At 40.5% G+C, this 72089-nt stretch overlaps 3 protein-coding genes across 4 annotated transcripts in view; all 3 read left to right on the top strand.

Moving 5' to 3' along the window:
• The first annotated feature begins 19911 nt into the window (after positions 1-19911).
• LOC121858414 lies at positions 19912-40438 on the top strand. The gene is made up of 9 exons (XM_042354861.1): positions 19912-20354; positions 24717-24828; positions 26313-26468; positions 26961-27098; positions 27807-28609; positions 36749-36851; positions 37211-37366; positions 38009-38155; positions 39118-40438. Exons 1-9 carry the CDS (start codon positions 20292-20294, stop codon positions 39921-39923), a joined length of 2484 nt encoding a protein of 827 aa, XP_042210795.1. The 5' UTR covers positions 19912-20291; the 3' UTR covers positions 39924-40438.
• LOC121858344 (trypsin-1-like) lies at positions 39118-53199 on the top strand. 2 transcript variants are annotated; one of them, XM_042354752.1, is made up of 11 exons: positions 39118-39196; positions 44849-44925; positions 45458-45548; positions 46210-46328; positions 46660-46778; positions 47145-47296; positions 47432-47591; positions 48754-49023; positions 49279-49435; positions 50051-50174; positions 52659-53199. In XM_042354752.1, the coding sequence occupies exons 2-11, from the start codon at positions 44881-44883 to the stop codon at positions 52718-52720; spliced, it is 1299 nt and encodes a 432-aa protein (XP_042210686.1). In that variant the 5' UTR covers positions 39118-39196; positions 44849-44880; the 3' UTR covers positions 52721-53199. The 2 variants fall into 2 exon arrangements, with proteins under 2 accessions (XP_042210686.1, XP_042210685.1); XM_042354751.1 differs by lacking the exon at positions 39118-39196 and adding an exon at positions 40562-40878.
• Positions 53200-64652: 11453 nt separating this feature from the next.
• The window catches only part of LOC121858343, a 17860-nt gene continuing 10423 nt past the window's right edge, over positions 64653-72089 (top strand). Inside the window, exons 1-3 of the mRNA XM_042354749.1 lie at positions 64653-65429; positions 67370-67491; positions 68475-68605. Of these exons, the coding sequence (XP_042210683.1) occupies positions 65247-65429; positions 67370-67491; positions 68475-68605 (436 nt within the window). The 5' untranslated portion in view covers positions 64653-65246. The remainder of the gene's footprint in view (positions 65430-67369; positions 67492-68474; positions 68606-72089) is intronic.

The raw sequence follows: 72089 nt of genomic DNA, 5'->3' as shown, positions 1-72089 counted from the left end.
CTTATTCAGAAAGATTCACCATATCGTTGATGCTCCCCCCCCCCTCCCTCCACCCCCTCACCAAATGGTTGTACAGAGCTTGATGCAAATTATCCACCAATCATCTATTAGAATCGAAAGTGACGCCACCACAAGCCCCCCGCGCAGCCCAGGAGCGTCAGTCACCCCACTGCCACTCAATCAAAACTTACTATGAGATTTCCTTGTTGGTTGACGGATCATCTCTCTAAGTATTGCGTGTCTCTGCTGGTCCATCTAAGAGTCATTGGTGTATCCAACCTAGTTATCGGCTCAACTGTCACGTTAAGTCTTAGTACTTTTATATTTCGTCTTGGGGTGTATTGTCCAGCCTTAGTTAAACCAGTATGATATAAGTGGGTTTTTTTAGAGGTCCCTACCTACTGTGAAGCGTCGATCAAAAGTGCAGTGATTACCAGTGACGAGACAAATTTACCTTATTTATATTCATTACGTGTTTCCTTACATGATTCTCTCGCACAAAAGTGAAAGCTATGCTACTATTCTTAAGTGAATCCCGCATTATATTTTCATTGTCTTTTTAGCATAAGAAAATTGTCACTGTTCGCTTTACATACCCTCTACCATAATTAATTGATAACTATCTAATTAACTGCCATTAACGTGATTATACTATAACTTGTCTACGGTTCTGAAACTTTGGGTTGACATTCTTACCTAATATATCAAATGATTGTTGGAAGTGTTCTAGACAATCCCCATAATCTGTAGCATAAATATTCATAGAAAAATTTGACATGTATGGTCCTAAGAGAATCCCTCGTTAGGCCCAACATTGTAAACACTCGCATAAATCTTGGATGTTGGGAGATAACACCGGTTGTACGTGATATTGTAAACACTCAGATAGTTCCTCGACAGCTACAGTCTTGAGAGAACCCCAGTAGCCAAAAATAACACTCCTTCAAACAATTACTTAACATTTTTTCCACAGCGAGATGAACCTGCAGGTGTTGTGATTATGTTGATGATGGTGTCGGGAGTAAGAGAAGATGCGACAGAAGGTGTCAAGACTGGTGAGGAAGATTAGCACTATTTTCCATACTAATTACGCCCCTCCCCGCCAAAAAAAGAAAGTATAATTACTTCTTAGTCAACAAATGAAGATGGAGTGAAAGGGAAGAGAGTTGGCCATTTGCATAATTACATTTTCCTCCAGGTCTTAATTACAATATGTGTTACCTTCATTATCAAGTTTTATAGCATAGATAAACACATCAGTTTACCTTGTTATTATAAACCTTCATTGTACGACGGAATGAATAAGAGAAATTCGCTCTCCTACAACCAACGAGTGTGTTATGATAGATGTGTGTGTGTGTGTGTGAGTGTGTGTGTGAGTGTGTGTGTGTGTGCGTGCAACTTTGGTTTTTATGTGAATGTTCGTACCTGTATACAATTATATACTGTACACACACATATATGCTGTATATATATAAAGTGATATTGGTTCGCCCCGGAGTTGTAAACAAATAACCATACAATTACCCTGACAACCCTGCAGCCTAGACAGAGCCGTGACGAGCCTTCCATGACTGTGTGGATCTGTGCGTGGAACCTGTGTCACCATTCATTTTTTATTGAGCTTCTCTTACAGTTTCGATGGCTGGTATTATCAAGTGAAAACAAATGAACTTTATAACCCTGGTGATTGGAAGCTCCTTTTTTATATCGAAGTTAACGTGAAGTAAGTGTTTGACTCGGAAGTAAAAAGACTTGGTTGGTTGTCTAAGATTTTATGACAAAACTATCAAGACTGACGAACATTGGTATAACATTTAACTTTGCTCCCTAGCCTAGCCTAGTCTAGCTTCAGGAGAATTTATCCAATTTTATTCAGTGTGTGTCGCCCCAGGTTACTATAACTGGATAAAAACTACGGACGTGTGTTGAAAGTTAAAGTGATATTGATGAAAGTTGGCTTCCCTGTATAGAGCCTCGACGCTAGATGACCAAACTTTCTATTGCAAACTGTTTTTGTTTGGCAATACTGTCGTAGAGGCAGTTATTGATACCAGGGAAATCAGCACCGCTCACTGTGCTGGACAAACACGTCCAGTAGTCGCAGGATGACTGACCAACTGTACTATCACTCACTAAGGTCAGCGACGCCAGGCTTATTATATTTACATTGTGTTGTTCTTTATGTAAATATTAACACGACTAATATTTATACAGTAATCATCATGTTCCAAGACACTGGAATTAGCCAATGACTTTTCACGTGAACTAGGTATAAACACTCAGATCTGTACAGTGTTATACTCAGCTGGAGGACACGGCCCCCTCCTCCTCTCCCTCTAAGCTGCCTATCACAGTGTTATAGGAGAGGCAATACCTAACTTTAGTACGGCGAGATGTACTCAGTATTCTTACAATGTGTTCTGTATTTTTATTGTAAACATGAGAAATAATGAAACAAAAACAGAGTTACTTAAGTGATGTGGGAATATGGTTTTCAACTGAAGTATTATAGTAAAGCTTTGAGGAGGAAGTTATGACGTCATGGTAATATACTTATCAGTACAAACACAATAATGAATGTATCTGAACCTGCTCCAGTGCTTGTCGAACTTCGTTGATTGATTCACCTTCTCACAGTGGTCTGAGAACTCCAGTTCGTTGTCAACAAGCACACCCAGATCCTTTTCACATTTGGTCTCCGTTAATGCTATTTTTTCGTCTTGTTGGGCCATGTGATACGCCTCCTTACTGTTGGTACGACTTAGTATTTAGTGAGGTTGAATCTTAACCATTTCTGATGCTGAAAAGATTTTTCTGTATCTCTTCACAGTCTGTTTGGTTCTAAATTCCCTTAATAACTTGGCGTCGTCATCGAATATTTGTATGGAAGAGTGTAGAGCTTCTGACATGTCATTTATGAAATAAACAACAACGGGCCCAGTCCACTGCCTTGTGGTACCCCGCTTGGCACGGGTACACTCAGTGATTTCTGTGCCATTAATCACAACACACTGCTTGCGCTCTTGAAGAAAGTCTTTCTTCATATTTCATATACTTTAATAAGTCACGTGACACTTTGTTAATTATTATTGTTTGTTTATTTCGAGAGAAGATACTGAACAGGAAAGTCATCAACATTTTGAAAACATGGGTCATGGCAGGTCAGGTCAAGTCATAACAGTAAGGCTATGTAACTGTCCGACACAGGCATCAATTGTCCAGCTAAAGAAGGGAAAATGAAACACAGGCAGACAGAGAAACAAACAAGCAGATAGGCTGGAACACAAACAGACAAAAAATATAGGTAAGTGAAGACCAACTAGCCACTGTATCTTGTGTCACCTCAGCGGTGTCGACAACACGGCGGGCGGACATTTCGTCACTGGATAATTCATCACCAGTCTATTACATACCGTGTTATATTTACTAAATTTATATAATGTCTATTTTGGTGGAGATGAAACTATGGTTAGGTTAGGTTAGACTAGGCTAGGCTAGGCTAGGTTAAGTTAGGTTAAGTTAGGTGAGGTTAGGATGTTTAATCATCAGGTGTAATAAGCTGAGGTGCTAATCTTCGTGTGATCAAAATTGACTATAGTGAACTGTGGTGCCACAGGTGTAAGTGAAGTAAAAATATTACATTTCACAGTATTTTTTTTTTTTAATGGCTAATTTATTGTAGACATTTTTCAGGATAAATTCCAATTTTTACATCTATATTTTTCGGAATTCGAAGAGTCAATTGCTTATTATTATTATTATTATTATTATTATTATTATTATTATTATTAATTCATTAGTTATTATTGTTCGTACGAGTTGTAGTAATATTAGTATTACTATCATCATCATTATCATTTTACTTTGGTGCCGGAAGTGTGATGATTAATTTAAGTTACTAGACAAGGCACACGACCACAGCTCGTGTGGGACACCACATACTGTACATGCGCTCTCTCTCTCTCTCTCTCTCTCTCTCTCTCTCTCTCTCTCTCTCTCTCTCTCTCTCTCAGCACAAAGAATGATTGAATAAATTGGTGATTCTAGCCCAGACAGATGGACGACGAGGACAAATATATAAATACTTTGAAGACAAAAATTAAAGTATTTCTTTACCTGTGTATTTTGTTATATCATGTCGCCCTCGTGGGTGAAGAGAAACCAAAAATACTAAGCTCTTTACTGTGGGAATCTAGCCAGCGACTTCTGACTTCTCGCAGTGTGCATAATTAAGCCGGGCAGGTCCAACATTACTGAAGTTACTCTTTAGAACAAGCTTAACTTAAGTCTTCGTGGAATGGTGGTATTTTTACTTTAACAAAATATATATTCCAATTTGTTGATTTGCAGTATATGTGTGTGTGTGAGTGTGTGTGTGTGTGTGTTCGTTCGTTCATTCCTTATGTATTTCCACAATTAATATGATAGAGAAATGAAATCTGATACTTGGGGGGTGCAGAAGGACGAGGGATGGTCGTGCACTCTGTATTGTGTCTCCACTAGGTACAAGTCGGCTTCGTCTTTCTATACTTACGTTCCCTGTGACTCACTTTTAACTGTATTATAACAACAATACTTGCTAGCCTGTACAATATTATTTGTTCCTTATATTTACGATCTGTCAACAAGTTAGGTCTTAAGGTCGTACTCTAGTTTACACCTTACACTACTCAACAACTAATAATAATAAAAGAGATGTTTCTCACCGTTTAAGTCTCACTTGGTTAGTTTTGAAGAAATTAATAAGAAAAAAATCGTTGAACATTCACATACAAATAATGGAAGTAAACAAACTTATCTGTTTATAAATCAATCATAAGAATTGCATTAACTTTAGCTCAGTTTTAGAAGACGGATGTTGCTAGAAAAATATTACACCTCTAGTTTTTAATCAAGAAATAGTATTCAACTTTGTATTTCATTACCTGTAAAGTACTACCAATACAAACAGAGTGATTTCATATTCTTTAACAAAAACTATATGCGTTCAAATTACACAAAAGCACGTGAACATTTATGTAGTCTGAAATAAACACAACAACGCTCCCTCTTAGATATAACTTTACTTAAAACCTCAGTTGTAGGCAAAGGGAGGATCCTGTTATAATTATGAGAGATAAGCCTTGACAAAATTTCCACCCCAATATCCAGTATTTTTCCATGTTGGTAAAGCCCCTCCCTCATCCCTCTCTCATCAGCCCCTCTCTCATCCCTCTCTCAGCCCCCTCTCTCTCATCCCTCTCTCAGCCCCCTCTCTCTCGGTCCCCTCACCTGACCGCATATTCTTGCTGAGGGGAAATTTGGGTACTTTGAAAAAAAAAAGTTAGCAGATTTGGCCAGTGAGGGAGCCGTATGTGTGTGTTGGGCCTCTGTTGGTGCTACTAGTGAGAATTATACCTTTCTGTGAGAACCTACGTCACATTATTTTCTTATGGCGGGAACTTTAAATCTTGATACTTAGGAAATTACCCTAATCACCCAAAATTAATGCCTACTATAAAATTATTATTTTTCCGAATGTTTCTGTGTTAGAGGAAAATGCTTATGTTACATGAATATTATTAATGTGATTACCAAACCAAAATTTAATATCATATTACATAAAACTCTCAATAATTAGAATGTGACTGTAGTATTTGTAGCCTTCCCGCTGTGAGTTATTTTGTTCTCAAATGACTTTTTTATCACTTATTTATACATATTTATTACTGTTTCTGTTTCTTATTCGTAGGGGGAGTGGGAAGGAGGAGAGAATGAGGAACTGAGAACGGAGGAGGTGGGTGTGGGCTGAGAAGGGGAACTGAAGGAAGGAGGGTGTAAGGGTTTGTGGTTGGGTACCCATGGCTCCAGCCTTGAGCCGAGAGAGGAGAAGGATCTGGTTATGTATTCTAGCAAGGACCTTAGAGCCACTCAGTAGAGGGTGCACAGGAAGGAGGAGAATATTGCTAATAAACTATTAAGACTAATACGAAAATCCTACACATAGTTTACTTGTACAGTTTCACAGTTAATAATACATATAGGCAATTTAATAAGCTAAATATATTTAATAGAAATGCATGAAAATCTCAGAGGACATTTATCGGTCATATGTACACAACTGAAGCTAGCAGGTGACCGCTTCACTAGAGGTCACAAGTTGTGTGGTTGTGACTCACAACCACACGTTAAAGAAGAAATCAGTAGTGAGACCTGTTAGAGCTAATTTCTGCTGCGTAAGAGTTGTGAAATCTAATCTTTAGATAACCTGCCAGAGAATTTTGTGACAGCATCAATTGTGAGACTCTTTATTTACAGACTTGACCCAATAGAAGCCCATTCATGTCCAGTACTTGCTAACAGTACGTAACAGAGAATTATTAACCGACCACCTGATTGGCTAGTATGCTGACCAGTGGCGAAGAAAATAAAGAAAATTTGACCATCGCTTGTATCCTTTTCACGTACATTCAAAAACCTGTGAATATCTATTACCTGACAAAAATATGTAATTGAAACTGAGTGACCATTGAAGAAGATTTAAATATGTAAAAAAAAAAATTTGAATAAAATATAGTTTACCCAGAAATATTTTCTCTGGTAATGCAAATAAAGAAAACGGACAATATTTTAAGGGTAACCCATATTTTATAGATAGAAAACAAAAATTACTCATTTATATGTTCACGTTTTTTTTTTCTATTTTTTTTACGTCCTCATTCATTCTTGTTATTTCTGCTTCTTTCATCTTCTATTTTCTTTTTTCTATCTTAGTTCTTCCCCCTTTCTTTTCTTTTTCTGATTCCTTCTCATCTTCATTTTTCTCTTTTTTCTTTATATGTTTTTCTTCTTTCTCTTTCCCCAAATGTATTAGTCGTTCCCCCTCTCTTATTCTACCTTTTTAATATTACTACTCATCTTCATCTATTTGTTCTTAGTTAAGATGGACCAATTGAATAAATCTATCTATTCATCCCATAGCCATTCATCTCTTGGTATATCTCTGTCGGCAAGTTTGTGTTGTTTAAACGCATTCACGTGCGTCATTACCTCAGGTCTTTACGCACATTATACGCTATGTCAGTATTTACGCTAGACAACGACTATTTTCCTTGTTGTCGACAGGTGCAGGACCAACGTATGAGCCTGAGTGTACCTGAACATACGCCAGTGCTGCTTTAGTCTAGTCATTAAGGTTTACATGCTGTGCTCTCACAATACTGACTTGCCCGCAAATTTGTAAATAATCTAAATTCAGCGCTTGAAAATACATTGCACGCTACCATAATTAAAGTCCAGGTTATTGTGTTTATACTGTGAAAGACTTAGGAGTGTGTCGTCTAGATACGTCGGTACTTATTCCTGAGTCCAGATTTTCAGCATTCAAGTTTATTTTATACGGGTGGCAGCAGTGGGGGTTTCGTGGTATGAATTCACACAACTGTGTTGTGAGTGAAGTAACTGTGTGAGATACATTTAGGTGTGAATCGTTATCAAGTCACAATGATGATGCGATACTTAAGCTAATCATCACTCCTTTAAAGGCAAAATAATCAAAATTCCGTTATTTCTGTTTTAAAGCGGGTCAAGAACATTTGTTCATTAACTCTGTAGTAGTCTGTCTTCAAACTTGACTATTTCAGAAACATTAGAACTTGGGACCCAGCGGCGCAACATCTTAATGGGATTTGGTTGCGTTAGCCAACCAGCCCTACGGGATGTCATAATACAAATATTTGAAGAAGTAAGCATCAACCTTCTGAGGGCTACATAAATAACTTTATGTTCCGAAGGGTCGGGTGGTCACATACCTAACTATGTACAACTCATCACCAGCTCCTCTCACCAGAAAGCCGCAATATGACGGAAAAACTACAATCATCGTAAACTTATTATTAATGATAAAAAAATTTGAAATCTGGTATTTTAAAAAAGAATCTCGCCCCACTGCCCTGTTCCCTGTTGTCTCGTATATTCGTGTTTTCACACACGCACGTTTTCCTCTCCAGCGTTCAACATTCTATCATGGGCAATATAAAATCCTGGAAACGTGTTGGAAATACCCACAAATATCACCTGCGAATAATTCTTTTCAAGCATCGCGGTAAATGGTTTGATATAATGCGAGTGAAGACACAATGGAGTTTGTTGTTAAAAGTTACGTATATACAATGTGTTCCCGTGTCGAATAAGGTGTAACATGTCCAGCAGAAGCATCTGATTTGTGAATCATGACGGAGGAGGTACTGTGTCTACAGGATAAGATGTTAGGCTGAATTCATTTTAAGACCCTGTTAAGTAGAGATAACAAGAGCCTCCTTCCCTGCGTTCCTTCTGAGACACGTCACACCGCAAAACTTACAAACAATTGGCATATCACACATTTCCACTGAACCTGAGAAACTTCCTCACATCTGCCATTCCTGTCAGGTCGTTGACTTGTCTTCCCGGTGTGCCGGAAACCCTGAAACAATTCACCACCAACTCCTGCTAGGTGAAACCCGTGCTCCAATTTACAGTATGTCTTGGTGGTGGATATGACAAGAAAAACTCTATTAATTAAGGCTTCTAAGCTTTCTATTTTGTCAGGTTTTGTTTAGATTAATAAATATTTATTCATTAAAGTTGTCACACGTGTTTACATTGGTTCAGCATGTAATTAAACAGTGAAGGTAGTTATTCAATGTTTTTGGACAGAATAAGCATATACTGTAGAAGTTGTATGCATACTGTAAAACGTATACTGTATATGTAGAACAGGTATGTAATGTACAGTCCCCTTCACTAGTGCGTTTACAGGGCTCGTCATACAAACACTCCACTAATATTTGTTTTAATATTGTTTTACTTTGATTCCATAGTGTGTTGACTATTGTGGGTTTCCTTCTGTCGAATATAAACAAACGCAGCACTGCCACCTGCAAAAAACCTGACGACCCCCTGTAAAAGCACTAATGAAGGGGACTATACATATAATGCAGGTATATAATGTACACATTGCAATTATTCGATGTATACAGACAGTGCATGTTGTACATAATGCTACAACTATACAATATATATATATAGGCCTATCATTGTGCGGGTGTTTGTATATTTATTTCCACTTTACTTTATATGTGTCTTTCGTATGTATACAGTATGTATGTATGTTTGTATACCTGGATTCATTTGTGTGTGTGTGTGTGTGTGTGTGTGTGTGTGTGTGAAATACATCTCGAGTGAATTTAGCGATATCAGCCAAACTTCGCAAATAAAGAGTTCATGTTGGCCAATGGAAACTTGCAGTATGGTAAGCCCTGTCACAGTTTAATACTTGGAGGATGAAATGGTTAAATCAACCTCACGCTAGCTTTAACCATCGTATTTAGTAGCTTTAATCATGTTCCTCATAGGGTTAAACCATCACCGTCATAAGTGTTAATATCAGAATAATTGCTAGAATCATAAAAAAAATAAGCAGAAATAATAATCTTGAATCGATCGCCAATCAAATTTGAAAAGTGTGCAGGATATCTGCTGAGAGTTAATAAAATTACCTTCAAAATAGAAAGTGTGTCAAGGCACGAAGGCCAGTATCGTGTAACCTTGCCTGTAACGTTCAAACTTATGGGGAAGCCGACGAGTGGTGGGGGTAATGGGGGAAATACGCCGCCTCAGTCTGCTCAGGTTTTATAGCTCGTGTTTCTGCTTCGGTAAACATCACTACTTGTTTTAATCTTTTCAACCTGAGTTAATGGTCAAGTAATTGTCTTGCATTGTAACTAACACACCTGAATATTTTCCTTAACACACGGCTTTGTTCGACGTTACTTTACGATCTTGTGAGTCAGGGTTTCGCATGACTGGTTGGTGTATATCTGTAGCAAGTTAGCAACACCCATGATGATCCTGCTAGGGAAATTATAAGCAAAAAAATGTTGATAAATTTTTCAGTGTGTTGTAGTTTGTATTCGTTTTATGACTTGCTCTGGCTAATGGAAGCATCACACACAGACTAGCCTCTTTCTCACTTCTCAAATTTTCATTATCAAATTCTTGTTAATATTATAGAGCTAAATTTGTTAAGACCTACTTGGCATAATCGCAGTGGTTATGGTATCATGGTAAGTTGATATTTCAGAACGAGGCTACATTAGTTTTTCTTGAGGCTACTAATAAAGGTGTGACAACAACAACAAGCCAGTTTTAAAGTTGTTGTTTGTTTTTGTTTTTCATCGTTAATTTTACAGTTATCTATTAAACTGTTGTAGGTGTCTTAGCACTATGACTTGTCTTATATTTTACAAGAGACCGAAGGTTTATAAACTTTTAAAATCGTCTGTTGCATAAATTAAGACTTAGTGAACAGTGCTTGATAACCCTGGCAGCTGAAGTCACAAATTGCCATCGAATAATCATGTTATAAAATTTACATCCGTGAGAGGCGTCTTTCAGTCAGACCCCATCCAAGTTGGTCGTGTTACCTCCTGACCGCACTGTTATTAAATATATTGTGGCAACTAGACGACTGCAGCGATCATGACACTCGCTTCTTTTACCGGTTTCTGTAAAATTATTTGGTTTCTTTGCCCTGAAGTATTCACTCATGTGACTGACCTCATATAAATGTGAGTTTAAGGCAAAGAACAGTTACCTGGCTTGCTGACCCGCCTTAAATGACTCGTGGCCTAAATGCTCTGATAAAGTATTGGCTTTGGTATTTTACAGTGGCAAAACAAATGGTCTTGTCAAAGATAAACTTAATCATAGATTGACTCTGCTGCCATTATGGAAGGTAATGATAGATAATCACAGTATATTAAAATATCAACTTCATCATTCTACATTCTTACTCAGCATGATTACGAGGCTTTAATTAATGGCTCTGTCATTCTTATTTTCAATTATAATATGTTAATGTTATCGTGAAGTTGATGCTGGTGTAATAAAGTGTAGCATCAACTAATTGTTGTGGCTAACGTCAAAAACTTTTTCCACAACTCTTACAACGTATATTTCAATAAAAGAATATAAATCTAATAGTTCATATGTATTTGATTCTGTCGATCTGGAAACAGTTTAACGGGAATGACTGATTTCCCAAAACATGACAGACAATATCTTATGAAATTTTTGTAGAGAGAAATTACTGTACGTACAATATAACTCAGGTTTTAAAATCTTAACTACTAGGAAAGTCTGTCTCACTTTAATGGATTGGCTGTTAAGTTCTCAGGTTTTTATTCTCTTTTTTTTCAGCCCTGTCATTAATATTTACACACGTCAAATATTTCCTCACATTAATATGGATAAGATGTAATATAATACCTGATAATATAGCTTTTACTTATTCACCAATGTCCTTTTAGTATGGTGAATCAAGTGGGGTGGAATAAAATATAGACTACAGCAGTTAGTATGCAGACGATGTGAGAGAAGCACGGAAGATGTGTACAGTTAGATAGCAGGGAAGGTGGGGGCGGTGAAGACAGTGTACCCAGACTGGTTTGATGGTCACCTGAAGCAACAGACGCCCACTGACACACTTTCTGACTGCACATACTACTGCACCTCCCGCCTGCTCTACATACTACTACTAATTTGCAGTCACTCGGAATCAAGTATGACGATCATTCAGCTATTATACAATGATATGAGCTATTAAGGATGTTGCCTTCATTGGTGAGTTCTGAGGTGCCTAAAGAGGCCGATACGGGACCAGCAGTGTCGTTCACAGATGTTGCACATGTGGGGGGCTACGTCTAGTGCGGGAGGGGCGGTGACAGCGTCTTTCCGGCGTTGTAGCTTGTCTGCCTCGTTAAGCAGTCGGGCTAACTCGAAAGTATTGACACCTTCTCGTGTGGTGATCCTCCAAGCGTTATGATGTGGAGTAATCGTCTCTCAAGTGAGGGGTTCGATTTGGCACTTTTTCGGGTTTGTCTTGAGACTATCCTTATACCGTTTCAGTTGCCCGCCAGCGTTACGTTTACTATTACTACTGCACCTCCCGCCCGCTCTAACACACACACACACACACACACACACACAAAACGCTTCTCATGGTGTGTGATTACCAGCGAAACAAACTTGCTTCGACAAGGTAGTTGAAAGCAGAGAAATCCTCCTACTTTGCAATTTATCGCCACTTCCCCTCAAATTAAAAAAAAATAGCCAACGTGTTCACCTGTAGGAAGCCTCGGTTTCTCTCGCCAATCATACAGACAGTAACAACCACGACAGTTGTTCAAAAGGTCGTAGTTAAATGATAAATGGGAAGATATACAGAGGAGTGGGGGTTTGGGGGGAGAGTTTAGGTGAAATTATGGAGCAAAAGGAGGCGAGGGAGAGGGTGGATGAGGGTGTCAGTGGAGAGGAGGAGGGGGAAGAAAGAAAGACTAAAAGCGCAGGGTGGAGGAACGAGGTGAAAGGGGGGGGGAGGGGCGAAGGGAGGGACGGAGGGAGGAATGTTAGAGGGAGGGGTGGAGGTTGAGGAAAGGGGAGGAATGTGGGAGGGGAGGGAAAGGCAGGGGAGGTACACGTACTAGTCTCGTGGATGATGATGCCATGACGATGCAGTACTTCTCCCAGCCATTACCTATACACACGCAACTGTTTATGTGTGTGTGTGTGTGTGTATGTGTGTATGATGGGTTGGCTCTGGATTGGCTTGACAGCTCTTAACCGCACCTCAACCACACTGTTCTCTGTTACTTGTACCACCAAAGATATAATTTCACTTATTTCTAGTTGTTAATGGTAGTAATACATTAACACATCAGTATATATCTGTATAAGAGGCAGATAATGTTTTCATGTTGAGGCACAAACAAATAAACGACAAAAATATATAGTAAACCAAGATGGTGTAAGAGCTGTTGGCCGCTGTTCAAGCTGTTAGCCGTTGTTTAAGCTGTTGGCCGCTGTTCAAGCTGTTGGCCGTTGTTCAAGCTGTTGGCTGTTGTTCAAGCTGTTGGCCGCTGTTCAAGCTGTTGGCCGTTGTTCAAGCTGTTAGCCGTTGTTTAAGCTGTTGGCCGTTGTTCAAGCTGTTGGCTGTTGTTCAAGCTGTTGGCTGTTGTTCAAGCTGTTAGCCGTTGTTCAAGCTGTTGGCCGTTGTTCAAGCTGTTGGCTGTTGTTCAAGCTGTTGGCCGTTGTTCAAGCTGTTGGCTGTTGTTCAAGCTGTTGGCCGTTGTTCAAGCTGTTGGCTGTTGGCCGTTGTTCGTCCTGTAAATATGAGAAAAAACCCTGAACTTGGTTAGGTTAGGTTAGGTTAGGTTAGGTTACGTTGGTGTGTTTTGTAGAGACCACCTTTTTATTCTGCACGTAAAGACCAAAATTACTAAAGTAAGTTAACTCTTTATGACAGCAAGTATAATCTTCTGTATGACTCTGCTAACTTTTCCTGATACGCCAGCACCTGGACCAGCACCAGCACCACCTGGACCTGCACCGCCTGGACCTGCACCTTCTGGACCTGCACCACCTGGACCTGCACCGCCTGGACCTGCACCTCCTGGACCTGCACCACCTGGACCTGCACCGCCTGGACCTGCACCGCCTGGACCTGCACCACCTGGGCCTGCACCGCCTGGACCTGCACCACCTGGGCCTGCACCGCCTGGACCTGCACCACCTGGAGACAAAGATATACAACAGCCTTACAGAACCAGGTGCCATTTCATGCAACAGATTTTTCTAAACCATCAGTGTTAGTTATCGATCACCAAACATTGTCCACTTTTTTGTAACACAATGAGGAGTTGGTATGGTAGGAGAGAAAGCTAAATAAGTTGAAGGAGAAGTCTTAACATCTAAGCACGCGATTGAACAAAACGTAGAGTGAGGGGCGATATGATAGAGGTGTATAAATGGAAGTCAGGGCTAAACAAAGGTGATATAACAAAGGTACTCAAACTATCCAACCAAGAGCAAACGCGTAACAGTGGTTTTAAATTAAACAAATTTAGATTTAGGCGCGAAATAGGTAAACATTAGTTTGGAAATAGAGTGGTGGATGAATGGAACAGGTTACCAAATATCATCATTAACTCAAACACGCTGGATAGCTTCAAACATAGGTTGGATGGATATATGAGCTATAGGGGTTGGGTGTAAATGCCTAGGACTGCCCAGTATGGGTCAATAGGCCCGCTACAGTTTCCTCCATTCTTATGTTCTTCTGTTCTTATCTCTCGCAGGTACATAAATCAGTGCCAACAACTTACATGACTGTTGGATTATAATCCAACAGTCATGTAAGTTGTTGTCGGTTAGTTAAACAGGTTAGAGAGAGAGAGAGAGAGAGAGAGAGAGAGAGAGAGAGAGAGAGTCTAGTGGACGAAAGTCAAGAATTTTTCCCGCCAACCATCATATGACAACCTGGCAAAGCAAGAGCAAGCAAATGTTTATAATTCGTTAGTGTTGCTAAAATCCGGCAACCTTTCTGTATACATAGAATATCACAAAGGACAGTTGATTCACGTAATAAGGAATGAACCACTCGGAAGCCCCAGCAACACTATATTTATTTATATATATATATATATATATATATATATATATATATATATATATATATATATATATATATATATATATATATATATATATATATATATATATATATATATATATATATATATATTTCATTAGCCCAATAATGCAAGCGGACTTCTCCATATAATCAACACCTCACCCCGCCAGGATTTGAAGCCGGATTTGGTAAAACGTTCCCATTAGAGGTTCATGGCGCCATAAGTTCGTTGAACAGGCTTTGTGTGAAATATAAGAGTCTAGGACCGCTTTTGTGTCCTGGTGGTCTAGAGGTAGTGTTCCCCGGTCACAGTCGTGGGCCGTGGGTTCGAATCCTGGCGGGGTGAGGTGTTGATTATATATATATATATATATATATATATATATATATATATATATATATATATATATATATATATATATATATATATATATATATATATATATATATGATCTAAGCGCTTTGAATCCCTGAGGATGTGATTAATCAAAGCCATTTAGACCTCTCCGCATATCCTTTCATCATGCTTTCTTACATATTCCTCCTCACGCTGATAATAACCTCTGACATATATATATATATATGTCTTTTCTTTAAGGCTGTCACCTCTAAGGAACAAGTGAAACAGAAGTAAATGCAAAGGTTAAAATATAATGTAACGAATTGAAAAGAAATAAATTAAACACGGATATTTCCTGGAGGAACACAGGCAGGTGCATAACGCGCCAGATTTTACTGAGGCAACGACGTAAAAAATTAATTAATGACGAATGGACTTATACATTTTTCTCTGGATGATGTAATGATGCTCAGGCTAAAACTCCAGATTATATTTATATAGAATAAATTTGAGGAATTATATTAAATCCTAAACCAATTATATTTTGAGTCTTCATATTATAACGGGTTACATAATGACTGTCTAGAATGAAACAGTTTATCCAGTGGAGTGGCGTATCTCTAATAATTTATAGTAGATAATGCCAAGTGACTTACCTGTTCAAGTGTAATAACACATTTTAATATATCATTACTTGTTGTTTTAAAATGACGAGTTGTGTTCAGGGTCTCAATGCACATAGACGAATCCCATCTGGAAGGATCGTTTGTTTAATTGAATTTTTGGTATCCTACTTACACGGTTAGGAATTAGGTTATGTTAGGATAGGGTAGGTGAGGTTAGGTGAGGTTAGGTTAGGTTAAATCACCAATCGTCCTTTGGGAATCGTGTACGTGACATATAATCCTGGTCAGTGGTCACCTCACAACCCAGAGTCATGGTTCATTGTAAGAAGTAAGGGTCAAGGTCAAAACAACAAAGTGACGCTGCTCCTCCTGAACACGTTGTATTAGCCTCGAGGTAGCCACAAGCTCACTGCTGTTGCTGTGACAAGGGTGAGAACATGTGAACATTAACCCTTTAGTTAGAGGCCAATGTAGTATTTAGCTATTTTATTCTAGCTAATACCAGACGATTTTATTCAGCTGAGAGGAACTCCCTGCCTTACAAAGGGTCAAGTACCCCAGCTTAACACACCTGTTGTTTAGAAACCTTAACGCTAACCTAATCTAGCAAGACTTAGTATAACCCAAGCTGATCAAACCTTCTAAATCATAAACTAGTATTACCTAACCTAACTTAACCCCTCATCAGGTGAAATAAGCTAGGGAGTGTTTATAATCTTTACGTGATCCCTTTGGTGAATTACATCAATGTAGTTACAATGTCTTCTTACTGTTCTCTTCTCGCTTTCTTTTGTTTCCTTTTCTTTCCCTACCTTTTCATGCGTCATTGAACTTGTTTTCTGTCACTCACTTCACTGTTCTTCAATCTATCATCTTTGTGTTGCTTCGTATGATCATCACATCTCAGCTGTTCCATCCAGTCTCAGCAACATGGATCTCATCAATATTAATTTTATTTCTCATTAACAGCTAAGGTCTAAATACTCTAGGCATCAACAATTGCGAAAAGAGATACAATATAATGTATATATATATGTATCTGGTTGAAGTACTTTTATCGAGTCAGACACTAAAGCAATCCTGAAAGTTGCTAATGGGACCCGAAAATCCGCTAGATTTGAAGAATTTTTCGCTAAGTTGGTAACGCTGTTTGTGAAACTCTGAAATTTGACAACTTTCTTCCGTTAACTTTTCAGTCTGTTACGGTGTGCTTCGTGCATATACCTGTGGCGGTTGCGTTAAAGAGAACAATCAGCATTATCCAGTCATGTGGACAAAAAGTGCAGTATGTACCTTTAATTACGTACTGTACTGGTTTCTCAGGCGAGTTAAATACACTTCCTTCCTGTATACTTACTGATGCTCTCCTTAACGGTCAGTCTGAGCGAAGGCGTCCAAATCTTAATCCGTTCATTCAGTTTTTATCGTAGGTGCTTTTAAAAAGATAGCCTTAATAATTTAGCTGCCTGGTGAGTTGCCGCTATCGTGTTTGAGAAGCACGAAACATGAGATGAGAAAATCCGGCCTTTGGCTGTGAGGTTGTTGACGGATACGGAATCTGGGGTCAGGATTCCGGCTAAAGTTCTTACGATAAGGCTTTCCTGAGATGCATGGAAGGATTTCTGAGTGTATCTTTACTGCCTCATTTGCGCTACCACATAAAGATAGCGACCAAGCTACAGTAAAGTTGTACATGGCAACCCAACACACTACTGCGCCTCGATTCCGTTCACTTAAAAACCTGTTCTGGGAAAAATACCGGGTCCACAGTCTCATACCATGGCCAAAGAATCTTAAATGAAAAAATATATATATTTGGAAATACAATGGACAACCTAACCAAACCTAACCTAACTTACTCAAGTCAAATCTTAGCAAATCTAACCTACCATACCCTAGGCTAACTCAACAAAATATAACTTAATCTAAACTAACTTACCTTAACCTAAGCTAACCTATCCTAACCTAATCTAACAAATCTACACTAATAAACTTAACCTAATTTACACTAATATAAACTAACCTAACCTAAACCTACACTACGCTGACCACCCCAAACCCTATGCATATCTCAGCTAACTTTCTAATGTGGCAAGTCTTACCTCGACCCCTAACAGAACTTACCTTTTTACCCCCAAGCTTTTGCCTTCCTGCCAGCCTCACCACTACTATGTATCCCCGAGGAGTGGCGGAGGTGAGAGGAATGAAGAATGAAGACAAGAATAATAATGTGGCACCAAATAGAGAAGACAACACAGAAGGAGAAAGTGGTATTAGAGAGAAAGTGAAGCCACGGAAGTATAGCACGTGTCCCCAAATAACACAATAACGAGTTTGGGTGTTGGGAATGTCTGAAACTTCTGTGGAAAAAAAAGCATGTGTGTTTATCCCCAGGAGGCAGCCCAGGGAACAGTCAAAACACACACCTCCGTCACCCCCCCCCCCCCCCACAAGTCTCCTCTGGTGATTTAACCCGTAACTAGATATCTTCACCATCTATGAAATACATCAGCGGGTACAGTTAATACCATTGAACACCACAGGCTAAGGTTACTGTCCTGTCTATAACACCAGAGAACTTCATGGGAGAGGAAAGCTATCATTTGTCTCTTATGTCAGGAAATACCAGTAACAATAAAGGATGTCCTGATGTCAAACAGGCTATTGTCGTTGCGCTTCGTGTCTAGGAAGTTCAACGACTAAGATCTATAAGCTTTGTTCACTCAGCTTCTGCACTAGGCAACAACTTTCAAAAATGATAAAGACAGATAATCTTGTTTTAAAAGTGACAGTCGGACGAGTGTAGCTTTTTTGTTGCACCTCCTTCCGTAAGTCGTCGGCATATCTAATATGTTTGTTTATACGCCACGGGCCGTGCAAGTTGCGGGACTGACGCAATAACAATCAGTGTGTGCGGTGATCTACTGCTGTACCGGAGTGTGGTGGTCCACTGCTGTACCGGAGTGTGCGGTGATCCGCTACTGTACCAGCCTGCTGGCAAATTATGTAACACACATGACAGCCTCGTCTCTGAGCTGAATATCAGCGTTATATGACGTGTAACAAATGGCGCTGTGCACCTGTGACACTAATGTGTAGATATGACTCACAGCAGAAGTTACTTGACTACATTGTTCAATAACTCATGATTCGCTAGTTTTACTTTTAAGCGTAAACAGAGTGGCCCTAATCAACCAAACAGAGTGGCCCTAATTAACCAAGCAGAGTGGCCCTAATCAACCAAACAGTGGCCCTAATCAACCAAACAGAGTGGTCCTAATCAACCAAACAGAGTGGCCCTAATCAACCAAACAGAGTGGCCCTAATCAACCAAACAAAGTGACCCAAATCAACCAAACAGAGTGCTCCTAATCAACCAATTTATTGTCATAAGAAAGGTTGTCTGTAGACGATGTCTTAGAATACACTACTACAATACAAACTGCAGACACATTTCAAACCATGCAGAGCGAGCTGCACAGACGGACAACAGACAGACAGAGACAGACAGAGACGGGGAAAGGTAAAAGAAATACATCCTAAAAGAGGCTTTGACTTCATCTCAAGTGCTGCTGTACTTACATGACTCACCAAACAGCCCCAGATTGTACTGTACACCTCACATGGCGTCCAGTGAGAGAATGACGTCAGCACTGTGTCTCGAAGAGTTGTCCCGAACCACCAACAAAAGCCACTTAGATAGTTAATGAATGATTACAAATACAAAAATACTCAAAAGCTGAATAACATGAAAGTAAACACACAAAAAATTGTTCGCGGTGTGACACGGGTGAATGGATGTACCAACAACTGTTTCAGTATTGCAGGTACTGTAATCACGAGGTGGTTGACCCGCAACAGGTAACTATTGATAAATGCGCCAAGTCATGTCATGGAGGTGGTCGACCCTTGACCTAGTAACTACAGGACGGGATCAGGTCAGTCAAGGAACTTTGCAAGTAGTTATCTTTGACCTGGTAATTATAACAAGCAGGAGGTCAGGCCAAATGACCACACCCGCCACACGCCTCCCCTGTATACTACTATCTAGATTCTAGACTCGAGGGATTATTACACATTGTCCGGTCCTCCTCTATATTACAAGCTTGTCTGTGGTCAGCGTCGCTTTCCAGCTGTTGTTCACTTACACACTCCAACTCCTGACCTCTCAGTCATAATGTTCCAATTTTGAGGATTGTCATTCGGATACGGGTTTATGCGGGTGCAATAAATCCGAATAAAAAACTAACCTCATTTAATGTAGCCAAAGACTACCCCCATCCAATCGGAGCTAAATTCGGGATCTTAGAAATAGGTCTTTTTTTACAACGGTGACCTCAAAGCCAACAACACCTTTTTTTTTTCTCCAATAGTCCCACCAACCAGTTGCCGTTCCAGCTGCCAGGCGGCGCAAGTATGCCCGTGAGTGAGAGTTGTGTTGACTTAAAGGCAGGGGAGTCGAGTCAGTGTACGTACAGACACGGGAGCAGGTTGTGGTGTACACATCTCTCACGTGATACAGACTGGCAAACCTCACAGCACCAGTTTGAGTGTGTCATTTCTTTCAGTCATTATACCTCCTTGTTGAGCATTGTCGTAATTAACATACTCTCTTCATACAAACTTAGTGGCAAGTCCCTAATTCCATTCAAATGTGATGAGTTCTCTGTGAGCCAAGAACCAGTGTGTGGCTCAGCTCGCTGCAGTGATGCGTGGCGATATTCCGTCACGAAGGATCCACAAATGGTTACATAAGTATGGTAATGTTGTGAAAGTGAGGCAGTGAAGAGCTAAAGTATACAAGCAGAGCAGAACCTAGCTGGTGGAGGGCATGTTGTTACTCTTGATACACACCGTGGTCCTCACCACAGCCACCCTCGTCACCACCGCTCAGGTAACACTCACCAATGTTCATCATTTACAATCGTAATCTTACACTGCCACAGAATGGCCCTGAGTGGCTGGGGGCATACACCTTCCTCCTTAACACTGATGGTATTCTTGGCCCTTCAAGGAAACGAAAAATATAACTCTTTGTTTGATTGAAATATTTAAATAAACCCCAGAATAAAAGTTCCAGTGTTCGACCTGCAGCCCACAGGCTTTATTCTGAGTTTGAACACAAAAGGTTTGACCCGCAGATATAAAGTACCTTCCCCTGACATCTCCAAAATGTGTTGCTGCTAAATACTTCCCCGGAGTCCCCGGAATACAGAATGTCCAATCCCAGCAATGTTAACAGTAGCTTTCTATCCAGCAGCTTTTCCCCAACTTTTGTCCCCAATATTTAGTGCGTATTTAATCTGGTAATTCTACTTAATAAGACAGACCCGTATTTTATAGCTTATTTATGAGTTAGGCGTAACGGAAAAGGGACAGCAATATTCTTATGCTTTCTTATTGTTCATAAGATACTTTGGTCATATAACAGGAATGAAGGGATAGTAACACTAATATTAATGGGCAAAGTTAAGGGTAGGAGATATCCCTCCCCCGAGTCGGTCAAAATGTCCCCAGGGCACCGAAAAATGGTATCTCCAGGTGGAAGTTTGTCAGAAGAATGATGAGCTTGTCAAGTCTGGGACACACAAGACCTGGGTTGATTACACTTTGACAGCAACAGCAAGATCATACAATACCACTACGAAGTCTTGTTTTGTTTCCTTTGCAGTCTCAGGAATCGGACCATTGTCTCCTTGATGACATCGCTTCTTGTTGAGTGATCGGCTCCATGTATGTAACCTCCGTTTGTAGAAAGTCATCCATAGTGAATTTAGAAAAGAAGCTGATGTAAAGGTCAGCCACATATTGTAAACTCTGAATGAAAGCCAATTTGAACCGCCCAGGAGTTTCGGGCGTTAACATTGCTGTCATTGGACATACTGTATTTATGGGACTCCGGGGAAGTATTTAGCAGCAACACATTTTGGAGATATCAGGGGGGGAGTACTTTATATCCGCGGGTCATTTTTTTTGTGTTCAAACTCCGAATAAGCCCCGTTGGATCCTGCTCTTTGTGGTATTTGCAAGGTTCCCGTTGTGTGGGTCCTTACAGCGGCTGTGTCCGCGTCTGTCGCTGAATATCATTATTTTGCCAACCCAGTTACCTAATATACCTAATGGCCACCCCAAATAGAGGTGGCCAACTCGGGAAATGAGACCAGTGGCCTCCCACTGTTCTTGATAGTCTTGGCACTTTTTTTTTTTTTTTAAGTCCGGTATTGTTCTACGATACCACAGGTTGGAGTCTACCACCCTCTGCATAAAGAAATATTACCTTGTAATATATATATATATATATATATATATATATATATATATATATATATATATATATATATATATATATATATATATATATATATATATATATATATATATATATATATACTGCATGGCACCATAGTTAGCGGCGCGCGACGTAAAGATAATTGATCTGGGTTTACGTCATTCATTCCCCTTAAGATTTTGAATGCCTTCGTGTGATCCGACATTTCATGCCAAGTCTAGTCTAGTTGTTTCCTCTCTCCTTTACAGTACCACTCTTTTCTTTGCTCTGTCTAATCCTGGCATTCTTAATTCTTTTAGGGTTTTTTATGATCATCTGTGACTGTTATCAAACATACTCGTCGTCGTGGACACACGAAGTAGTGTTGCTCTCCCTGACGCCGGGTATATCCTGCCCTTATCAAAAATATTAGTGAACGACTGTAGTACATGGCCATTTAGATCTAATTAGTACTTTTAGTAAAGGAATCCTGATCACCCAGAAAAACATTAGCCTACACTATTACTGCCAGCGCTTAACCTGTTGCTCGACTAATATCCCAACATTCAGCACTTTAAAAACAAGACTTTCGGGGCAAGAGCCATTTCAGCGGAGATCCTCCTGACCAGCAGCTCACTCCGGCCTCAGGACTCAGATGTTCCCAGTGAAGGCCAGCTAACAGATGCAGTAGTAAAGTTTAAAATTTCCACTCCCGTTATTATGAGTATCTCTACCACGAGCTTACCGCAAGGAAGACGGTAGTTGGCTCTCCATCTTAATTGAGTTTTTTTATTACTTTTGATAATGTGAATTGAATAGAGAGAGATGGACACATTTACTTTGTCATTTCTTCCATATTTCCCGCCGCGTTGTCTAGTAGTGAATGATGGTTCACTCTTAACTTAGCCAAACATTGAATTTATGGGAGTGGACATCAGTTTTATCAGTGGATTCATCATCACCAACACATGACAACACCAGGTAACATTTAACAACACCAGGTAATACATGACAACACCAGGTAGCGCTTGAGACCACCAGGTAACACATGACAACATCAGGTAACGCATGAAAAGGCCAGGTAACACATGACAACACCAGGTAGCATTTAACAACACCAGGTAACAGTTAACTACACCAGGTAACATTTAACAACACCAGGCAACACATGACAATACCAGGTAACATTTAACAGCACCAGGTAACACATGACAACATAAGGTAACACATTACAACACCAGGTAACACATGACAACACCAGGTAACATTTAACAGCACCAGGTAACACATTGCAACACCAGGTAACACATGACAACACCAGGTAACATTTAACAGCACCAGGTAACGCATGACAACATAAGGTGGCACATTACAACACCAGGTAACACATGACAACACCAGGTAACATTTAACAATACCAGGTAACACATTGCAACACCAGGTAACACATGACAACACCAGGTAACATTTAACAGCACCAGGTAACGCATGACAACATAAGGTGGCACATTACAACACCAGGTAACACATGACAACACCAGGTAACATTTAACAATACCAGGTAACACATAACAACACCAGGTAATATATCGACACCAGGTAACATGACAACACCAGGTAACACATAACAACACCAGGTAACATTTGACAACACCAGGTAACATTTGACAACATAAGATAACATTTAACAACACCAGGTAACACATGTCAACACCAGGTAACATTTGACAACACCAGGTAACACATAACATCACCAGGTAACACATAACAACACCAGGTAACATTTGACAACACCAGGTAACATTTGACAACACCAGGTAACATTTGACAACACCAGGTAACATTTAACAACACCAGGTAACACATGACAACACCAGGTAACATTTGACAACACCAGGTAACATTTGACAACATAAGATAACATTTGACAACACCAGGTAACACATGACAACACCAGGTAACATTTGACAACACCAGGTGACATTTAACAACACCAGGTAACACATGACAACACCAGGTAACATTTGACAACACCAGGTAACATTTGACATCATAAGGTAACATTTGACAACACCAGGTGACATTTAACAACACCAGGTAAAACATGACAACACCAGGTAACATTTGACATCATAAGGTGACATTTAACAACACCAGGTAAAACATGACAACACCAGGTAACATTTGACATCATAAGGTAACATTTGACAACACCAGGTGACATTTAACAACACCAGGTAAAACATGACAACACCAGGTAACATTTGACATCATAAGGTAACGCATGACAACACCAGGTAACATTTGACAACACCAGGTGACATTTAACAACACCAGGTAAAACATGACAACACCAGGTAACATTTGACAACACCAGGTGACATTTAACAACACCAGGTAAAACATGACAACACCAGGTAACATTTGACATCATAAGGTAACGCATGACAACACCAGGTAACATTTGACAAGACCAGGTAACACATGGCAACACCAGGTAACACATGACAACACCAGGTAACATTTGACAACACCAGATAACACATGACAACACCAGATAACCTAACCTAACTGTAGCCAGGTTCAACATCACTTTCTAACCTAGACAAAACTATCAAGAACAGCCCACCGACCTTCTTCCCCAGTCATGGCCATCTCTAGTTGTGATGGCCGCAGGTAAACTAAGTAGACGAGGTAAATTATTATCATCATATTTCTCTTCGCCAGATCTTAATCATCACAGTCAGGTAATACTGTACGTATCGGACTCACATTACGGAGGATTAAAAGGGTTGTCACGATCCTCTTTTTGAGAATTTAGACTATGATTGTGACCGAAATTGGGTGTGTTTTGGTGTTTTTGTTAGCTAACCTAACCTAACTTGACCTCATCTAGATTGCAATTCTTGTCAAAATCCCCACTAAAGAATATTTTCATGTTATGTTTTTATGCGTTAATGTATACAGTATGTTACTGTGTTATCCCAGGTTAACCTGTGTCAGCCGCTGGCTGGTGAGTGTGTCAGTGAGCGACGCTCCTGCAGAGGCACCAGCCTGGAATTCTTCTGTGGCCGCAGCGCCTACTGCTGCCTCCCTCCAGGTGAGTCACATGAGCTGGTAGTGAGTGGCGGCATCGGTGGTCATTTGACTGATAAAAGCCTGTATAGTAGGTGTGTTTCCTGACACTAAACTTAACAATAATAACAAGTTCGTGATGTCACAGACGTACTGCACTGTACTGTACTGTAGGTGACATAAGGCATTTGTTCGCTGCTGCTCATTTATCACACAACACAGGAGCCGCCGTCGCCGCCGCTGCCTGCCATAGTAAAAACAAACACATTTGTTTATCTGCTGTACCATGGGGAACGAGGCTGTTGGCATGACGGTGGTTTCATAGGCTGAAAATAGATGAGATGATAAAGGCAGTGCCGAGGTGTAAACAGAATGGCGGAATATAGTTGCCAGCGCCACTATCGGTAAAAAATAAACACAAACATGGCCTACAGCGTTAACACTAACACAAGAATAATTTCACGCACATAATTATCTGCTTTGTTCCGGCGACGATCATGTAGACAAACTATGACGTTCTTGAGGTGCAGTACAGGAGCCTGAGATGGGAGCTCGAGATGATACTTTCTTCTTGGTGTATTACATGACCGACTCACCATTCAGTAGTCGATACAAAGAAAGAAAAATGTATGCTTGAAGAATATCAGCCACGATCTATGGTGCTCGTCGGAGTTTCAGTAAATTAAATATTAAATGGCCTAAAAGAGCAAAGCCAAAGCCAGTATTCACCCAGGATGATACCAACGAACGAAAGACTATTTACATAAAAACACAGATCCGCATCTCAAACAAAAGTCCCTTTACACAGCTCAGGGTTCTGTCTAATTGTTGATAGACGATGTGTATTACTAACATTGTTCCTTGCTTTAAGACCTTAGGTGTTGAACCACAGTAATAACGTCGTAACGTCAAATAAAGACCCCATATTGCTGGAGGGAGTCTTGAGCTGTTTGTCAACTCATACATGGCGTTGTAGTATCACAGTATATCTCATCTGAGTTTGGTTCACTTTTGAACAGTAGTGTAAAGGAACTTTTTATCCGAATACATTACACCAAACGTCTGCCCATCAATACAGCACACTACATACACTAAAATATACCCTACATGTGTGTATTTGCGTTAATTCCACAGAGTATCTTTAGCCATATAGGTAGAGGAACACAAACTTAAAAAACCATCAACCCGGCAACCATCGCCACGGGAATCTTATGGGAACAAACAACCTTCCAATTACCACCACATGAAATAAAAAGTTAAGTAGCCGCAACTTTGTACGAAGGTAAGCTTTCCTTCACATATTGCAAATTATTAAGTTATTCTGTTCTTAATCCCTTCAATATGAAATAACCCCTCGAGTACAATGGATTATTAAATGCTGTAACTCAATTCCTCGAGTACAATACCTTACTCCCTCGAGTACGATATCTCGTTAACCTTTTTGATACGATGACCTCTGAGGAAGTTGTTACATTCAGGGGGTAAGTCCCTATTGTCTATTCCCAACAGTATCCCGCCTAGCAGTAGCCAAGAGTGACAAAAGCTGTAAGAAGACGCCAAGAAGGTGCACGAATCGGGGAGGGAAGTGTGTGTCGCCCAGCTCTCCTTGTTATACCCGGAGGGCCAGAAAACTGTGTCCTGGCTCTTGCGACTGCTGCCTCGGAGGTGAGTCTCTCTCTCTCTCTCTCTCTCTCTCTCTCTCTCTCTCTCTCTCTCTCTCTCTCTCTCTCTCTCTCTCTCTCTCTTCACAAGACTTCATAAGCTACATCAACGAGAGCTGATCTCACTTTTTTATCTTTGTCATCAGTTAATCAAATTAGAGAACGTCAATACAGATAACGTGTCTTCATACCCCCAATCGATACTTCATCTTAGCTAGAAAGCTGTCTCCATATCAATGCATAACGACATTTTGGGTCTATATGCTATGTACCATTTTTATAGGGCTTACACGAAGATTAGCCTCCTTTAACCTTAAACTTAACCATCCTAACGGTAACTTAACTTAACTTATCCAAACCTAACCTAATCGTCCAAGTAGCCTTAGAGTCTTTATTCATCAGGTGAATAAGTTGGGAGGTTAAATTCATAGGATCCTTTAGAAGAGCGTCCAGGGAGGAGGGTTTGTTGACCAGGGTCGACTTAATCTCTCCTTAGATCACAAAAACTGTGACACCACACCCGCCTGCAGGCTCCTCGGCGGCTTTTGCTTCAAGGGCAACAAGAAAGTGTGTCGCCATGGGAGTGTTGTTCCTGGAAGATGTGAGGGCAGGGACTGCTACTGTTGCGTTCCTGGTGAGTTCCTTTGGTCACTACTGTACCTGGTGAGTTCCTCTGGTCACTATTGTACCTGGTGAGTTCCTCTGGTCACTACTGCACCTGCTGAGTTCCTCTGGTCACTACTGCACCTGGTGAGTTCCTCTGGTCACTACTGTACCTGGTGAGTTCCTCTGGTCACTACTGCACCTGGTGAGTTCCTCTGGTCACTACTGTACCTGGTGAGTTCCTCTGGTCACTACTGCACCTGGTGAGTTCCTCTGGTCACTACTGCACCTGGTGAGTTCCTCTGGTCACTACTGCACCTGGTGAGTTCCTCTGGTCACTACTGTACCTGGTGAGTTCCTCTGGTCACTACTGCACCTGGTGAGTTCCTCTGGTCACTACTGCACCTCGTGAGGTCCTCTGGTCGCCACTGTTTATCATGTGTGATCTCTTTTTATTAAAGAATAATCGGTAACGTCTTGTTTTATGGGATGCCTCCATGACACTTTGTTTGGTTGCGTTGTTTTCCCAGTAGAGATATATTGTTGTTCTTTTAGATCATAACTCCTGAAATTTACTGTACATAAGGTGACGACGAGTGACAGTGGAGGTGTGATGTTTTGTTTCATAAGTTCGGTGTTTTGTCCGATACTCTGTAATAAACATCCGAAAATGATAATGCAAACCGCCCTCCGGATGTGTCATTTACTATTTATTTATAATATCATTGTTTGGTTACAGATAAATGCTCCTGCGGGAAGGCTAACGGGAACCGCATCGTGGGCGGGTGGATGACGACCCCGAACAACAAATATCCGTGGCTGGTTGGCTTCAAAGTCATGAATTACGGGGAAAATTATTTCTGCGGCGGCACCATCATCAGTCCTCACTACATCCTCACTGCCGCTCACTGCCTCTTTAACCCCTACAATGGCAACATGTTTAAAACAAATGCCTTGAAAGTGGGCGTAGGAGACCACAACCAGGCGACGACTGATGATGACATTCCCAGGGTGACTCGTCTGGTGGACGTAAAGAAAATAATTGTCCATGAAGGTTATAGTTTATTCCAGAATTACCATGACATAGGGTTGGTGCGGCTAGCTGAGGCCCTCGACCTGGTCTCTCATACTCAGGTAAGGGCGGCGTGTCTGCCAAAGGCGCCCGAAAACACGTACGAGGGCGCGATGGGCGTGGTGTACGGCTGGGGCATCATGCACACTGACGCTCTGGAGCAGCCTGACGAAGTGAGAGAAGTTGTGGTTCCTATACTAAACCCAAAGTGTGATGGGAAGTCGGTAGGACAGATGAAAATAACTTCGAATATGTTATGTGCTGGTGAGGAGGACGGGGGGAAGGACACGTGTCTGGGAGACTCCGGGGGACCCCTCACCGTGGAGGAGAGAGATCGTCACCACACTCTGGTAGGCGTCACTTCCTTTGGTTCAGGGTGTGGTAACCCAGATTCCCCCGGTGTCTACACACGAGTCACCGCTTACCTCGACTGGGTTCACGCGAACACCAAAGACTCGGAGTTTTGTTACTAAAACATATTTATGAGTGCAGTATTTAAAATGCCAGTTTATTTGTGAATATGAAAAATATTTTTAGGTTGATTTTAATAAAATATAACAAAATACAACACACAAGCATCATTGTATAAATACAACACACAAGGATCATTGTATATATATATATATATATATATATATATATATATATATATATATATATATATATATATATATATATATATATATATAGTATATGCTGATAACTACAAGGAAAGAAGAAAACACGAAGTTCCCAAGCGCTTTCGTGTAATTCACATCTTCAGGGGTGAGTACAGACTGTACTCACCCCTGAAGATGTGAATTACACGAAAGAGCTTGGGAACTTTGTGTTTTCTTCTTTCCTTGTGGTTATCAGCATATACCTAGATCACGTGCACCTACAGTGATTTACTTGCATATATATATATATATATATATATATATATATATATATATATATATATATATATATATATATATATATATATATATATATATATATATATATGTCATACTTTATGTGTGTGTGTGTTTGCGTATAATACAGGAGAGAGGAGATCCATATCCCTACGGCCACTCTCAGAACACAGCTTAACACTACCAGTGAAATTAATAATGGATGTCCCTAACCGATCTAAAGGTCGACAAATTTACGTGTACCCCTGGTCGGTAATGTACCCCTGATGGGACGCGCAACCGCCTGCACTACTGTACACACGGAGCTAAAGTTTCCCTTTTTCCTGTGTGATTTTATCAAGATTTATCTTATATTCGTTGTCATTGTGGATCTACATGAAATATATATATATATATATATATATATATATATATATATATATATATATATTTATATATATATACTATATATATATATATATATATATATATATATATATATATATATATATATATATATATATATATATATATATATATATATATATATATATATATATATACTCGCATGTTACGAAGCAATTAAGAAGTGTCTTGAAATTATCAGGTGCAGCAGGGAGACAGAGCTCGAGCAGGCGAAGAGCACACAGTGCGCTTGTGTATGTGTAACAGGTGTACACTTGTGAACAACACTGTTTACTTAGTTGGTATTGTGTTGTACACAAGCACCCACACATACAAACAGTCAACAAATATGGTAGGTGTGAGCATTAACTTTAGACCTGAAAGAGTAAACACATGTTATCATTTCACTGTTGCCGCTTTGTATAACATAACAGAACAGAAGTAAACAGTAGCTGTGCTGACCAAGCTCATGAATAATAAGAGATATTCACACGTCTCTCGAACATGCGCCATCGCACTCACTCCAGTGCTTATAATTTTGAAAAACATTCCATCGCTAACATGACATTAAAGCTTTATATCAGCGTCACATCAGAGTTGAAGCAACCACAACCGCTCGTTGGGATGATTTAAGTTCCCAAGAAAAGAATTTCTAATATTCTTTCTAGGTTAGTTGTTTACAAGAGGATGCAACTAGTCATGACAAAGTGTAATTTGGTTGTCAAAAATTTTTCTCAGTCCACCAGTTATGGGATGAGTAGACATAAAAGTAAAAATACAAACCTTTGATATCCACAACCCTCTCAATGTACAGTATAGCCCGAGTCACTCCGTCGAGTTATGGCGTTTCTGCCAGACTTCTTATGTGGCGTTGACGGTTCCGAGTCTTTCATCACTGTAATCAATCAAGGCACGACTCACTTTTCGTACCTTTAGTCGTGATACTGAATAGTTACCTTTCCCTACATTTAAGATTTCCAAGACTTTTTTTCTGTTTGCTTTGGTAATTTCAAATGAGATATCTACTGTCTTACCTGGCAATGTCTGGTTGAGCTGTCACTAGGCATTCCGCCACTTTGTTTCCTTCCTTAACACTTATGATTCAGAGTTCATTCCAATTCTCCTTGGTGATTGGCTGAATGACTCTACAATAAACTCAGGGAAGAACAAAGACACGGTGATTATAGGCAAGTCTTACCTTCGTTTGCCATTATTGTGTATCATGAGGCATTTCCTCATGTAGATAAAGAATGTTCAGGAGAGCATTGAAAATGTCCAAAGGAGGGCCACCAGACTGGTGCCTGCACTGCGGCACCCCAGTTACCCTGAGAGATTAGAGCGTCTGAAATTGCCTAGCTTATACTGCAGACGGGCAGGGGGATATCTAATTGAGGTGCACAAGCATCTCAAAGGGCACTACTCAGTCGAGTACCCTTACTTGGAGCTGGTGGACGCTCGCCCCACAAGGGGACGACACAGCTCAAGGTTGAAGAAGCCGCAGGCCCAAAAAAGTGTGAGGGCAAATTTTTCGGAGTGAGAGTTGTGTACTCTCGGAACAATCTGCCAGAGAGTGTTGTGAACTTGTGACGGCACCGAGTGTGAGCTCTTTCAAAACCAGACTGGATAAGCACTGGAGCAGGTTCAGATACATTCAGGAGCCAGTGCATGTCCAGTACTTGCCAACAGTGCGTAACAGAGACGTAACCGATCGCCCAAGCGGCTAACGAGCCGATCAGTGGTGAAGAGGATAGAAGTAAAAACTAAGCCACTATGCAGACAGAACAGAGGTGGACAGACACCTTGAGGCTCTTGACGCTCGCAGTTTGAAATACACACTATGCTAAAAGCCCAAAGCAAATACATTTTTCCAATAAGAAAACTCTCAAAAAACACATGTGGAGAGAGAGATGAGAGTTAGACTAGAGTCACTAGACCGTAAAGAGACATTTTTAGAACTTAGTAACAAGAATAAGACCAACCTTGGTTGCATGACCACCCCCCTATCGACAGAGACCTTGACACCGGCGCTCATTAAAGGCAAGATTATCTAATATTTATATTAAATATTATCTTGCTGCTAATTTAAGAGGACTGCATTGTTCTCTGCACAGCAGGCAGTGAGGCAGGGCTATTTGTCTCCTACTATAGTTTGTGCTAAATCTGACAGTCAGGTTTTCTTTAGAAGGAACCTGACGTACACTATACCACGGGTAACTAAAATAATTATATAAAATTTTATATCGAGCTTATACTGAAAAGTTAACGCTGTTTGTCACCACTGTGTCTAGGTTCAGTCCCTGGTCGGATGTGGGATAATGAAAGAAAGACTCATTAGGAACAAAGAGGGATTTAACAAGCCGCCAGCCTACTTACTTCCTTCGTCAAAGCTGTAAATTAATTCAAAAGTAAACAATATTATGATACACCGTTTTCAAGGAGATCCAACGTCAGTTTTATGAATCATTTCATTATTTATCAGCTTTTTAGCCGTTTGGACGGTTGTTCTATTCAGTGTAAGTACAGAAGAAAGAACCTGAATCAGATATCTCTTCTTCATAATGTAAAATATGCCCTCTGAAGTCAACAAACAATTTAAGCTGACTTGTAAAGAATCCTGATGGCTCTCAATAGTCTTTGAATGGCAAATGATCGTATGACCTCTTCTTTATTAATAGATGAACACGACAGATTCATCTTCAGAATCTTTCTTTAGTACACTAATACAAGTAGGCCAACAAGTACAGATTTAAGATTAAAGTACAAGTTACAAGCATCCTTATGTGAGGTCTGGATTATAACACTGATAGAACTCTTGGAACAATCTGCCAGAAGTGCTGTGACGGGACCGAGTGTGAGCTCTTTCAAGACCAGACTTGACCTACACTGGAGCAGGTTCAGGTACAGTCTCGTTCAAGATTCTTCGAACACTGCTGGAGACAACTGGCAACTCAAGGACGTTTGTTTACTATAGTACGTAGCATAATATAATACGAAACTACAAACCCCAACCGTGAATTAAGCAACGGGGAATTAAGTAACCAATCACCGATAACCTTTACATTCGTTCATAAGTTTTGCTTCGTACTATAGTAAACAAACGGCCTTGAGTTGACAGCTGTCTCCAGCAGTGTTCGAAGAATCTTGAACGAGAATGCACATTCAGGAGCTGGTGCATGCCCAGTACTTACCAACAGTGCGTAACAGAAGCATGACCGATCGCCCAAGCGGCTAACGAGCCGATCAGTGGTGAAGAGGATAAAAGTAAACAAGTAGAACTGGCTTAGCAGTAGGTAAGATTTTTTTTTAGATTGCCCTCGAGGGGGCTAGTTTATTGGGCACCCCCTTACATCCTGTGCAAGGTGAAGCGCAGAAGCGTTTACAGCGCCCATCTGGGAAGCATGCTAAGTTCATGCTTGCCTTTATGACTCATGCATTAAGGGCGTAGAAGCCTGAAGGGTCATACAGTAGGTAAGAATGCTAGAATGCTGCCTAATACACAAAGCAGTGAACTACCGCCAAACAGGTCAACCAGTAGCGAAGACGATAAAGTAAACAGTTGCAGTTCATTAAGCTCTACCAGTCACATGCTCTATTAAAAACAGGGTCTAATCAAACCGATTTTCCGTTTAGGGGGAGTGATATCGTTCTAGTAGGTGGCAGAAACCGTGGCACGAAGCACCTTTTAAAGAACTGAACTACTGGTAGTGTTTAACTTTCTCATTGGTGTGACACATTCCTGCCGCCTCCCCATCCCTTATTGCTGCTGCACAACTTCCCTTAGTGATAAGTTGGTATGAATACACACTACCCAGACAAAAGTAGTGGTTGGGGAGTAAAGGTAAACACAGCACCGGTATAAACCCATAAATTTGATGCAAGTGTGATAACATATGTGGTGAGAGGTCGCTGACTCCCTCACACACACACAGTAGACTTTATAGTTTATTGTATTATTTATTGCTTCAGAACAGCAGCAGCAACAGGGTCACTTCCAGCAGATAACCTCATTCGTTTGTTATAATGACATGAGACAGTTCACCTACAGTCATGGATAGGATTCAACACACATGCGACGTAATACCTACAACACTCACGTATAATCAATCAAAAACTATCTGTACTGGGGGGGGGGGCGATGAATATCAGAATGAACACTGCGACTCCTGTTGTCTCGGTAGGGTTGTCAAATCCTTCGTCCATTGTGCCATATTTTCTCAACACAATTTTTTATAGATAGTTTTTTAAGTGATTGTGCAACTCACCCAGACAACTTTACACACTCACGCTAAAAAGTGTAGCAACAGAAACTCAGTCGCAACACAATCTAACACTATAACAAGCTATCAAAACACCACACGTGCTTTGATACAATTTGATATCAAAGCAAGCGATCACAACACAATGTTACACTGCAACAATCGTTCAAAACAATACAACATTCGAACAAGCGATCAAAACACAGCACGACACCAAAGACACAACATAACCGAACCCAACCACACCAAACAATTCAGAGTAACGACAAAAACAACTCAACTCAGTGTAGCACCTCCAGCGCACAAACTCAGTATTAAGTAACAATACAAACACGCAGACACAATATTGTATCTCCATAAAAACAGATTCAGCACACTAACACCACAACACACGGACTCACACACTGTACAACCACAAACACGCAGACTCACACACTGTACCACCACAAACACGCGGACTCACACACTGTAACACAATGTTACGATATAGCGCCTTGATATCTCGCATAATTTGTAACGTTGCGTTCTGGTAGTGCGTAAAGGTTAATGAGAGGGTAACGAGGGACCCAGGGAGGTAGAGGCAAGTAAGCCTAACTCTGTTTTCGCGCCAGTAACTGTTGAAGGCGGAACACACTCTGTCGCCAAACTAATAGTATCAGGACTAGCTTCTGATTGCACGTAGTGTGGTGGCTTATATTGGCTAGGTAAATTTTATATATGAAAATTTACTAGTGGTTATAGGTTAGCATAGAGAGTGCAGTGATTTTTAGTTAGGTATTATATATGTGTTGTGTAAAGGGATGTTTGATTAATTTATAGCGTACGTAGCCGACGCTAACTATAAAGAATTGATTGTTTACCCGAGTTGTAACCTCTATTAAATCTTTATTACTACTTTACTCTAAATAATATAGTACAATTTTCTTTATTATATTTTTAAAGTAACCATCATACGGTGTTTGTTATCGAACCCTCAGTAGCTAGATAAAGTTATGAACTGAATAAACTGTGAACAACTGAAAACGGGTTGAAGAGTGACAATTTGTGAGGGATATTTGTTGTTGGACCACAGAGACTGAAGGAGCATATGTCTTGGGTCTCCAGTCGGCACTTTGAGATCGTAACACACCACAACACATAAATACAACAGTGTAACACCACAACACAGAAATAAAACACTAATATCACAACACACAAACAATACTGTAACACCACAACACAACACTGTAACACCATAACACACAGACATAATACTATAACGCATTCATATGACATGATCGCAACACCCAGCCGCTGATACGGACACAGCCACCATAACATAAATCACACTTGCGACAATGGGGCGCCGAGTAATGTGTCATCTTTACGCCTCAACCAAAGGTCATAAACAGAAAAGCTGATGACCAAGTTTATTTTCTCAGTGTGAAAACAAAACTTACGTATGCATTAAAAGGGAAAGACAAGCATTAAGGCAGGTAGGCAGACATATGCATACTAACAAACTAGTACACAGGGGCCAGTGAACCTACGAACATTCTTTGCACATGTGTTTCACCAGCTGCACAATACACACCACACGTATCCAAACATATGAAGGATAATAGTATTTCCCAGTATGTTGAGACATATAGGTGAGAGAAGTTGTCTATTTCCGCTACGCTATTCTTTCTTGACTCAAGTTACTGTGAACAAAGGTCCTAACCTACTAAAAGCTGGAGTCCAGGAAGCAGTAGTCAACAACTATGAGACCATTGATCACTATATCTGCCGTCCTCACGTTGATGCCCATCCACGCAGCCCTCGCCAAGGTACAGTGTGACGCCATTCTTAGGTACAGTGTGGTAGCTTTCTTTCCCGCTCTACACATCCCTCTCCCGCTCTACACATCCCACTCCCTCTCTACACATCCCTTTCCCGCTCTGCACACCCCTCTCCCGCTCTACACATCCCACTCCCTCTCTACACATCCCTTTCCCGCTCTGCACACCCCTCTCCCGCTCTACACATCCCACTCCCTCCTCCCCCACACATCCCTCTCCCCCACACACCCCTCTCCATCCCCACACACCCCTCTCCCCCTGCACACCCCTCTCCCTCTCTCTACACATCCTCTCCATCTCTACACACCCCCTCCCTGCCTCTACACACCCCTCTCTCCCTCTCTCTGCACCCCCTCCCTCTCTGCACACCCCTCCTGCCTCTACACATCCCTCTCTCCCTTTCTACACATCCCTCCCTCTCTACACATCCCTCTCCCTCCCCACACATCCCTCTCTCCCCCACACATCCCTCCCCCCCCCACACACACCCTCCCTCCCCACACACCCCCTCCCCCACATCCCCCTCCCCACACATCCCCCACACACACACATCCCTCCCTACAAACACACATCCCTCCTCCACACACATCCCTCCCTCCGTTTCTCACACACATCACCCCCACCTCACACATATCCGCCTCCCCCACACAGACATCTTTTCCTCCCCCACACATCCCTCTTCACCCCCCACACACCCCTCCCCTACACACCCTCTCCCCCACACATCCCTCCCCCCACACATCCCTCTCTTACACACATCCCTCTCCCTCTACACATCCCTCCCCCCCACACACCCCTCTCCCCCCCCCACATCCTCTCCTCCACACACCCCCTCTCCCCCCCCCCCCACACACCCCCTTCCCCCCCCCCACACACCCCCTCCCTCTGCACACCCCTCCCCCTGCCCCACACACATCCCTCCCCCCCCACACACCCCCTCCCTCTGCACACCCCTCTCCCTCTCTACACACCCCTCTCCCCCTCTACACACCCCTCTCCCTCTCTGCACACCCCTCTCCCTCTCTACACATCCCTCTCCCTCCCTGCACATCCCTCTCTCACCCTTTACACACCTCTCTCACCCTTTTCCCACCTCTACAGATAGATCTATGATAAACACACTTTAATGGTCTCTCATCATTCATTGTTATTTTCAATTCGTATTAATACAACTCATGATAAAAGAGTATTCCAGGAATATATATCAACTAAAGTGGAGATGGAAATTCTGAGTGTCTTCTGTGCTCATACAGGGGACGTGTGAGGATGCTGGGGGAAAGTGTGTGGCAGGAGGGGAGGACTGCCAGGAGATGCTGAGCCTCACCTGCGACAATGGTGCCACCTGCTGTACCCAAGGTGAGTATCGACTCTGCATCTGGCCACAATAACCATTATAGCGTTACTCTCAGTTACGAAAAAACAAAACATATTACATGGAGAGACATTCTCGATAAAGTTATAGTAAGATTCAGCCATAATTTATTATCTTAAACTCTTAAGGTAATAAAATTATTCTCTAAAGTTTAGAGCATAACGCCAAGATCTAGTGGTACTAAATCTGAACATTTTAAATTTGGAACTTCATATTTACGCTTAGTTCTGAACCCTAGAGGTTTAATGTTTCATCTTATTAGATACATTCTGTCACCATTGATCACAAACAGACACATAGATACACACAATCACCGACTGAAGGAGAGCATCTGTACCCCCAGAATCACCACCGCCAATAAGATACGTCAGTAAGAAATGTAGACAAAAGAAGCAGTGTGAGAGAAAAAAGGGGAAATGTGTGAGGAAATGGGACACCTGCCGCGGAAAGACGAAGGACGAGTGGTGTAGAGGAAAGACCTGCACCTGTTGCATCCCGAGTGAGTACAGGCACTCTCTCACACACACACACGTGTATGTTACGGTCATTAGGGATAGTCACCGATTAAATAACTGATGCTTTAGCCTAATAGGGATAACTGTTTGATTTTATTGTTACAATGTCTTGAAAATTAGTTTGTATTTGGTAAAATTGATTCACTTCAATTTAAAACATTGTATATTGTCATGTCACCTACTGTCATATACTATCATAAAACAGATAAATTATACTTAAAGTAAGGGTAGGTTAGGTTTGGTTAGGTTAGGTTAGGTTAAACTAGACTATGAAATGTTAGATTATATATGAGCCTGTTCATTTACAGGTATATGTATTGTGATTATCGACAGGATCGTCTGTGGGCAGCCAAATGTTTCCTAAAAAGAATTACATTGAAGTTAACGTTATTTCGAAATTATCCCTATTGAGCACCACACACACACACACACACACACACACACACACACACACACACACACACACACACACACACACACACACACACACACACACACACACACACACTCACTCACCTACATGCACGTGTATGTGTGTGTGTGTGTGTGTTTGTGTGTGTGTGTATGTGTGTGTGTGAGTGTGTGTGTGTATGTGTGTGTGATTATTGTTAAAATGTTGCCATCAGGGAAGAAGAAAGAGAAGTGTAAGGACACCCGAAAGTGCCTGGACTATGGTGGGTTCTGCTTCAAGAGCAAGACGAAACGGATGTGTAAGGACAGGCCGGTGATGGCCGGAGTGTGTAAAAGTGTCAAGTGTTCCTGTTGCCTTCCACGTGAGTTATACTACATTTACTTCCTATACCACGTCAGATACAAAAGTATGAAAATTGGCGCAGAATTAATCTATGGTATGTAGGTTCATATAAAGCTGGGTACTCATCTATATTCTTGAAGTATCTGGCCGCCATCTTGATTTTCAAAGTGGCCACCGCAAAGTATTCAAACCTTCATAACTATTATCTTCTCTTTTGTATGGCATAGAAAATAGAGCTTTGTGTCTGATATTATATTTTAGGTAAATGAATCTGGTTTTGCCTTTTATCTTGATTGGCAAGCTATGTACAGTACAAGCGTTAAAATAAGTTCCTGTTTGTTTTTAAAGATGCCAACAGTTGTTTTCCCTTCATTTGCTGTTTTTGATGTCGTATGTTAATTAAGATAATATTTTCCTTTGAAATTGTTACTGGCAGACCTACTACGTTCACCTGTCAACCTTTTTTGCAACACCAGATTAGGTTAAGTTAGATTAAGATTAGGTTCGATTTTTTATGAAACTTTTTGGAAGAACATTTTTGAACATTTCTTATTTGAAAGATTTTTTTTAAGAAAATTTTTGCAGAAAATTTTTAAGAACACTCTTGAAGATGTTTTGTAGAACATTAGGTTATGTTTGGAGAGGTTAGGTCACATTATGTTTAGATACGTTCAATTAAATTGGGTTCAGTTTTCTTTGCTCATGAACTGTTTGGTCCAAATTTATACATATTAGTTTTGAACCTCTGACATTAAGACTCAGATCTGACCGAGTTTACCCTGGCATATTCAACACATCCGAGACACTTTGGCAGAATAGTGAAAAGCCTACTGGTGGTTGACAGAAGCACTAAAAATTAACAGTTTGCTCTCTGGAAGACTTTTATGTGTATTTAGTGTCTGAACATTTTCTTGTTCTTCCAGGTGTAGTAGGATAGTTTTTTGTTTTCTAATCGTAAAAGAATGATCTGTCTACTTTCAGCAAACGTCTGTGTGTGTGGACTTGCTAACGGTGATCGCATCGTGGGCGGGAAAGAGGCGACCCCGAACGAGTTCCCTTGGTTAGTGGGTCTTCAGCTTGGTGGGGATAAAACCAAGTACAAATGTAGTGGTAGTATTATCAACAACATGTACATTCTCACTGCCGCTCATTGTTTGTTCGACCAAGCCCGCCAGGCACCTATGAATCCTGCTGACATTAAAGTGGGTATAGCAGACCACAACCAGTTTTCTCAGGACGATGACGTGCCCGGAGTTACTCGTCTGGTCGACGTCCAAAATGTTATCATTCATCCAGGCTATGACTTATTCGACGTACCTGATGACATCGGGCTGTTAAAGCTAAGCGAGCCCCTGAACCTAACCTCAAACAGGGAGGTGCGTCCCGTCTGTCTCCCGCAGAACGATGCTCAAACCTACGAGGGCCTTGTGGGTACACATGTCGGTTGGGGATTAACCTCAGAATCTGCTAATGAGCAGCCGGACGTCCTAATGGTCGCAGAAATCACTGTCCTTGGCCCAGATTGTGATAATAACACTCAAATAGCTGGTTTTAACTTATCGGAGACCAATTTATGTGCTGGTGAGGAGGAGGGAGGAGTGGACTCTTGCGAGGGTGACTCTGGTGGTCCAATAACCGTGATAGAGGACGGCAGCTATGTTGTCGTAGGGCTCTCGTCGTTTGGGGACGGGTGCGCCAGGCCCAATATTCCCGGGGTGTACACTAGAGTCAGTAAATACCTCGAGTGGATAGAAGAAAACACCCAAAACGCTACTGACTGTGACTGAGAACTCCACAAAACGAGCAGGAGCAAAATGAAGAAGAAAACTTTAGTGTGAAAATGCATTTTTTCAAATTCTCTCTCCTGCATGGAAATCTTTTTTTTCCTTTTTTTAGATGTCATCAGTACTGCATATTGCCATCTATCGTTAAACAGAGTATGTACACGCAACTTCAATTAAAAAATGGAGACCGAGAACTGGCAATTGGTTGCCTTAAGCTAACCTAACCTAACCTAACCTACATACCATAGATTAATTCTGCGCCAATTTTCATAATTTTGCATCTGACGTGGTATAGGAAATAAAAGTAGTATAACTCACGTAGAAGGCGCATTACCACAGATATTCGGCTGCCTGCACATTGGCAGCTCCCAGAAGAACCACTGCTTTAGATGAGCGTCACCACCTGTCAACGATGCTAGTATCAAAATTATAACTCTCAGTACCTATATACAGTATACTGCTAATGAATATGATGTATTTCTTTATGTACGAACCTCTTTCCTGCATGGCAGTGAACAGTGACATCACCCACATAAATCTGACCTATATATACTGTTAATGAATATGATGTATTTCTTTGTGTATGAACCTCTGTCCTGCGTGGCAGTGAGAAGTGATACCACCCTCAGTGTCAAGACCTGACTGAATTACTCAGAATAGGCAAACAGTACTCCAAGCTTTGGCAATAAATTTGTTAAACTAAACTAAACTAAAATCTCAGTGCACTGAATGACATCACTGTCAGGAGTCAAGCTGATTTAGGACTACCACATTGAGTGAGAGTATAGCGCTTTAATGCCCTACACTCCCCCCGCTCTCACAACTTCCTGCTGGTAAAGTATATTAATGGAACAAAGTTGCCAGCGAGATACAGAGCGACACTGACCGCCTGGGTGGTGGCATAATAACACGGACCTCACACTGGGAAGTGAACTGAGTTGTACATCATCCAGCAACAGTGAGTCACTCTACCGTTCCGTACTAACTTCGTAAACATAGTCTTGTGTCTTATCTTTTTCAAGTAGTTCGGAGTGACTCGGTGTTATTCAATTTTCACCAAGGCTTATTAATTATATCCTTCACTATTTATACGTTTTTCATTATAATACTGTATGTGTTGACCCATCCGTGTAACCCAGTGTTGATTCACGGATATGTAACTGGCGATAAAGTGCAAAACAAGAATACACTCCAAGCTCTTCAAAGAAACATGAAAATGTATATGATAGTCGTAAGAAGGTACAGCATGAGGGATAAATGAGACACGTTGAAGGAGGGAAAGCAAGAGATAATATTGTTCAGTGTCGAGAAACAAACATGAACTATGAAGGAATTAACAAAAAATTAACCACCCGAGCGCTACCTGGGTGGAGGGGGTCAAGTTAATTTAGGTGAGGTTGGGTTGGATTAGGTTAGATTAAGTTAGGTTAGAGTGGGCTAGATTAGATTAAGTTAGGGTATTAGGTTAGGGTACGTTAGTGTTAGAATGGTTAATCCTCAGATGATCCCAAGTAAGATTGATAGAATTAGAGTCCGAAACTTGGTTAAATAACAGAGAAGATTCATGGCAGATAGCGAGGGGAGATAAGGAGAGGCTGAGAGGTTATCTTTGAGCAGTGGATGACGATGAAGATGATGATGATGATGATGATGATGATGATGATGATGATGATGATGATGATAGTGATGATGGTATGCTGTGGTTAAATGCTGTAATTGTGATACGTCTTACCTTTGAGTTAGAATATTTATAAATCGATGAAAAAAAGAGAGCTCCTAATTGTTGGAAATTTATCATAAAAAATGGGAGTATTTTCAATGACAAAATTTTGTTCGTTTAGTGAAGATGAAAGTAAGTTAGTATTTTCTCTGCTTCACATGACCGCTAGAGAGCTCCTCTTTTCCTAATTTAGCATTTCACTTATCAGCTCACTAGCCGTTCGCAAGGTTGATCTGTAAAAACCAACCGCTTGGGCGGTCGGTCACTTCTCTGGCAAGTACTGAGGCATGCACTGGCTCCTGAATGGATCTATAATAATAATAATAATAATAATAATTAACGGTTTATTGAAAGAGCTTGGCAGCCAGAAGGCTGAAAATATACAGTTACATATTTGGGGAATGGGTTTCGAATTACAAATAATATACAAGTAACATAAGTGATACAAATAAGATATATAATAACTAGATGGGGGAAAGCTCAAACTACAGTGCATTTCAACATAGTGACAGTGCAAGAAGTAGTATTTACTGGGAGTGAATACACTGGTTTATTACAAGTTATTGATAATTTTTACAATGGTTGGGACTGGGCTGTTCTTATAGCGGTCAGTTCGTGCACGTATGGGCTGGATGCGGCTGTGGTGTCGAACAGCAATTCTCGGGCTGGGGATCTCAGGTGGTAGTAGGAGCCGGTGTCGAGGATGGTGTAACCTTCCCCAGTGTTGGTCAAGTCTGGTCTTGAAAAAGTTCACACTCGGTGATGTCACAACATTCTTTGGCAGGTTGTTCCACGAATTCACAATTCTCACGCTGAAAAAATTTGCCCTCACAGTTTTCTAGACTTGCGGCTTCTTCAACCTTGAGCTGTGACCCCTTGTGGGGCGAGCGTCCGCCAGCACCAGGTAAGGGCACTCGACTGAGTAGTGCCCTCTGAGATGCTTATATACCTCAATTAGGTCTCCCCTTGCCCGTCTGTAATATAAGTTAAGCAATTTCAGGCGTTCTAATCTCTCGGGGTAGCTGAAGTGCCGTTGTGCAGGCACCAGCCTGGTGGCCCCCCTTTGGACATTTTCAATCAACTGACAGTCCCTAGCATATCTCGGGGCTTAGACGGGGTAACAGTACTCCAGGCGGGGAAGCACCTCACTCTTGAAGATCATTACGAGGACGGACTGTCTAGATATCTGAACGACCTTGCTATAAGACCTAATAATTTAGTTGCTTGATTCACCTTCTTCTCACAATGGCCCGAGAACTACAGTTCCTTGTCAACATACGAGTATACACCTAGGTTCTTTTCGCATTCATTATTTAAGCAAATAAAAGAACATTTGGAAACTTCTCATGATCTTAAATAACAATGAATAGTTTATTATTATAAAATTTCTGCCTTTGGATTGTTTAATATTTATCCTGACAGTAATGCAGCCGAAAATAGATCCACCAATCACAATCACCTTTACATACAGCCTTACTTTGCCAAGTATTGCCAGGTAAAATTGCCAGTAAGAGACTCAGGGTGGGGTTAGTGCATCTTTGGCTGACTGTACCTGTATGCTTGTGTACCTGTGTGTGTATGTATGTGAGGACGAATGTACAGTCACCCACAAAAACCCGGTAACCTGCTTCATTATTCTGAATCCTAAACCGAACCTTGGAACTACGGCCGACTGCCCGCCCTCTGGCTACCAAGTATTAAACTACAGGAGCCTTGATAGTGTCTAGGGTTAGCCACAGATGGCGCCTCCCTGTGTGCGTAACTCAAGGGTGAAGATAAATGACGTCATGAGCAACACAAAGCCTGGTATGACTTCATAGTGTAATAATGGTATGAATTATAAGCAGTGAGCGACATACAGATATAGTTAAAGAACTTGTCATTCATATATGGGACTTAATAATGAAAAGTGGGTATCCTAACCTAACCTAACGTAATCTAACCTAACGGAGATATGTGATGATGACCGTCTCCTTAACAATTACCCTCATCCTTTATACATTTTGTTGGCCACACTATTATCACCCAATATGTGTGTGTGCGTGTGTGTGTGTGTGTGTGTGTGGTGACCTGTACTGTAATGGTCAGCATGCTCGCCTCGCAAGCGAGCGGACCCGGGTTGGATCCCCGGGCAGGATGAAACTTTACGCCATTTGCCTCTGTCTACCCAGCAGTAATTTGGGACCTGGATGTTAATCGAATTGCTGATCGTATTCCGGGGTAATGGGTAGCCAGTGCAGTTGGCGAGTTGTCCGATCTTTTCGGATTATTCCTTGACACTGGGTCATGCAAATGATGCAGCTCGTTAACTCAGGGTGTGGTCGTTGTGTTGGCGACAGCTTCTACACCTTAAACAATTTCACGCCTATAGGTGGCCCTAAGGCCGGCCATCCTCGTTACACGAGGGGCAACCATTACTTTGTGTGTACCTGTGTGTGTACCTGTGTACCCGTATTTGTGTGTACCTGTGTATGTGTATCTGTATACCTGTATTTGTGTGTACCCGTATGTGTACCTGTGTATCTGTATTTGTGTGTACCTGTGTGTGTGGACATGTGTATGTGTGTACCTATGTATGTGTACCTGTGCGTATGTGTACCTGTATATGAAAAGAGAACAGTACACTCCCCCGGAAGTGGTACGCAACAGGGTAGGTGTGTGAACTTCCTCTGTTGTGTGAGGCAACACGAGAATGTTCCCCACTACACCTTAACCCTGGCGCTACTGGATGACGATGATGATGATGATGATGACGATGACGATGATAACGATGATGACGATGACGATGATGACGATGATGATTTAGTGTATTTTTAGAATTTTTTTTTTTAATAAATTTGCCAAAAGCTGAAGAAAAAAACAAATTGAAGGACATCCACACTATTTATATATATTTAGTCAGAGGAGGGAGTTAGTGGGCAGCAGGTGGTGATGGCGTGGGTAGCGCAGCAGCTGTATGTATCCCAAACAAACAGCTACCGGCATGATATAATGATCAGGATAGAGGGTATATGAGTGTCTGTCTGTATGTATCTAAGTATATGTGGGTGTGTATATGGATGTGTAACTGTAACATTCGCGTCTTGATGAGTGAATGTTTATGTGCAATGTGTAAATGTGTATCCATATGTGTGTGTGTGTGTGTGTGTGTGTAAGAGAGAGAGAAACAAGTACACACACACGCACTAACAATCGCCTCATTTTCTAGAAGCAACTACTACCTGAGCTGTGGAGGTCACCATGAACCTCCGAGCTGACCTCCTTCTTAGCCTCAACCTCCTCCAGGTACTTCCTACAACCATTACCTCCAGTACCTCCCTCAACCATTACCTCCAGTACCTCCCATAACCATTACCTCCAGTATCTCCCTCAACCATTACCTCCAGTACCTCCCTCAACCAGTACCTCCCACAACCATAACCTCCAGTACCTCCCTCAACCATTACCTCCAGTACCTCCCACAACCATTACCTCCAGTACCTCCCCAACCATTTCCTCCAGTACCTCCCACAACCATTACCTCCAGTACCTCCCACAACCATTACGTCCAGTACCTCCCACAACAATTACCTCCCGTACCTCCCACAACCATTACCTCCAGTACCTCCAAGGTTTATATTATTACTTTAATATATCTTTATTTATAATTTTTGCATTTAGTTATCATTAGTTTATCTATTTCTCTCTATATCTGACTATTACTAAGGACATACATGTATTAAATGTCATAATATCGTATTAATAGCACATATGACTAAATAATTTTAATCATCATCTTTGTCTACTAACCTAACCTAACCATCTCCCTCACTTTCAGGTAGTTAACTGTATAGTGTGGTCTGGTATTACGCCCAGACCCATACCCTTCCCTCCCACGCCCTCCACGCCCTCCACGCCTGGTAACCAAGGTAAGGTATTCCTATAACTACCACCATCATTATCACTAACACTGCGACCATCACCACCATTACCATCACCACCATTACCATCACCACCATTACCATCACCACCACCGACATCAACACCATCACCACAACCAACAACATTTATTAACAGTAGAAGAAAAAAATAGATTAAGTTTCATTAACCTAGAAGGACCTTTTATGATGACTTAACCCTCTGATTACCATGTCATTGTGCTTAGTGGAATTGGTCATCGTATTCTAAGGGTTAAGGTGGGATTAAATCATTGTAGTCAAAGGATTAAAATATCTTACCCAATGGGCTAATTCATGTACAGAGGGAATTAGCATCGTACTTTACTACATCACACACACACACACACACACACACACACACACACACACACATACAGCAATAAAAACGATCGCAATTGTGACAACAGTAGCATGGGCAGATGAGTCATGTTGACACACACACGCTGTCCTGCACAACGGCAGAGTAACAATGGTCGTATTATAATAGTTGAGCATCAAGGTCGGGATTTCCTGACGGGGAAGACCTGCATTCATCTATAACTGAGTCAAGGTTGTTTATGTAATGCACCAATGTTCTATCTCTCTCTCTCTCTTTCTCTCATTTATCACACATGGAATGTTTATTTGCCAGTGGTGTTGGCGGCGTGTGGGTCGACACTGACTGTCCAACAGGGAGTCACCTATCTGGTTGCCAGCCCAGGCTACCCTGCCCCCTACACACCCTTTACCTACTGCCGCTGGACCTTCTTTGTGAGTATCTGGTTACTCTCAGGCACTCAGTTCAATTTTTATAATGTCTTCTGTGTCATTTATTACAACATTTTGAGACTGGCACTTTAGATGACAAAATAATAATCGTATTACCAGCCTGTGGTAACTGTTACGAGTTTCAGCACCATAGTAGGAGAGGAACCATAGTTAGAAATAGGCAACAATTTGACGTATATATTTCACACAGACATACTACTCAGGAAGTATATAGTAATGAAAGCATCATAAATAAACAATAATTAATATGTATTGTATATCCTGAAGCGGAGAGAGAGGGGTAGAAGTTACATTAGGAGTGTTGGTGTTGCAGAGCGGCAGTATTAGCGAACGTCTGTTTGTCACCTGCCAAGACTTTGACATCGAGGCATCGTCGTCGTGCCCCAACGGTGCCTTCCTCGCCCTCCAGGACCCTGCCCAGGGCTTCCAGTGGTAAGCTGTCACAACATGTCTGAAAGTGATCAAATAAAGTCATCTTTTATGTACAGCCTTGTAAGTACTACCATGTTTTTAACCGAAACATTTAAAAGTACATGAATTCTCAGCAGTATTATACCACTATAGATAACTAATAACTCATGAAACTCGTCCACTTTGTCCTCACTTTTTAACTGGGCCAATTTTTCCTCTGGACACTACATGAGCGTAAACTTTTCTGTACACCTCCAATTTAGCAATAATTTGTATTTATATTCAAGTTGCTATGCACGCACTGCAACTTTGCTGTTCGTTTTAATCAGCTCTATAACACTAATCTTGACTAACTCAGTCTCTCACCAAAAAGTCTTCCTCCTTCAGGTTCTGTGGGTCAGTGGGTCCACAGACCATAGCCTCTATCACCCGCCCTCTGACCCTACACTTCTGGGCCAGCTGGCAGAACAACAATAATAAAAAGGGCTTCTCCTGCGCCGTGACCACCAACCCTCTCACACCATCAACTGGCGACTGCCGTGAGTAATATGTTACTCTCACTGTTGTCTTATACACCCAGTATCTCTCTCTCTTTCCGTCCTCCTCCATTCCGTCTTCAGTCCTTTCCACTTTCCCAGAGAGTAGGTGAGTGAGAACGACACTCTCTCCGGTAGGGTGTGGACGGATAGCAACGTCCACTCGCGTCGTGGGTGGAAAAGAGACAGGAGTGCACGAGTTCCCATGGCAGGCGTTGGTACGCATCCCCAGCGGCTTCTGTGGAGGCGCCCTCATCAACGAGCGCTTCGTCCTCACAGCCGCCCACTGCATCGACCAGTAAGTGTACAGTCCTCCTACACAGGTTGCTGCACCAGGTGACGACACTGTAGAAACCACAGTAGCTGTAACTTTGCTGATATCTCCGAAGGAGTGAAGTTGTGAATTAGTGTAAATTATCTTGACTGAGGCGGCTAGTCGTTCTGTCTTTTTTTTCTTCATAATTTCATAAGGAAGATAGAGTCATCAATCTGCTTTAATTTCTGTTCTTAACATTAAGTCTTTTGAAAAATAAAGCACTTTTCTACTTGTATCTCATTATTGAACAATTAATTTCCCATTATAAATTCTTGAAGAAAATTAATTACTACAGGTATGCTACAGGTAAGGGATCTATGTTAAAAAATATCTCTAGTTAAATTATCCCTATCTCCTCTACCTTCAACACCTCAAGAGTCCCGGGAAATTATCACAACACGCGACATCAACACCGTCTTTCAGTCACACCTTTATTTTACAAGTTCTTACCCTGCATCAGGCTTAAACGCTACTGAAACTGGATGACTCTCACCATAATATTCCTCGTTATGTATTGTAATCACCTGATGGCCTAGATTAGATCAAACATAGGCACCGTCTGCTCGTATGACTGTTAAGACACTAGCTTTTATTTTGTTACCACGAGGGGATCACTGTACAGTACACTTTTCCTGTGTACTTAAGGTGCACTAATGATCATGTACCTGAGTGAAGTGTGTCAGTTAGTAAAGTACCTACATATGTGCAGTACAGTACCAATACATATATTTCTACCTAAATTATTTGAGTCAGTACCTACATAAAACATTATATTCATGCTTGTATTTATGAATAAGACACTGTATAAAAATGTCTCTGACAGGACCTTAGAACACCACGTAAATTTCTCTTGGTAAATACAGTTATAAGATTTACCTCTGGTGATAGAGGAGACCAGGTTAACACCGGGTACCTGGAGAGTGGCTATATTCACGGATATCATTCCTATAGGTATCAACTTAGAGATGTTAGTTTATATTACCAAATTCATCTGTTCCACAACATTTACTTAATAGCGCAGTAAGTCCCGGTATATAGAGAATAAAATTTATAGCCCAGAGATAGTCGATAAGAGACAGACTGATAGCTATATGAACAGATGAAGTTAGTTTTAAATGCCCTAACATTCTTCTAAAATGGACAGGAATGCACTGCCTGCCGGCGCCCTGCCAGAAGTAGTGCTTGGGGAACATGACCGTACTCGCCTGGATGAGACGCCCTACACACAGGTGGTGGCGGTCTCTCGGGTCATACCCCACGAGAACTACGGCTTCGGACCGAGCTCCAAAGACAACGACATCGGTCTGATAGAGCTGGCCACCAACGTCGACCTGGAGGCCACTCCCAACATCGCCCCGGTCTGCCCTCCAGGAAATAACATCCAGTTCAACAACCTCCCCGTTACTGTCATCGGGTAGGTGACACCTGAACCTGGTCTATGTCAACCATCATCCACAGACGGGTTCAACCATCATCTACAGAGGGGTTCAACCATCATCTACAGAGGGGTTCAACCATCATCTATAGAGGGGTTCAACCATCATTCACAGACGGGTTCAATCATCATTCACAGAGGGGTTCAACCATCATCCACAGAGGGGTTCAACCATCATCTACAGAGGGGTTCAACTATCGTCCTCAAAGGATTAATCATTGTTATAATAAACAGGTGGGGTTTCACGAACTATCCTGGAGCACGAGCTGACGCGCTGCAGAAAGTAGACCTTGTGATGGTGTCGAGGGAGATATGCAAAGACCAGTACCAGGCTGACGTCATCACCGACAACATGATCTGCGCCGCAGCATCCGGGAAGGACGCTTGCTTCGTGAGTTTCTCCTACCTCTTGTTTCTTCTCCCCTCTTTTTCATATTCCCACTTCTTCCCCTTACCACCTCTTTTCCTCTTACTGTTTCTTCTTCCCCATACTACTCCTTCTTTCCTCTTCTTCCTCCTACTTCTTCTTCCCACTTCTGCATCTTCCCCGTATTGTACTCCTTCCACTGGGCGGTGGTATTATAATTCATCTGTCGGTGAGTTACATAATCAGATTTGTGAGCATATGGCTTTCTGAAGCAGTTAAGAATAGATGCAGAATATAGAACAGGTTAGGTATAGAGGCAAGGATATGTAAGGTTAAGTTTGATATGGTTTGGTAAGGTTAGGTTAGTTATAGGTCAGGTTAGTCATAGGTTAAGTTAGTTAAAAGTTAGGTTAGTTATAGGTAAGGTTACATTAGATCAGGTATCCTCCAAATTGTTAATATTCCGATATCGTAACATTATCCCCTTGTCATCCGAAGTGGTTCACATTACGATATCGTAAGGTTGTGGCGATACGGTTGATATACTTAATAAAGGAATTTTGCCTCTTAGTTCCAAGCCACTGATGCTCTGATATCGTAATGTTATTCTCAGCCTATAATGTAATAAATTGTGAGCAGGACGACAGCGGAGGACCCCTCATGACCAGGGTCGGCCAACACTGGCAGGTCATTGGGGTCGTTTCCTTCGGGCCGAGTACCTGCGCTTCACCTGACGTGGCGGGCGTCTTCACCAAGGTGGCCAGTAAGTATGATTACTAACGAGACATTGTAACATTTTATTAACAACATATCTAAAATGTCTTTTCACTCGGGGTTCAAGTATGATAACTAAGATAATTTTTAATTAGCTGAAGGAACTATAAGACGAGTTTTTCAATATAATATCCTATTTGAAATAAAAAAAAATACCCATTCGTAATGAAATTCAAAATGGATGACACTGCAGGTAGAAATCGTACAGTAACGCATCATAGGGAAATACATTTATTATAAAGATAGTTACACTGTTTGTTCGAAATGGTACCCACCAATCTCAAAACATGTTTGTAAACGAAGATACAGATTTCTTTGAGTATTCATCAACATTCCTGGCCTGATGAAGCAGATGTCATCTTGAAATCGTCGTTTGACGTCTTTCAAATCCGTTATCTTGACCGAATAAACTCGTGATTTTAAGTGCCCCTAAACAACAAAATTCACGGGATTCAAGTTTGGGGATCTCGGTGCCCATTCCACCGGTCCTTTTCTTTTGTTCTACTTATTCCCCTACTATGTGCTGGACACCCGGATGTGTTTATAGATATCAAATGACAAAAACGTTATTCTTAGCCCATAAAGAGGACTTTCCAGCCGAGGAAGGAACACTGTTCCCTCTTCAGCCTTCGCTCTGGGTACAAGGTTCTTGTAGGTGTTAAGTACAAATTTTAAGCTTGACATAGACACCTTGGTAGACTACATAAATTAATCTAACATCCTTCAAAAATCAACCTACTCGTACATCAGTGTATCTGATTTTTTTTTCAAGACTGACTGTTTAAATTATTAGAGAAAATATATAAAGTTGCCAGCTATTTACATCTCTAAAGTGGTGGCTGAAGATGTCGGTAAGGGAAGTGCAGCATCACTTTTTTCACCATGTTGTAATTTATAAAGTTACACCATAAAATTCAGCACAAAATGTTTAATAGACTGAAAACTAGACCAATACACCGTTTGGAATATATTTAGAAGATAACAATGAAAATCAGACAAATCAGAAAATCCTCTCTTAAAACAAGGAAGCAAATGTATTATAGGAATTCGTGGTATAATGTTGTCTAGCACTCAGGATGGATGGAAACTCTAAAGTGGTTTTCTTGTATAATATAAGTTATATGATAGACAGTCTGGTGCTGGAGGTGCCGTGGGGTGAGGAGCTGCTCAGTAGAGACGTTCGGTGAGTAGCGTGTTGAAGGAGGTAGATGTGCAGGAGCTTCGTTAGAGAAGATGTTGCCTGTTGCTGGCCTCCTGGTTGAATGAAAGCTGGACAGCGTAGAGCTTGCTGGAGGAGGTGTTGCGTGTTCAGGAAGATGGGCCAGAATGAGAGCTGGTTGGTGAGGAAGCTCAGAGAAGGACAGCTGGTGGGTCGCCATGCTCACTGGCGGGAGCGAGGACCGCCAGGCAGGCGGAGGAGAGGCGAGGGCCGCCAGGCAGCGGCGGAGGAGGTGGTGTTGCGTGTTGTAGAAGTGAGGCCAGAATGAATCTCAATGGAGAGACAGAGCTTATATACCCAGCAGCCGTGAGTCATCTATGAGTCATGTTGGGAAAACCCGAGAAAGTCGCTGGTCTTTGGTTCCGTTGCTAGGGAAGGTGGTAGCAGCTGGTGGCTGCGGCTACGCAGTTGTAGGCAGTTGTAGGGGAGACGTCCACTACAGTATCATACTGGTCAAGACTTCCTCCGTTCTTGGTTTTCATTTCTCCGTTCTCAGAAAAATTACTTTTTTAATCACACGCTCAGGGCAAAGCAATAACAAAGATCGCGGATAGTCCAAAAGCTTTTCGCCGTATTAAACTTTTCTTGAGATACAATGATGTCTGAAATCCCACAACCCTCTGTATTCCTCACTTTATCAACAATGGAAGTTACAGTCCCTTCTCCAAATAATTGTTGAGGCTTGAGAATCCATGCTCACCGCACTCAGTTGGTGTAAACAAAAGTAAATGAATTGTTATCTGCAATTATCGTTTGTATGTATAAAAAATATTCTTTTAATAATAATATATTTCCAGTAAAATCACTTGAAATTGTTTCCTACTATAAGATCATTTCTTTTCAATTTTTAATGTTATAAAATCTCAATAATATTTGGGCCCAGAATGCAGTCAAAGCTTTCTTGAGAATGCAATTACTGTTTTCCTCAGATCTCAGTTTTCAAGCGAAAAATCTGACTGAGAATGGAGGTATCACCATTTTCTCCCGGGAATGCGGAAATTTTGCCCAGTTTGATAGCCACTTAATTTAACCTACCGGTATCTGAATGTATATTTATTTGATATAGACAAAGTTAGGCAGCTTCGGTTGAGAGTAGTTGGTTTGTTGTGCCTGTCTTACGAAGAACGTGATGCCACTGCAACTATGGTGGAAAAGAATCATTATACTGATTTTCATAATTATCATTTAAAGTTTTGAGTTTGCTGGTGTATTGATTGATTACAAAGTGGCAAATGTGGTATTCTTCCCACACAGATTACATCCCGTGGATCCTCTCAAAAATCGGCAACACCAGGACATGCCCGCCTGCCTCATGACCATTCACAGAAAACTTGTAGCAGACTAAGAAGAGATATTATTTTTTCTACTCTAATGCTTCACTGTAATCTGTTGACATAAAAAAGAAATGACGAAATTAAAATAAATAAAATTTCCTTCCATTAATTTATCTTTCAGGAAAGCAATGTTCAGTGATCGTAACCAATCTAAACACCTGAAAGTTAAGAAACAAATAGACTTCTATTCTAAACCTCATATATTTGTAAGTTTCTGTGTGTGTGTGTGTGTGTGTGTGTGTGTGTGTGTGTGTGTGTGTGTGTGTGTGTGTGTGTGCCCGCATTTACTCTCCCCCCACATGCCCACATATGATCTCCACATATTTGTTATCATTGGAATCGGAGAGAGAGAGAGAGAGTCTTCCCTTGCATCTCCGGGTAACTGCTAGTTAATTTACAGTGGTTCTCAACCTTGTTTGCCCCATGCACCCCTTTCACCATATGTCAGAATGTCATTCCCCCCTCCTTTCCAAGATTGTCTGCCTCAAAAAGTGCATTCCAAATAATATGAATATAATACTGAAAATCTTTTATTTTTTCCATATTAGTACATATACATTTACAATTTTACATGGATTATTTTTATAGTGGAGTTTTACAAATTAAATGCCAATTGAAAATGTTGATGGATTTATAAAACTTGAATAAAAGTAAAATAGTTTTTTTTATTTATAATGAATTACTTAACAGACCAAACTGAAGCATAATGCAATAAACAAAAAGTTCAATAGAATACCAGGATATTGTAAATTTGTAATTAATTTTATTCAGATGAAGATTACAGTCAATGAGAAACCTGTGATTGTTTTTTCTTCGCCAATTCTGGGATACGCGGAGGAGTGCTTGAAAGGGCACAACGCAGGTCATTTTCTACCTCTAATCTACTACGTTGCTTCGTTTTAATTTGCAACAGAGTTGAAAAGCCTGACTCACAAAGATATGTCGACACAAACGGAAGCAATGCACAGATAGCTCTTTCTGCCACTTTTGAGTAGGAATCGCACATCAAGGGCCAAAATTCTGTGATTGATTTCTCATCGAGCATATCTCTTGCTCCCGAATCAGTTTTCCCCCCCTGAAAACCTGAATTCTCCCCCTGGGGGAATTCCCCCCTGGTTGAGAACCCCTGTGCTAGTACAATATAAAAGAAAATGGAAGCCATAAAATTGAAGGTCATAAACATTTTATAATGTACATTTTCTACAGATTAAGCGTTTTCACTTTTGTAGTAGTTAAAACGTTACATAGGTACATACCTGTAGGTTGGATAGCTTCAAACATAGGTTGGACGGATATATGAGCGATAGGACGTTGGGTGTAAACAGTACTGTGGAGTTTAAGGGCATCAATTTACAGGAAAAACTAAACTAAGATTATATCTGTTAAAAAATTTATTAGGCTAGGTTAGGTTAGCAGAAATTAGTGTTCAATTTATATTACGTACTAGCGAAGACTCCATTTAATGGTTTTCTGTTATACAACTTCAAGAGTGAAAAAGATGTGTTTCCAAAACTAATCTGTTAGGGAAACACCGATCACGGATTTGGAGTTTGCAAAAACAATTCGAGAATCTACATGCCTGCTTGCATTTTGTATTTTCTTAACTTATATTTATCTATCACCTAAGTCGTACCAACAGTAAGGAGGCGTATCCTGTGACCCAACGGAACGAAGAAACTACATAATAGAGACCGAATGCAAAAAGGACCTGGGTGTGTATGTTGACAATGAACTGAAGTTCTCGGGCCATTATGAGAAGAAGGTGAATCAAGCAACTAAACTTGTAGAGCATATAAGAAGGTCGTTCAGATATCTAGATCAGTGTTCTCCAACCTTTTCAACACTGGGTCACAGTTCTTAGGACCTCTAAATCCTTTGGTCACATAAAAAGTTGTCATCATAAAAAGGATATATTTAATAGGAAAATTATACTTTTGTATGAGTGTACACTTCGAGTATATTACAATAAGTTGCATTTATCCAGAAAAATTTATCATTACATTAATTTTACAGTACAAAGTACAAAACAATAAATACTTACACATACAATTCATTTGTGCAGCCACGCCTCATCACAAACTACATATGGCATTGGATACTTTCAGTGTGATTTTTGTTGCTGGATAGTTGCAATAAGCAAGTTGAATCGTTGGGCGATATTTGTTGTCGCTGCCACTCTCATGCACGCAGACAACATTGTCTCTCCAAGTCTCTGCTTTTTTTTTTTTTTTTTGCTCTTTTTACTTTTACTTTTATCCTCTTCGCCACTGATCGGCTTGTTAGCCGCTTGGGCGATCGGTCACGACTCTTTTCCTTTATATTCTTCACCAAAAGGTCGGCTCGCTAGCCGCCCGGGCGATCGGTCACGTCTCTGTCACGCACTGTTGGCAAATACTGGGCATGCACCGGCTCCTGAATGTACCTGAACCCGCTCCAGTGTTGGTCAAGTCTTCTCTTGAAAGAGCTCACACTCGGTGCCGTCACAACACTTTCTGGTAGATTGTTCCAAGAGTTTACAACCCTCACTCCGAAAAAGTTTGCCCTCACGGTTTTCCGGACTTGCGGCTTCTTCAATCTTGAGCTGTGACCCCTTGTGGGGCGAGCGTCCGCCAGCTCCAAGTAAGGACACTCAACTGAGTAGTGCCCCCTGAGATGCTTATAAACCTCAACTAGGTCCCCCCTTGCCCGTCTGTAGTATAAGCTAGGCAAGTTCAGGCGCTCCAATCTCGCAGGGTAGCTGAGATGCCGAAGTGCAGGCACCAGTTTGGTGGCCCTCCTTTGAACATTTTCAACCAACTGACAGTCCCTAGCATATCTCGGGGACCAGATGGGGTGACAGTACTCCAGATGGGGAAGCACTTCACTCCTGAAGATCGTCACGAGGGACGGACCGTCTAGATATCTGAACGACCTTCTTATAAGACCCAATAATTTATTTGCCTGATTTACCTTCTTCTCACAATGGCCCGAGAACTTCAGCTCATTGTCAACATACACACCTAGGTCCTTCTCACACACAGTCTCAACTAGTACATTTTCTTCATCCCGTTGGGACATATGGTACGCCTCCTTACCGTTGGTACGCCCCAGGTGCATCCTCTTACACTTCGTGACATTGAATCTCAGCAGCCATTCCTTCGACCATTCCTGGAGCCCACAGAGGTCCTTCTGCAGCTCTTCACAGTCCGCTTGGTTCTTAATTTCCCGAAATAACTTGGCGTCATCGGCAAACATTTGTATGGAGGAGTGTACAACGTCAGGCATATCATTTATGAAACAAACAAACAACAGCGGGCCCAATACACTACCCTGCGGTACCCCACTTGTTACAGGTACAGATGACGATTTCGTGCCATTAATCACCACACATTGCTTGCGGTCATGTAGAAAGTCTTCTATCCACGCTAGGACATTTCCCCGAATTCCGTACCCTTCCAGTTTGATTTTCAGCCTTTCGTGGGGTACACTGTCGAAAGCCTTGGCAAAATCTAGGTAAATATTGTCGATATTACCACCCCGTTCTAGAATATGGGTCCAAATATCCAATACCTTGAGCAATTGTGTCAAGCAAGAGCGCCCCGGCATAAAACCGTGTTGGCAATCTTTTACAAGGTTGTTTCGTAGTAGATGTTCCATCGCTGCATCTCTGATAATACTCTCTGCTCTTGATGGTGAGCAGATCTGAGAACCCTCTCTCAAAGGAGTGAGTGCTGTGGAATGTCACCAGAACTTGGAGTGTTTTACCAGCAATCATCTCATATGCTTCTTTCTGGCTCACTGCTACCCAAAAGTCGGTGCGGTTGTGGCTGTTGAAAAAGTCATTCATTTCTGAGCCACAGTGGAGTTCGATCAGTGTGTCTTTTTCTTGAGTGGTCAGATTGCTTTCGTTCAAGTTTGAGATAAGGAACAGGTTTCTTTGTAACGACCACGGTCATACACGTCAGTTAACGCCAAAATCAAATGATTCATATTACGCTCAATAGCCCACAAAACATGTACCTCTGCTTTTATTTTGAGTCCTCCATCTGAGGAGCCCGTTTTCTCATCACTTCAAGACACCTCAGTCCTCCGTTATCCCATTTTCTCTGACTTACTGAAACCAACCTCTCTATATAATGAATTTGAATGTGAGAGAGAACACCCTTGTTTTGAGTCAACTTAGATATGTCTGGTTACAGTTGGAACATTCAAGATCCATTGTGAGTGGTGTTGAACGCTTCAACTGTCCTTATTGTTAGTAAAACGTGTCAAGTAAGCGAGTGTTGAGTTTGCCAGCTAGAGTGGCGTATTTTATGTCGTCCGTGGGGATACCCATGAGTTTTTGATCGCTACTGAAGTTATGTTATTTTGTCACCCCGACATCAGAGAATCTGATGTTCATAGTTTAGTTAGTGTCAGTTGTCTATATAAGAAAGTCATTAATCTTCTGAACAGTTCCTGTCAAACTCAAAATTCTCCAAGATTTAACGGCCGTTTGACCGGGGATGTGGTTTGCGGTCAGATCAATAGAGTTGCGAACGCATATATAACTTCAATTCACCTCTTTACTGACAAACTCAACCTCTGATTAAATCATAAATATAGATGTAGAAAATTAGTCTGATCTGTGACACTGACGGTCACAGCTAGGTGTCCAACGACTACTGTGAATAGAGGGTCTATTGTTAAAAAAAATTGTCTTTCTAGTCGGAATATGCCCTCAGGCCCGTATATATGCAGACGCGCGAGGAAAAATCACTCCTGTGATTTTTTCTCCACGTCTCCAGGTATGTTCACGTGTGTTCCACGCCGCCATATTAACTCAGTTGAACTTAGTCATTTTTGTGAATATCAGTGTTCATGTTTTAACATAGTACCTTCAGTGCCAATTGAGTCAAGTAAAGTAGAGATCTAGCTATCGTCTGAACCGGTGCCAGACGTATGTTTTGTATAGTGAAGTTAAATATTCACTCCCTCTGTGATTTCTCCTCCACGCCTCCAGACGCGGGTGTGTTAGCAACTCTCCTGAGGGTCGATAGCTACCTATGGGCAAGATGGTTCTTGAAGACTGTCTCTAAGGGGGCGCATTTAGAATCCCAGGACACTATTCCCCCTGGAAGCGCCAGTGTGTTACGAGTCAACCTCCCTGAGTGCACCTAGCGAGCGAGCCTTCAGCTTGGCGGTCGCTGTAAACAACTCCACCTGGAGATTGTACTTCATCTATTGCATGGAGCAGTGTCGGCCCATGTTTGGAGGGATAACTAGCAGAAATATAGTATCCCGGGTTAAGTATTGAACCCCTGAATGAGAGTTCAAGGTACCAGGTGGTTCCTTGTGAAATGATAAGAAATATTGTATGTTACTAATTGTGGAATTGCCCAGTGTGTTATGTATTCATCTGTAGTACCCATGAAAGAATAACCTGAGAGTATAAAGCTCTAATCAAGAAGTGGAGAAGTAATTTGTTACTTGTTAAAGTAAGACCTGAGGGTCCAATGATGGCTTGTGAATAATAGTTACGGAATCTCATGTGTCAAGGAAATGATATCCTAATTGTCAAATAAAGTAATGAGTATTTGGAGGTGTTGAATGAGGTTGTGGGGTTCAAGATGTTTGGTTCACACTCAGGATGGGATGGAGAAAGGAAACTCACGATGTGCTCTCTATATACATGTTGTATTGGATGTACAATGCAGCTTGGTGCTGGGAAGGCAGCATGGTTACAAGCGTGATGTAGAGAGAGCTGGTTGGTGAGGACGCTCAGAGAAGGACAGCTTGTGGGTCGCCATGCTCGCCAGCGGGAGAGAGGACCGCCAGGCAGGCGGAGGAGGAGCGAGGACCGCCAGGCAGCGGCGGAGGAGGTGTTGCTGGCTGCGGCTGTAGGTAGACAGAGAGACAGATCACCACGAGGTCAGGTCTTAAATAGCGGGGGTAGGCGTGGCTTAGCAGTTGACCCCCGCTCCGTGGTGTATGGCGGCGCTGGTTGACCTAGACCACGAGGCATACACTGGGGAATTGGTGGGGTCGGCTAGGCAGCGACAAACAGCGTTTGTAGGGAAGAATTCCACTACAAGGTAATATGTTCTTGAAGTGTTTGATGACTTAATAAGTTAACTGCGGTTCTGTTTAGCCTGAGTGAATCTAAGATGCATCTTCTCCACTCACTTGTTAATAAATATTGAATTAGTACTACGAGTATCATCACTCTACTCCTTCTAAACATTGCTTCCCAGAAAATAATACTTACTCACGTGCCTAGACATCTACCACACTACCCAACAACTTTCCATGAGTTATGTTATATAATGAAAAGTCTGGGTGGTGGCAGCTACCTTTTGTAAGTATAAAAAGTGTTGTTCCCCAGACTAACCCATGTATAAGAATAGACATAAAACAAAGTATACTTCCGAAAGGTAAGAACATTGAAACTGAGAATATAATATATATATATATATATATGAAAGGAAATGAAAAGAAAGAACATTGACTAGGAAAACATAAGCAGAGAAGCATAAGAGTTACTTATATAAGAATATAAGGTATCTAGAGATAAAGAACATAAGAATATACAAGAATAAGTATATATATATGTAAAGAATTGAAGAAGGATAAGTATAAAACAGGATACTCATTGGAAAGAGTGCTACACAGAACATATAAGTATATGAATAAATAGAATACTAACAGAAAAGAATAGCTGGATGGTAAATTATTGAAAAGAGAAAACTCGGCCCGTTACATCTTATCCAAGTATTCTTCTTTTCTTCCCCATTTGCAGGTGGAAGATAGTGGTTAAAATTCTGCTGGAGAACAGTGAGATGTTGGGACACAACTATCATCATTTTGTCGTCAAAAACTTCATCTTTGGACTCTACAATCACTTGCCCAAGCTCATCGAAGTCTGAAAAGTCCCTTCTCTCAACTCTTTTCTTCCACCCAGAAATTTTCAATTTGAATGCCTCAATTTTGTCATTGGAAGTGAACACATCTTGACCTGGCCCTTGAAAGGAGAGGTTCAACACATTGAGCTTGGTGAATATATCACACAAGTAAGAAAGCTTAGCAACCCACTCTTGCATGAAACAGAATGCATGCTGTGAGCCACATTCTTGCAAGAAGCCATGAACTACCTTCCTTTGTTGAAAGAGTCTCTTCAATGCACTTTGCTGTGAAACGGCAGGGTCTTCTCAGTCTCCCCCATCCCATCGCAGAAGTCATGGAACATGCGAGACTTCTTAGCTTTGCTCTTGATATCATTGATGATAATGACGTACTTTTTCATTACTGCATCTAAATCTGACTCACTTGGTAGATGCTTTGATGCTAAATTCTGGCAATGCAGGGTGCAGTGAGAACTTCTACAGTTCGGTGCATAATATTTCAATCTTGCCACAGCCCAACCATACTCGCTGCGCCATCGTTTGTAATGTGTGAACACTTTTCAATTGCACTCCCATTGTGGGTGAGACAGTCCAGAACTTTTTTTGCAATTGCTTCACCGGTAGTTTCTGCGCTAAAATTTTCACAGAAAAGAAACTCTTCTGCCATTCGCAAGTGCTAACAGTCAACATAGCGAATGAAGCATATCAGCTGATCCTTGTTTGTGAGATCTGTCGACTCATAAAAACATAAGAACATAAGAATGGAGGAAACTGCAGCGGGCCTATTGGCCCTTACTGGGCAGTCCCATTTACACCCAACCCCTATTGCTCATATATCCACCCAACCTATGCTTGAAGCTATCCAGCGTATTCGAGTTAATGATGATGTTTGGTAACTAGTTTCACTCGTCCATTGCTCTATTTCCAAACCAAAGTTTACCTATTTCGCGCCTAAATCTAAATTTATCTAATTTAAAACCATTGTTACGAGTTCGCTCTTGGTGGGATAGTTTGAGTACCTTTGTAATGTCCCCTTTGTTTAGTCCTGACTTCCATTTATACACCTTTATTATATCGCCTCTCACTCGTCTCGCCAAATTGCAATCCATGGCAGGGACTTTTCCTACACTACAACATTATGTGTGTGGTCGGGGGCCCCTAGGCACGTGCCTCCTATGCCTATTGGGAAATCTGCCACTGCACAGGATAAAGTGAGATTGACTTGTTCACTGATTTTTGTGGGTCACAATGTCGGTCACAGCTGCTCCTGGGTTACAGCACCTGGTCACAGTAGTCTGTCGGGTCATACCAGTCGATGGTTTGGGTCATAGTACTGTGACCCGGGTCACAGGGTCGGGGAACACTGATCTAAATGGTCCGTCCCTCGTAACGATCTTCGAGGGTGAGGTGCTTCCCCGCCTGGAGTACTGTCACCCCATCTGATCCCCGAGATATGCTAAGGACTGTCAGTTGATTGAAAATGTCAAAAGGAGGGCCACCAGACTCAGCAACCCAGAGAGATTAGAGTGCCTGCAATTGCCTAGCTTATACTACAGACGGGCAAGGGGATACCTAATTGAGGTGTATAAACATCTCAAAGGGCACTACTCAGTCGAGTGTCCATACATGGAGCTGGCAGACGCTTGCCCCACAAGTGGTCACAGCTCAAGGTTGAAGCCACAAGTCCAGGAAACTGTGAGGGCAAACTTTTTCGAAGTAAGAGTTGTGAACTCGTGGAACAACCTGTCAGAGAGTGTTGTGGCGGCAACCGAGTGTGAATTGTTTCAAGACCAGACTTGACCAGCATTGGGACTCAGATACATTCAGGAGCCAGTGCATGCCCAGTACTTGCCAAAAGTGCGTAACAGAGACGTGACAGATCGCCCAAGCGGCTAACGAGCCGATCTTTTAGTGAAGAGGTTAAAAGAAAAGGAAAAGTAATCAGACGTGACAGATCGCCCAAGCGGCTAACGAGCCGATCTTTTAGTGAAGAGGTTAAAAGAAAAGGAAAAATAATCAGAGACGTGACCGATCGCCCAAGCGGCTAACGAGCCGATCAGTGATGAAGAGGATAAAAGTAAACAAGAAATAGAATGGTGGACGAGTGGAACAATTTACCAAATATCATCATTAACTCGAATATGCTGGATAGGTTCAAACATAGGTTGGATGGATATATGAGCAATTGGAGTTGGGTGTAAATGGGACTGGTTGCGGCTGCCTGTTAACGCTATTTTACACTGTATTTGTGCTCTGATTTTTTTTTTGGACTATGTTACGTTCTGTTTAATATGACGGATTACGACGTGGTGGGTCCGCTCACTCAGCTAAGGTGAGGATAGTTGAATCCAGGAAAAAAAAGTCATAGAAAAAAGTCAGCTATAAAAAGGCAGGGAAAAAACCTAACTTAACTTAGCTTAACCTAACCTAACCTACGTGCAATGCCATCAAAAATATATCGTGTTGTAAATTTATACAAGTCATGTGACGTTTTTTTTTCCTGTGGACATTATTTCCGTCCACCAGGAAGTTAGGTTGGTTTTTTTTTTTTTGGTTGGTTAGGTCAGGTTTTAGTAAATTTCGTGATAAATATTCGTCCATTGGCTGTTCTCAGGGTTTGATAGAAGAATAGGTGAATTTTCAGTCAGACACCAGTCCTCTCGCTGTTATTAAAATGTATTTCCAATAATACATGTTGCTTTATGATATTTCGGTAAATTTGAATTAGTGCACACAACTCTGTTAGAAAGTCAAAACTATGTTTTTCTATTGTATTTGTGTGTTTTGATTGGCTTTGACTTAATTTTTGTCGGAAATTGCCTGTTTTTTTTAGTTTTCGGGGGTTTTGGGTGGGGAGTTTTCCGACAAAAATTATGGCCAAGCGAATACAAAGTACACAAAAAACACTAGAAAAACAGGCATATAAACCTAAAATAACCTAACCTAACCTAACTTAACTCTCACCATATGATGGAATCACTTTCTTACCTTATTGGCGTGGTTCTGGTTCGTCTTTGAATACTGAGATTAGTACTGTACAGGTTGCTGACGCGGATTCTCGCCTAACAGAGGTTATAGGGAACGAGTTACCACAATGCCACATATGTTGGTCTTAATGATATTTACATTCGTCGAAGAACACCACGAGATCTAAAAAATGATAGCTTGCTCGTTTTTTTTTTCCCAAAACGCGCAGACTTCCATGGTTGGAAATGAATTTGAATTTCCAAAATAAAATTAGAATCTGATTGGGCCAAAAATACCTGGTAGCGCATTTGATTGGTGACTTGCACGTACTGTACTGTGAGATTTATAGGAAGTTGAATCCAGGAAAAAAAAGTCAAGAAAAAAGTCAGATAAAAAGGCAGGGAAAAAACCTAACTTAACTTAGCTTAACCTAACCTAACCTACGTGCAATGCCATCAAAAATATATCGTGTTGTAAATTTATACAAGTCATGTGACGTTTTTTTTTCCTGTGGACATTATTTCCGTCCACCAGGAAGTTAGGTTGGTTTTTTTTTTTTGGTTGGTTAGGTCAGGTTTTAGTAAATTTCGTGATAAATATTCGTCCATTGGCTGTTCTCAGGGTTTGATAGAAGAATAGGTGAATTTTCAGTCAGACACCAGTCCTCTCGCTGTTATTAAAATGTATTTCGTAATGTTTGGACAATTCTAATACATGTTGCTTTATGATATTTCGGTAAATTTGAATTAGTGCACACAACTCTGTTAGAAAGTCAAAACTATGTTTTTCTATTGTATTTGTGTGTTTTGATTGGCTTTGACTTAATTTTTGTCGGAAATTGCCTGTTTTTTTTAGTTTTCGGGGGTTTTGGGTGGGGAGTTTTCCGACAAAAATTATGGCCAAGCGAATACAAAGTACACAAAAAACACTAGAAAAACAGGCATATAAACCTAAAATAACCTAACCTAACCTAACTTAACTCTCACCATATGATGGAATCACTTTCTTACCTTATTGGCGTGGTTCTGGTTCGTCTTTGAATACTGAGATTAGTACTGTACAGGTTGCTGACGCGGATTCTCGCCTAACAGAGGTTATAGGGAACGAGTTACCACAATGCCACATATGTTGGTCTTAATGATATTTACATTCGTCGAAGAACACCACGAGATCTAAAAAATGATAGCTTGCTCGTTTTTTTTTTCCCAAAACGCGCAGACTTCCATGGTTGGAAATGAATTTGAATTTCGAAATATGAGAAATGCAAAATAAAATTAGAATCTGATTGGGCCAAAAATACCTCAAATTAAACCACAAATCATTTTAATTGGTAGCAAAAAAAAAATGCATTTGATTGGCCGCGTGACTTGCACGGGAACGCATACTGTACGTGTGATGATTTATGAAGGGAACACACAGTGTGGGAGGTCGGGTAGGCAATAATGGCGGAACATTGATGGAAGAAAATAGAGAAAGATTTGGGGGTGCACCAGGTTAGGTTAGGTTTTGTTGGTTGGTTGGTATTTTTTTTTTTGTGACTTACTCAAAAAAAGAAAAATCCAACTTTTTCCGTTATGATTGTTGGGGGGAGTGGGGTTCGAAACTCATCAAATACCAAAGGAAAAACTTATTTATAATATCAAAAGAAAGACAGGTAGTAGGCAGCTACCAAACAGGTACTACCGCCTGGCAAGTTATTGGAAGCATAATGTGTTGTCTAATGGTAGACCCTGCTGCCATATGGCACCACGAAAATTATGACCAAGTCCTAGGTTGCTGATCTGACTTTTTGCCTCATATACACACAATTGCAGGGTCTCAATTGTTTCACTTACTTTTGACAACACAACATACATACTATATTGTTTCTCATTTTTTATCTTTTTGTTTTCATTTTTGTATTTATTATTATTATTATTATTTTTATTACAGTGGTGTTGTTGTTATCATCATCATTATTATTATCATCATTATGATTATTATTAATTTATAATTTTATTTTCAATTTTGTAATTTTTATTACATGTATATATTTTATTTACTATGAATTATTATTATTATTATTATTATTAATATTATTACATTTTTGCCTCCCAGGCCCCAATGTGGGTCAGTGACCTGTGCCTGGGTAGGCTACTCCCCATAAAAAAGTATATACGTAACTGCCACATTTGATCTCGTAGCATCATTGCTGGGAGTTTTATTCGCAGGTCGCTTAATCATTGCGAGATCACACAAAACACACGCCAGCATGTGTGAGACTGAGGCAAGCGGGAGCGTATGGAGGAGGAATACGTACACACACACACACGCTGTCCTACACTACAGTTGAGGCGCGCGGTACAAAATTTTTGCTCGTAAGAATTTACGAATAAACGGGGAAACCATTGCGAATAGTGGAAATGGGGAAAAATAAATTGATTGCGGATAAATGGGGTTACGAATACCGAGGCTATGAATAATGGGCATGCAGTACTAGGATTCATTCATTAATAAATATAGAACTAAGCCTAGTTTTACGAATACAATAATAGGAATTCTTTTTTCCTTTTTATTTTCAGAAAATGTATGGTATATTTGGTGAGGAAATTCTTCAATACCCAAATTTTTGTGAACAGGAAAGTTCTAAATAACTGTTGTATGAAATCCTTATGAAACTTGTTAAATTTTCTTAGAGAAAAATGTCTTTGAAAGTCATTAAAAAAACTTCTTTACGTGAGACTATGCAAAGTTTGTTGAAGCCAGTTCGTGTAAATTTAGTGAGAATGAAACCATCATTTTTGGAGTATTGTGCCCAAGGACTCTTGAAGACTGATGAAGTAGCAAGTTCTGCTCCACATCTCGGTCAGCAAGTCGCAGATCAGGTTGGTATATTGTTGTTACCTGTCTGGGAGTACGACTGGGCACAAGGCACTGTTACATCCACTTCCTGCACACATATCTTCACTTTACACACATTTCCATGTTCTTATTTTATAATTTTATATGTATTTTTTTTTATTTCTAAGCTACATTAGAGTATTGTACAGTATTGTAATGACATTTCCACATCTTTTTTAGTTTCATTGCCTGTAACTAAGGCAACATGCTGTCTCACAGCCCACCTCTTCCCCACAGTGAGTCAAGCTGTCACTAAACCAAATTTTTACCTTGCGAGAAAGGGTGTCAAAACTTTTTTATCGCTAAATGAGGGATACCTGTATATCTGGTGTAAGTTCATTAGGAGATTATAACCATAAATATTATTTACACTTACTGTCATAGAAATTATTGCCAATAATAAAAGTGATTAAAAAAGTGCTACAATAGTGTCATGTACACTAAGCGTGCCACATGCAAAACTAAGTTGTGGAAATGTTTGTGAAAAAATCCAGTGGTCGCTATGGGGGCATTATAACGACAATCTTTTGTTCATTACTTTATGTTGTTTAAATTAATTAATAAGGTGATTTTTTATAGCTATGCCTATAATGCCATGGTGTACAGTACTGTATTGTGTTGTCTGTGTGTGGAATTCATGTACAGTACAAGTATTGTCAATTAGCAACTGCTTTAAAATGGTTTTGGTTGTATTACTTTACCTGTTAATACATAGTACAGTATTTAAATAAAATGTGACTTTTCTTCGTGACTTTACTTAAGCTTCCCAAAATCCGAACCCCCTCATTAAATCCTGGATTCATTACTTGATCACTCACTCCTGAAACTGTAGAGATATCCTGGAACACTTTACAGTCCATATGTTTCTTAATTTGTCATAATAACATAGCAGTGTCTGCAAAAATGTTTATGGAGGAACAACAGTTTCAACACACTTTTATGTGGTACTCTGCTTGTCGCAGATTCTGTGCCATCAATCACCACACACTGCTTTTTGTCATGAAGAAATTCTTTGATGCACACCAGGAAATTTCCCCAAATCCTATACCCTTCTGGTTTAATTTTCAACTTCATGAGGTATGCTACCAGATGCCTTAGTTGAGTAAAAATACAGTAATATCCCCATTAGCCTGAACAATAGGTGCAAAGCATTTCCGGTTTTGAGAGATTTTCGGGTATTGAGATGAATTCTCTTATCACTGGATGAAGTCGCACATCTAAGGCTTAACTGCAGTCGGACAGATACAGTGGAATTTATTTATGCAAACTACTGTACACGTACAATATTGTATATTGTAAATAAACGAAATATACTACTGTATAGTGCTTTTTTTCTTAGTTGAGAAGAGATTCCCCCATCTCCTCCTCAAGAGTTACAGCTGATTGGCTTTTGCAAACCTGTCCGATTTTGTCCTGAAGTACAGTAATGATGTATTCTAAATGAGTTAATTCATAATCATTATTATTCTTGGGATGACCTTTTCTGATGAGAAAGATATTTAGCTAAATTATACAGGTTGACAATCCTTTATCCGAAATCCTTGGGCGGAGGTGGTAGAGTGAGTGAGTGTGTGGTGGGTAGTGAAGCAGAGGAGGCAGATGGCAGGAGGGGAGGTGTGGGGTTGTGAGTCACTGAGACTGTGCCGAGCCGACAGAGGGTGATACGCCATAGAAATTAGTCCGTGATGACGCAAAACGATGTAGTATCGGATCAGCGGGGCGTTAAACGAATTTTTGGTCTCTAAAATATAGCGATGTAGTACCGAAACAATGTTAAGTGTGGACTACCTGTAGTTTACCAAATTTACAGTAAGTGGGATCTTTCTCTCTATAATTTTTTTAATTTCCCTTACTTCAAATTTTTTTTACACATTTAGAAATTTTATGAATTGTCTGAAATGAATCTCGAGTTTTTCTTTTTCAGCTTGAAGAATTGTGTCCAACATATCCAAGACCTCCATGCAATCCTACAGTGCTTGTAGTTCTTGTCTTGGCAAACTCAAGCAAAAATTTTGTTTCAGTATCTGAAATTGAGCATATTATATGGTGAGTAGTTTTAAATTTGTAAATATGTAACTTTTTTTTTTTTAATCGGTTATTTTGCAAAATTCCCGGCATGCATATTGATAATTTTGTGAATAACTTACAAACAGGCTAGCGAAGGTTAAAAAAACAAGACTACTTAACTGTGTATGAGTCTACATGAGCCATCCTAACCCCTCACTTAACTTTACCATAAGGTTTGGTTAGATTAGGCTGTCTGTTTTTAAGTTATTTCTCAAAATTACCAATATGCATTTTGCATAATAACCGATTTCGCTAAAGAAAGTAACATATACATATCGGTATATCACAGACCAAAAGCTTGAATCCAAGTGAATGGAAGATCAAATGTGTATACTGTTCCCCTTGCAATTTAAACTACTGTAATGTACTGTTCAATCTTCAATGTTGACTTTTGACCTTTGATCTCATACAGTTACTGTAATTGAGTTAAGAACTTTGTGCTTTTTTCTACATCTAATTTTTCAGAATTTTAATAAAGTTATGACTTAATTTTATCATCTTAATGTTGATGCTCAGTAAGGCACCTCTCATAGATAGTTAATTTATTTCTTTGGAAATATTGGATGGGAGGTGGACATATCCAGGAAAAATAGTTGTGCATGCATGTTTGGAATGTGCAGAGTAGCATGATGTTTGTAGATAAATGTACAGAATTTCTCACACATGATGGTTGGATGTTTGGAAAGACAGGTGCCATAATCTGGATGTAAATTGTAAGACAATGTGGAAGGGGAATGTCATAGCACAACACAGATGATGACTTAAAAATAATGAGAGGTAGTCTGTATTAATCTTGATTCTGGCTATCCTGTGCTGAAGCAGGAAATTGGTTGTAAAAAGAAAAAAAAAACAATACATGTTCTGTACATGTGTCATTGCACTTGTGTGTAACTACAGTATATACTTTATTATACCTGTACTTCATTAAAATTTCCATTTCTTAAAAATAAATTTATTTTCAGTGACCTGTTCCCCTTTTATAAAGCAGGATCTACAGAAGAAAACTGGACAAACAATTTTTGGAAAACCTTTATCAAATACAAGTACAGCCATGGGAAAATTCCACGAATATTCCTAAGGAAGAAAGTAAAAGGTAAATCTCTTGAGATGTCTTCATTTTGGTAACTATTGAGATACATATTCTAAATCTTTTCCTGTACAGTACAGTATATATTTTGAGAGTAAACTTCGATAAATCGGACTTCAATATGTCGGAATTCACTTTTTTTGGACTCTTAGATGCAATAGTCACCAGAAATACAATTTTTTTTTTTTTTTTAAAGAAATATAGAAGATTAATAAAAATCTTATGAAATAAACCACACTTACTGAATACTGTACTGTACTGTACAATGTTATCATCATCTAATGTACTACATGTATAGGAATAGCCATGTGTGTGTGTGTGACTGTTCTGGGCAGCTGAAACGGCATAATCGTTTTTCATCAAACTTGGTGGAAAAATCGCAAAAAGATCGTAGAGTAGAACAAACCTGGTCCCATGTCGATGGTTTCTTTAGGAAGGCATTAATTAACCATTTTGTCGCTGTACGCTGTCAGCCGGACGGCGGTTGCACGCTAGCCAAGCACGAGCTTTCAAATTTTCACCGTGCACAAAGGGCCCGCGATCACTTGTATTTGCTATAGGCCTTCTGAGAACTATTGGGAAGATATTGGAAGCATAATGTGCTGCCTAATAGTAGACCCTGCTGCCATATGGCATCACAAAAATTGTGACCAAGTCCCCAGGCTGCTGATCTGACTTTCTGCCTCATTTACACACAATTGCAGGGTCAGTTGTTTCCCACTTTGATGACACAACATACATAGTATATCATTTCTCACTTGATTTTTTGTTTCATTTTTGTATTTCTTTATTTCAGGTTGTACCTCTCTATTCCGGCATTCTGTGGTCCGGAAACTCCCATGGTCCGGAACGATTTTAGTTTGTCCAATAGGTAGATAGGCAGCTTTGTTTTTTTTTACTTATCTGAATTATTATTATTATTACAGGAGTATTAAATTTTTGCCCCTCAGGCCCCAATGTGGGTCAGTGACCTATGCCCGGGTGGGCTAATCCCCTTAAAAAAAAAAAAAAGCCGCGGGAAATTAAGGTTTGTTTACATCCGGCAGTTCGGCTGCTCTCTCTCTCTCTCTCTCTCTCTCTCTCTCTCTCTCTCTCTCTCTCTCTCTCTCTCTCTCTCTCTCTCTCTCTCTGCGCTTGTCTATACAGAGTACAACATTTAACCCTTCAATATATATGCGCAGTAAATAAGTGTTGCTTTCATATTCTTATGTAGAGTAATGACGATATGTTTTCACATGTGCGCACTTATATACGCGCACTCACTTTTTTTTTACCATTAATGGTTAGCTACTTATATTGTTCCATTTATTAGCATTAAATAACATTACAGGTACTTCAAACAACCAAATTAATTTTTTTACATTAATTTTACTACAGCTAAAATCAGGGTCTTATTTTCTTTAATTTTATATGTAGAACCAATCAGTCACTGGTTTTGTAAGCTTTAACATAAACAATGCCGGCAGCCGTCTCGTCTCCTCTAATATTCCACGTATTATTAACAAATTGTATTGTTAATTTTGCACACACACACACACATTAATTCAATAAAAACAAATTTAGAAACATTAATTAAAATATATATGAACAGTAAATAAGTGTTGCTTTCATATTCTTATGTAAAGTAATGACGATATGTTTTCACATGTGCGCATGCGCATTTACATACACGATCTCTCTTTTTTCTTTACCATTATCATTAGCTACTTCTATTGTTCCATTTATTAACATTAAACAACATTACTTAAAACAACCATATTAATTTTACTACAGCTACAACCAAGGTCTTATTTTCTTCAGTTTTACATGTAGAACCAGTCAGTCACTGGTTTTGTAATCAACGAAAACAATGCTGTGTCATTTCCTCGTGTGTTTTAATATTCAACGTATTATTAATGAATTGTATTGCTCATTTTGCACACATAAACATTAATTCAATAAAAAAGACATTCAGTAATAAACAATAATGAATCTTTTGTACATAAGAGAAATGACACTGTTTACACGATTATGCACGTCGTCTGCACGTTGGCGGGCCGTTCACACCCGTCGAAATTCAAGTTTCCGCCGTCAAAATTTTTATTTATTTATTTTTTTGTGTTCCAATAAAATACGTTAAGAATTAAAAACTCGCGAAATTTGAGATGCTACTATACGACATTTAACCCTTCAAAGAGACCATGATGCAGAGAAAGTGTTGCTAGTGCTTCCAAGCATAAGCACAAGTCACTATCTATCCAGGAAAAGGGTGAATTTCCATGGTCCGGCACTGGTCAGGTCCCGAGGTTGCCGGACTAGAGAGGTACAACCTGTATTATTATTATTATTATTATTGTTATTATTATTATTGTTATTATTATTATTATTATTATTATTATTATTATTATTATTATTATTATTTATTATTATTATTATTATTATTATTATTAGTGTACAGGTATTACATTTTTGCCCCCCAGGCCCAGATGTGGGTCAGTGACCTGTGCCCGGGTGGGCTAATCCCTGTAAAAATAAATAAATAAATTAATGGGGCTGATCAGGTGTTGCTGCATTTGTTTATTTATTTATTGAGTCAGTATTGCATTTTCATTTGATTGGCCTCTTTATGGTTTATGGTTCATCATGATAAATATAACATCTTCAGAAATAGAGAAAAAACACAATACTGTATGTAATTTGTAATATGATTTGAAAATGAAAGGATAAGATGTATGAGAAGGTTATCTACCTAAGATGCATGTGTGTGTGAGAGCTTTCTGAAGACTAGCTTACAATAGGGGTCACTATAACACACTATAGTATTTGATATGAAGATACCTTCTTAAAAACGTTATTTACTACCTTTGAGTGTTATATTATGGCTCAGTTTGGCTACTTGTATGCTTAAGCAAATAATTAATGAATAAACCAGGGTATATGCAGATACATAATATTGTTCACTACAATATTACTTATTAAGTGATAATAAATACAATACAATATTATTTATGAAGTAATATTACACTGCAATAGTATTTATCTGTACTGTACTAATTTACTAAGTGTTGAAGACAGACAATGTGGTAAGCCAATCAGCTGTATGCTCTTTGTAAACAAATGAGTATGAAATAACTCATGGTGTTCAGGGTGGGATTCTTTTTTCAGGAAAACTGATTATTTTAGGATAATATTTTATCAACTTGGTACCATATGATGTTAAATTATATGAGGGAGCCACCCACCCATGTTACCCCCTCCCCTCTGCCACTATTCACAGATAAACATTCATCTTCCACATGCAATCTTCAATACTCCTACACTTATTTGTTCTTATTTTTATCTTTATAGTACTGTACAGTATACAGCTTTCTCTTTATTCATAAGACAAATTCTGTGGTTACTTACATATAACACTTTAAAGTAAATAACAATCATCTCGGTGACAACAGTTGTTGACAACCAGACTTATATGTCTGATTTTTAACCCAGAGAGTTCTGTTTCAGATTGTTT

Source organism: Homarus americanus, unplaced genomic scaffold (assembly GCF_018991925.1).
Source record: "Homarus americanus isolate GMGI-L3 unplaced genomic scaffold, GMGI_Hamer_2.0 scaffold57980, whole genome shotgun sequence".
In the NCBI taxonomy this organism is placed as follows: Eukaryota; Metazoa; Arthropoda; class Malacostraca; order Decapoda; family Nephropidae; genus Homarus; species Homarus americanus.
Note: the sequence above shows the minus strand (reverse complement) of the source record. Positions and strands in the feature narration are given on the sequence as shown.

Bases quoted from the DNA above. Each gene is read 5' to 3' on its own strand.
- LOC121858414 (XM_042354861.1), top strand. From the start codon at position 20,292: ATGTTGTTACTCTTGATACACACCGTGGTCCTCACCACAGCCACCCTC. The intron at 27,099-27,806 runs GTGAGTTCCTTT...GTTTGGTTACAG, and splicing joins CTGCTACTGTTGCGTTCCTG to ATAAATGCTCCTGCGGGAAG. The intron at 37,367-38,008 runs GTGAGTACAGGC...TGTTGCCATCAG, and splicing joins CTGCACCTGTTGCATCCCGA to GGAAGAAGAAAGAGAAGTGT.
- LOC121858344 (XM_042354752.1), top strand. From the start codon at position 44,881: ATGAACCTCCGAGCTGACCTCCTTCTTAGCCTCAACCTCCTCCAG. The intron at 47,592-48,753 runs GTAAGTGTACAG...TAAAATGGACAG, and splicing joins GCCGCCCACTGCATCGACCA to GAATGCACTGCCTGCCGGCG. The intron at 49,436-50,050 runs GTGAGTTTCTCC...AATTGTGAGCAG, and splicing joins CCGGGAAGGACGCTTGCTTC to GACGACAGCGGAGGACCCCT.